Here is a 72,089-nt window from a genome sequence, read left to right on the forward strand (position 1 = left end):
GGGGAAAAACTCCCACCCAGGGACACCTCAGCTTCTTTCTCACTGCCACCATCTCTTTTCTCTTTGCTTGCCCACTTTTTCTTTTTTAGGGCAGCTTCTCTGCTTCCAAAGCTATGTATGCTAGCTGGGCCTCCAGCTCTCTTTCTCTGATGTATGGGTTCTCTCCTCCTGAAAGGACCCCCTTCCTACCACTAGCTTTGGGTCTGCCCCTAGTGACTGTATCTACTGAGGACCGTTCTTCCTCATCCTCACTTGGGCTCAGATGCCTTCCCTCCCCTGAGAGGTTAGAGTTAGCATCCTCCCCTTTTTCTTCCTCCTCTGGAGCTTCCTCTGTGCCTAGCTCTTGGGCCTCAGCCCATGCTGTCAGGGATTTAATCAGGATTTGATTCCTGAGATCAGTGGTTGCAGGCAACCCTCTTTCAATACACAACCCCCTAAGCTGGACTACTGTCAGTGTGGGTAGGCTAGCCAGATCAAGCTCCATGGTTCCCTAGTTTTGTGTCAACAAAAACTTTTTGCAAAAATTGGAAACAAGAATTTAGAAAAATTACAAAAATTCAATAATTGAAATTAATCCAAATTAATAAAAAAAATTAAAATTAAAAATTAAAAAATAAATAATTTTTGCACTAAGACAATTTAAAGGATTTTTAATTTGTTTTACTTAAAACTGTAACGTGATACTGAACACAAGTACAGGATCCCACCGCTGCCACCAAAAATGTTGGAAAATGGGTTATTAGTAAGGGCAGGTAGGTACCTACACCTAGCAACAAGCCACTAACCTCCACCTAGGTACAGTTAGGTCTCAGTAAATTAATCCCAGCTCAACCCTTGGTAGCTTGACAACGAGCGTCAAGGCTTAACTTAGGAGACAGTGTGTAAAGCATTCAAATATCACAAAACAGTAATTAAATAAAACACAGGAAACAGTTTAAAAATCCAAAACCAATTTATAAAAATAGTTTATATTTTTATCTTTAAAATGACACAAAAACGAATAAAATTGGTTCAGGGGAACCGGAGATATGAATTTTTAAAGTATTATTATTTTTCTAGCGCTTAGAAACAAAAAGCGCCAATCGGGTCATCTGGTTGCACCTCGACCGGGGCAAAGTCAAAGTTTCAGGCCGACCGCGATGGAGCCCTGCTCGGCTACAAGTCGCGGGAGGCCTCGGTTAAAAAGTTACCTCCTGACTTAGTCTTTATTTTGAAGTTTTTCTTCACCGGGACGAACCTGCCAGTTGAATCCGACCTCCTGGAGCCCTTGTCCGGATACGCGATGTGGGTTTCCTCGGTGGTGATTTTTACCATCGGACTTAGTCGTTTTTTCGAGATGAAAATCCTTCGACCGGGGTAAACCTGGATCTTGATCCGACGTCCGTGGAGCCCTTCTCGGATACGATGGCTGTGAGGTCCCGGTCAACTTTTTACCTTCGGACTTAGGGGGTCATTCTAAGTCTGGTGGGCGGCGGAGGCCGCCCGCCAGACTTCCCCCTCCGAAATACCGCTCCGCGGTCGAAAGACCGCGGAGGGTATTCTAAGTTTTTCCCTGGGGTGGCGGGCGGTCGCAAAAAGACCGCCCGCCAGCCCAGGGAAAAACTCCCTTCCCACAAGGATGCCGGCTCGTAATCGAGCCGGCGGAGTGGGAAGGTGCGACGGGTGCTGTTGCACCCGTCGCGTATTTCACTGTCTGCCAAGCAGACAGTGAAATACTTGTAGGGGCCCTCTTACGGGGGCCCCTGCAGTGCCCATGCCAGTGGCATGGGCACTGCAGAGGCCCCCAGGGGCCCCGCAACCCCCCCTACCGCCATCCGGTTCCCGGCGGGCGGACCGCCGGGAACTGGATGGCGGTAGGGGGGGTCGGAATCCCCTCGGCGGCGCAGCTAGCTGCGCCGCCTTGGAGGATTCAATAGGGCAGCGGTACACTGGCGGGAGACCGCCAGTGTTGCCGGTCTGACCGCGGCTTTACCGCCGCGGTCAGAATGCCCTGCGGGGCACCGCCGGCCTGTCGGCGGTGCTCCCGCCGACCCTGGCCCCGGCGGTCTAAGACCGCCGGGGTCAGAATCACCCCCTTAGTCTCTTTTTCGGATGTTTTTCTTTACCGGGACGAACCACGAAGTCAGGCCGGGTCGCGGTTGAGGCAAGCCGGCTAGAATTTCCACGGCGGGTCGGTCCCTCTCTGGAGCTTTTTTTCAAAAATTCTCAAATCTTTTCCAAACTTCTGGGGCTTCACCCAGATGTTCTTTTAAGGTTCTTTTGGGGTCCGCAGCTCACCCCAAGGGTCCAGAAGTTCTGTGATGGTCCTTGGGGGGTGCGGACTTCAACTCCCAGAATGCACCTGGCGCAAACTCCTTTTTGGCCACTGGACAGTGGTCAGCTGGTCACTTTTTCAGGAGTTGGTGCAGGGGACTCTGGATAGCAATTTTTCACCTGTAGCAAACAGGGAGTCCCTCCTTGAACCAGTTGAAGCCAGGCAAAGTCCTTCTTGTGGTGAAGCCCAAGTGTGCAGCTGGTGCAGTCCTTCTGAGTGCAGGTTCCAGGTGCAGGCCAGGGGTCCAGCAGGGCAGTCCTTCTTCTCCTTTAGTTCCTTCTTCTTGAAATTTGGTGGGGATCTGAGGTGTGGGTGCAGGTCTGCCAGTTTTATCCTTGCTCCTGGGTGAAAAGCAGGGGGGCCCTGGTTCTCCAATCAGGGACAGGGTCGTCCCCCTGTGATGACCACTTCCTGGGAAGTGTGGCAAAAATCCACCCCAGAAGGCAACAGTCTCTAAAAATCCAACATGGATGAATCTGATTTTTGGAGGTTACATCTGGCTGAGCCCACCCACTGGTGTGGCTAAAAATCATAAACACACCCCTCTCCTGCCCTCTCCTAATCTAATCAAGGGGGCACCTAATTGTCTGGGGTTGCAGGATGTGGGGGTGTTGCTGGGTACTCCAAATGTCCTTCTCTGCCTTTGAAGACCAGTTTGGCAGCCCTCCCCCTTCCTGCCTCACCATCTGCTGAGGGGAGATTCTCTCCCCCAAGCACATTCCTTTGTGTGAAGCCAGGCCACTTCACACCTCATCAAGGCAGCCTGGCAGAAGCTGCTGCAGGCTGGCCAATCAGAGCACAGCAGCAAAAACAATGCAGAGCTGAAATTGGCAACTTTTTAGGTAAAGTCTAAACTTTTTACCTGAACAAGTTATATTAAATCCCACAACTGGAAGTTGTGGGGTTTATTACAACAATTAATTTGATACCAAATTCTTGGTATGTAACATTTAAGGAGACTTTAAAATTTAAAATAAAGTCTGCCCATTCTAGCCTATGAAGGCCATTTACTTCAATGAGGGAAAAACGAATTTGGCTGTTTTTACCTCACCAGGGCTTATAAATCTATTTTTATAAAGTCCCTGCTTATAGTTACATGGCACCCAGCCCTAGGGGCACATAGGGCACACCTTAGGGGTGATTTATATGTAAAAATAAGGTAGTTTAAGACTTTGGAAGTACCTTTAATTCCAAAGTCGAATTTGCATATAACTTTAATTTAAAAGCAGCCAGCAAGGCAGGCTTGCTTTTAAAATGACACTGGGCACCTCAGCAGTGCACCTAGGTGTGCACCACCTATGCTGTGGTCCCTAAACCTACATGCCCTACCATATACTAGGGACTTATAGGTAGGTTAACTTAGCCAATTATAATTAGCCTAATTTGCATATCCATTTTACACAGAGCACAGGCCCTGGGACTGGTTAGCAGTACCCAGGGCACAGCCAAGAGTCAGTAACCACCAGTACCTATCCAAAAAGAGTGGGGGTGATCAGGCAAAAAAGGAGGACTTTCCTACACAAAGGTTTTCTTGATAACTATTTTTCACTTTTTATATTTCAGCAAATGAATTGCTATATATCCGGTATAGAATTAAAAAGCCATTGCAAGGTGCAGCTCATTTATTGGCTCTGTGTACCTAGGGTTCTTGATGAATCTACAAGCCCTATATATCCCCGCAACTAGAAGAGTCCAGCAGACGTAACGGTATGTTGCTTTCAAAAGTCCAACATTGCAGGAAAAAGTTACAGAGTAAAACGTGGAGAAAAATTGCTATTTTTTTATTTCAGCTGTTATTTTCCGTAGGAAACACTTGTAGGATTTATACAAATTACCCCTTGCTGAATTCAGATTTTTTTCTACTTTTCAGAAATGTTTAGCTTTCTGGGGTCCAACATTGGTTCATATCTATTTCTGTCATTAACTGCAAGGAGGCTGAAAGAACAAAAAATAGTAAAAATGGGATATGTCCCAGTAAAATGCCAAAATTATGTTGAAAAATTGGGTTTTCTGATTCAAGTCTGCCTGTTCCTAACAGCTGGAAAGATGGTGATTTTAGCACCGCAAACCCTTTGTTGATGCCATTTTCAGGGGAAAAAGACCCACAAGCCTTCTTCTGCAGCACCCTTTTTCCCATTGTTTCGAAAAAAATGAAATTGTTGCTGTATTTTGGCTAATTTCTTGGTCTCCTTCAGAGAAACCCACAAAGTCTGGGCACCTCTAGAATCCCTATGATGTTGGAAACAAACAATGCAAATTTGGCATAGGTAGCTTATGTGGACAAAATGTTATGAGGGCCTAAGCACCAACTGCCGCAAATAGCCAAAAAAAGGCTGGCCACCTGAGGGGGAAAAGGCCTGGCAGTGAAGGGGTTAATGGGACAGGCACGATCCTTACAGAACTGTTTCAGTCGAACAACTGTGTAACTTTCCAGTTCCCCCAACTCAAAAGCAGCTCCAGCCTGTGGACCTCCAGATTGAGACATGATAACAAATCAAAAGTGCAAATTTCCAAGGAGGAAAAAGAGTTCCCAAACAGAAGTTCAAGAATCAATAAAAAGATCACCAAAAATATGGAAGTAGTTAAAAGTCCAAAGAGAGCAAAAAGTAAAACAAGTAGTATGTGGTCACATAATTACCTGCACTGAAAACAGTAATGTACACTTAATCATTGAATGTCAAGTACAAATACAAATCCAATCCTCATCACTGATCACCAATGTTGGAAATGGGTTCTTTGACTGGCAGTCAGGGTAGCCCCTGTCCAAGCAAGGACCTTCACTCTAGCCAGGGCAAAGGACAAACACATCTGGTTAACCACCACTCACAACCTTGGTAGCTTGCACGCATAGGCAGGCTTAACTCAGAAGCAATGTTTAAAGCATTTGTACCAACACACACAGTAATACAGTGAAAACGCTACAAAATGGACACCACACCAGTTTAGAAAAAACTAGGCAATATTTATCTAAATCAAGCATGACCAAAATGACAAAAATCTTACATACACAAGTTATAATATGAATTTTCAAAAGAATAAGGTTCTTATTATGGCATTGGCGGTGACTGTTATAGTGGTGCTAATACCGCCAACAGGCTGGTGGAATTACCTCTAATTTATGACCATGGTGGTGATTCCTCCCATAGACAGCCAGTGTACCACTGCAACTGCCAAGGTGTTAACACCACTGACCACAGCGGTAGCCAACAACAGCCAGGTGGAAGAAAAGGTAACGCCCACTATATTATGACACAGCAAACTACCAGGATTTCCGGGTCAGTACCAGCGCCATCAAAAGCCTGGTGGAAACAGAACACAGAAAATGAAAGACTCACCAACAGGTACACAGAGGACTCCGCCACCGCCATGGAACCAGAACTTCAAGTCTTCCCAATGCTCTTCTACGCCATGGTGCTTCTGTAACACTAACACCGACGAAGATGACGACAGTGAGTACAGCCGCCTAGCACACACACTATTCAAACACACACCATACACACAACCTGCTGCAGAGTAAAACTAATGTCACAGAACCCACGTCTCATTAAAACAAGGACCGCATTGAGGTTTAACTGACAATGTTATTTGATGCCAACAGCCACCATATTGTTCATGTGCAAACCAAAGCATTTGTCAATGTTCGGAAAGGGCCAATGGCCAGGACAAAGTCCAAAAGCCCCAATGGCCACAGGGCACAGTCCAAGGCCCAATTTGACTCCTGACTATCTGGACTCCACTGTGAGTAGGGGCATCATGTTGGAAATGGGCAGGCACCTCAGCTGAAGTGGGGAACATGCCCACTGGTTCTGTAGGGGGCTCCATGCCCAATTGTCCCTGGTGGGGAGTGCAAGGCTACAGTCTCTGAAGTGGGGAACATGACCACTGGTTCTGGAGGGGGCTCCATACCCAATTGTCTCTGGTGGGTGGCCTACATGCCCTCTGCTGGAGGTGAGGGCTCCTTGCCCATTGCTGGTGGAGGTGTTACTCTGGCTGCCTCTGCTGGAGGTGAGGGCTCCTTGCCCACTGCTGGTGGAGGTGTTACCCTGGCTGTCTCTGCTGAAGGTGAGGGCTCCTTGCCCACTGCTGGTGGAGGTGTTACCCTAGCTGCCTCTGCTGGAGGTGAGGGCTCCTTGCCCACTGCTGGTGGAGGGGGCCTCTTGCCTCTCTTTGCTGGTGGAGTGGGAACCTTCACTTTCTTTGGTGATGGAGTGGGTACCTTCTCTTTCTTGGGTGGTAGAGTGGGAACTTTCCCTTTCTTGCCTTCAAGACTGGGCGGTGCCTCCACTGTCCCCATCTCCTGTCCCTTGGTTTCCACTACCCTAGTCCTCCCTTTCTGAGGTGGAAGTGTGCTCACAGTAGGAGTGACAGCCATCACACTCTGTGGCCCCTTTGTGCCAGCAGCTGAGGATTTGATGGGAGCAGTGGCAGACTGTTTGGCTGAGGTGCTGTGCTGGGTTGTTGGGACCCAGCTCTTACGGACAGGATGGGGGGGTGGAAAGGGAGGGAAGAGGTCAAGACGGGCAAGGAAAAGCTTCTTAGGAAAGTTCAGGTGGGATGTGGGAGGAGGGATAGGAGTGGAGGATGAGGGAGTGGTTGTCAGAGGTGTACGTCTGCTGGACTAGGGTGCATGGACAGTGTGTGAGGTAGATGGTTGTTGGGAGTCTGAGTGCAGGCGTTTGTGTCTCTTAGGAGGTGGGCAGACGGAGGGGAGAGGATAAAGGGGACGTGTGGATGGATGTTGTGGAGGTATTTGCAAGTGTGGTGTGTGTGCTGCATGATGTGGTGATGGTGGTGGTGGCTGTTGATGCAGTGCATGCAGGTGTGAGTGCGGATATGACTGTGTGGGAGGATGAGGGAGAGACAGTGGAGGCAGTGGATGTGGTTGTGTGTACAACTGTCTGTTGTTTGTATGAGTGCTTGTGACCTGAAGTGTGCTGCCTGTGTTTGACTGTGCTACTCTTGTTTGATGTTTTGTGTGCATGCTTGTTTGTATGTGTGTATGGGATGGGTTGGGGTTGAGGATACTGGGACTGGGAAGTGTTAGTTGGAGGGGGGATGGTGGGAACAGGAACACTGGCTGCCATCAGAGAGGAGGCCAGAGCCGAAACGATCACCGTAGGGCCGCCAAGCCACCGTGGCTGCCCTCCAGGAACGCATTGAAATGCTGCATCTGTGATGCCAGCCCCTGGATGGCATTCACTATGGTTGACTGCCCTACAGAGATGGATCTCAGGAGGTCAATATCCTCCACAGTAAGGGCAGCAGGGCTAACTGGGGCAGGGCCTGAGGTGTCTGAGAAGAAGGAGATGCCCACTCTCCTGGGTGAGCGGGCACAGCCAACTCAGTGGGGGGCTACTGGGAGGGCAGTGTTGGTACGGGGGCAGCAGTTGTAGCTGGGGTGGTGCCAGAGGTGTCCGTCACCACCAGGGAGCTCCCATCAGAGTAGGTATCAGAGTTAACGTTGTCACCTCCTGTCTCCACAGTGGTTCTCCCCTCGCCCTCCGTCCTACTGGTCCCCTTGGCATTGGTGGACTCTGCCTCCTGGGTCCTGTGGGATGCAGCTCCCTCAGTCACTGGTGGCCCTGCTCCTATGTCAGATGATGCTAATACATACATGGACAGGATGACAGAAGTAATAGAAGTAGGGAGAGAAAGGGAGCACTGGGTCAATTACAGCACCAACACCACAGATGGCATACACATTACCATAACACACAGGGACCACGATTGGGCACTATGTAACGCACTGGCATTACATTGGCTAGGTACCATAGCAAGATGAGAGCCAACCACTGCCAACTGCACCCCTCCTGGGACCCACTAAGCCCTGTCTCACCTGGTAAATGATGCTTTTATGTTTCTCCTATATGTGTGGTGTTTTTAAATGTTTGAGTTTTTATTTAATATCTTCGCATTTATATGTTATAGGTAGAATGGTGGATTTTATGGATTTATCACATGAATGGGGTATTATTATATTTAATTAAATATTTTTGTTACTGATTCTTTTGTTAGAGATTTATCACTGCAGTGTTGAGTGGATGTGATGGCCTGTTGTGTTCTTAAGAATTTATGCTTGGAGTAAAGGTTGGATTGATTGATTATTGTATATTTTGGGGATTTTTTCTTTTCCTTGTTCACCTAGAGTGCCACCTAGATGGAATACAAGATTTTACTATCCCCCCATTTACCTAGTGCTGAACCACGCAGCAATGTCTAAGCTGGAGTTAAGGGGCACCCACTTACTGAAAACCACTATCTGGATCCTATGCCAAACAAAAACAATGGTTGACACGCTCCCTGTACTCAACCCCTTGTGGTGGCTGTGCTGTCCTCAAGCGCCCATCCAGATCTGGGTAGGCCACCGCCAGTATGTGGGCCATCAGGGGGGTCAGGTTCCGACAGGCACTCTGCCCTCGTTGGGAGGCCATTCCCAGCTGAGTCTCCGTGGTCTTCTAGGTCCAGCGTCTCAGGTCCTCCCACTTTTTCCTGCAGTGGGTGCTCTGCCTGCTATTGACCCACATGGTCTGCACGTCCTTGGCAATGGCACTCCACAATCCCTTCTTCTGATGGGCACTGACCTGCAGATTTAATACAGACAGGTGGACACCATTAACCAGACAATTCAGCCTGTCACACATATGGCCCACAAATTACATTTCCATCTCCTTTGGAACACACATCACCTGGAGCTCTGCATGTACACTACCACCAGACATACCCTACACCTTGTCGCATGCATCGTTCTCATGGTGTACTCACCTGTTGGTCTGGAGGCCCATACACCTGTCCATACAGGGTTAGGACCCCATCCACCAGGAGCTCTAACTTCTCCCAAGTGAAGCCAGGAGCCCTTTCCCCTGTTACACAGGCTATGGCAGGATCCAGACACAGGTCACAGCAGCACACGCAGTTTAGGTGTTGTCCTGTGGAAAGTCAGGAATCAATCAATCAATCAATCAAACATTTGTAAAGCGCGCTACTCACCCGCTAGGGTCTCAAGGCGCTGAGTGGGGGGGAGGGAAGGACTGCTAATGGTCAAATAACCAGGTCTTGAGGTGTTTCCTGAAGGTCAGGAGGTCCTGGGTCTGTCGTAGGTGGGAGGGAAGGGTGTTCCAGGTCTTGGTAGTGAGGTGGGAGAATGATCTGCTGCCAGCTGTAGTTTGATGGATGCGAGGGACGGCGGCGAGGGCAAGGTTGGAAGAGGGGAGTTGGCGGGTGGGAGTGTGGAAGGTGAGTCGCTTGTTGAAGTAGGCAAGACCTGTGTTGTGAAGATGTTTCTGAGCATGGATGAGGAGTTTGAAGGTGATCCTCTTGGTGACAGGAAGCCAGTTAAGGTCTCTGAGGTGGGCAGAGATGTGGTCGCAGCGAGGGATGTGAAGGATGAGGCGTGCAGAGGCGTTCTGTATGCGTTGTAGTTTCTTCTGAAGCTTGGCTGTGGTTCCTGCATAGAGTGGGTTGCCGTAGTCCAGTCTGCTGCTGACGAGGTCGTGGGTGACTGTCCTTGTTTCAGTGGGGATCTATCTGAAGATCTTGCGAAGCATGCGGAGGGTGTTAAATCAGGAAGATGAGATGGCATTGTCTTGCTGGGTCAGGGTGAGTGATGAGGTCCGGATGAAGCCTAGGTTGCGTGCGTGGGTGGTGGGTCTTGGTGCGGTTCCTAGGTGGGTGGCCACCAAGAGTCATCTCATGCGGAGCGGTTGGAGCAGAGGATGAGGATCTCTGTCTTGTTGGAGTTCAGTTTGAGGCCACTCTTCTCCTTCCAGTTGGCGATGGCATGCAGTCCGTCGTGGAGGTTGGTTTTGGTGGTGGCGGGGTCCTTGGTGAGTGAGAGGATCAGCTGGGTATCGTTGGCGTAGGAGACGATGTTGAGGTTGTGGGATCGGACGATGTTGGCGAGCGGTGCCATATAGATGTTAAAAAGAGTTGGGCTGAGAAAAGATCCTTGGGGAAAGCGCAGATGGTTTTGGTGGCTCCCAGCAGGAAGGGAGGGAGGTGGATTCTCTGAGTTCTGTCGGAGAGGAAGGAAGTGATCCAGTCCAGACCTTTATAGCAGATCCTGGCGTCATAGAGGTGAGTGCAAAGGGTGTGGTGGCAGACAATGTCAAAAGCAGGCGAGAGGTCCAGGAAGATGAGGGCCGCGGTTTTGCCTTTGTCGAGCATGGTCCTGATGTCTTTGGTTGCGGCGATGAGGGCAGTCTCGGTGCTGTGGTTCCTACGGAATCCTGATTGGAAGATGTCCAGCGTGTTGTTGTCCTCCAGGAAGCGGGTCAGTTGGCCGTTAATGATCTTCTCGATGGCCTTTGCCGGGAAGGGGAGGAGGGAGATGGGTCGGTACTTCTTGAGGTCTTCGGGGGTCCGCTTTGGGTTTCTTCAGTAGGGCGTTGACTTCGGCGTGCTTCCAGCTCTCCAGGAAGGTGGCAGTCTCGAAGGAGCTACTGATGATCATACGGCGTTGGGAGGCGATGATGGGGCTCACTTTTTTGAAGACATCGTGGGGGCAGGGTGCAGAGGCAGATCCGGAGTGGATGGTGCCCATGGTTTTGATGGTGTCCTCGTTGTTGATGTGGGTCCAGGAGAGCAAAAGATTGGTGTGGCTGGGTGCGTCGGGGTTGGTAGTGGCCGTGGTGGTAGTGGGGGTAAGGAGTTGAAGCTGTCATGGATTTCTGTGATCTTGCGATGGAAAAAGGTGGTGAGGGAGTCGCAGTGGTCTTGCGATGGACGGGGGTCGATGGAGCATGACCTGGGATTGATGAGTTCTTTGACGATGCTGAAGAGCTCTTTGCTGTCGTAGGCATTGTTGTCGATGCAGTCTTTGTAGAAGGATATTTTGGTGATGCCTGTTGATGGCTGTCTTAATGGCGGCGTGGTTGCTCTCTGGTGGTTTGTGGCGCCACTTCTTCTCTATTTTCTGGCACTCTCGCTTGGAGGCCTGAAGGTCGGTGTTGAACCAGATGGCCTTGGCGCTGGTGCGGTTGTTTGAGAATTTTCTGAGCGGAGCCAGGGCAGGGTGTTGGGGCAGTCATCTAGCCAATGTCTGCGGTTGAGGGCGGCTGTGTTGGGGTCTGTGGTGTTAGGTGGCGGGGCCCGGGCGAGGGTGGAGATCAGTTTGTCTTCCAAAATCTTGTTCCAGCTGCGGTGGGGGATCTGTTGTGGATGGTGGTGAGCAGTGGGTTTCTGGAAGGTGAAATGGATGCAGCGGTGGTCGGTCCAGTGGAGTTCGGTGGTATGGCTGAAGGTGACATGGCTGCTGGCGGAGAAGACGGGGTCTAGTGTGTGGCCGGTGGAGCGTGTAGGCAGTGTGACCAGTTGTTTGAGACCGAGATTGGAGAGGTTGTCGATCAAGGCAGTGGAGTTTCTGTCGTTGGCGTTCTCAAGGTGAAAATTCACGTCGCCGAGGAGAATGTAGTTTGTGGAGGTAAGGGCCTGGGTGCTGATTATGTTGGCATTGGACTCACTGAAATGTGGACGGGGCATGGGGGCCTGTAGATGAGGGTTCCTCTGAGGGTGGTGTTGGCATTGATGTGAATCTGGAAGTGTAGGTGTTCAGCGGTATCGGGGGTGTCATTGGTGTTGGTGAGATTCTCATGGTGTTCTTGTGGACTTTGGTGATCCCTCCTCCTGGACTGTTGGTGCGTTCTCTGCGGGTGATCTTATAACCTTACTGGATGGCTATGGCGATGTCTGGATCCGAGAAGGGGTTCATCCAGGTTTCGGTGAGGAAGGCGACGTCTGGGGACGATGAGTTGAGTAGTTCCCAGAGTTCAACGGCTTGCTTGTGGATGGAGCGGGTGTTGAAGAGGATGCAGCTGAGGTGGTTGTGTGTGGTTCTGGTGTGGTGCTTGGCGGTTTGGGGGCAGATGAAGTTGCAGGTCGATAGGAGAAGGGTCTGTGGGTGTGTTCAGGGTGGCTTGGACGCGGGTGGTGGAGTGGCCTGGGTTGAGGGCATGGAGTTTGTTGGCACTGTAGCGGCGTCGGGTGACGTGGGGAGTGTGTGGACCAGTGGGTCTGGTGCTGGGCGCGATCCTGGCACGGATGGGCACAGACCGGCTTGCCTCTGGCACGCCGCAGCGTGGTCACTATTAAGAAGAGGAGGTGGGAGGGAGGAGCAGCTAGGAGGTGGGAGCGGGGAGCGAATGGGAGCGAACAGGGTTCTGAGGGGGAGCGAGGGGGCGGGGACGCAGCGGTGGGAAGGAGCAGCTGGAAAAAGCCGAAAACGGGTGGGATCGCGCAAAGAAAAAATGGCGAATAAAAGGCACAAAAAATAGCACAGAAGCACAGAAACATAGAAATGCCACAAAACAAAAAGCAAATGGCACAAAACAAAGACAGATACAAAAACAAACACACAATACTTACGGAAACCCACTAGACACCGGGGATGAGGCACAGGTGGGTGCCTGCAGGTGGTGGAGGGCCTCGAATTCGTGGCAGCAGCGAGGGTGGGATGAAGGGCAAGGGCAAAGTCTGGAGGATGTGTGCAGCATGTGGAGTGAGCTCTTGACCTTAATAGCAGGTCAGGGATCACCAAGTGAGGTTATGGATAGAAAATGTCAGTCACATCCACAGCGGTATACACCGTCACTGCCGCCGGTGATCCTCATTGGATGCTGTACTCCATAGAGCCCCAAGTTAGCCAATGAGGAATAGCACAGCAGTGGAAGACCGCCTTCAGCCATGACACCCAATGCCGGCAGAGTTACATCACTTCCACCTCTTCATACTTACAGGACAGGCGGTCGCCATTTCATGGAGGTGGACAACAATCAGGTATTTGAAACTGCATCATTGCTGTGAATTGTACATACATTGCCATTCACATCATCTGATTACATACATGCCCAGTTGCACTGGGGTGGTGGTTCCATTGTTCAGTTTGTGACACCCTTCTCACTCTTGTGTCCCATAGATACCTCCCAATGCAGAAGAATAGGAGGAGGAGGCAAGCCCCCGTGTACAGACCCCTTGTGGACTTGGCTACACTGGATGAGAGGCATATAGTACTGACCTATAGACTGGACAGGGCCAAAGTCACAGAGCTGTGTACTCAATTGGAGCCTGATCTGATATCAGCTATCCGTCATCCCATTGGGATCCCCCCTCTTGTGCAAGTTCTATCAGTGCTCCATTTCCTGGCAACTGGTTCTTTCCAAGTGACAGGGGGCTTGGCAGCAGGACTGTCACAATCAATTTTCTCAATAGTGCTGGCAATGGTTTTGTCTGCCTTGCTCAAACACATGTGCAGCTACATCGCTTGCCCCCAAGTGGAATATTTGGCCACTGTGAAGGCTGGATTCTATGCAATGAGACATATTCCCAATATTATTGGGGCTGTTGATGGAACACATATTGTATGTGTTCCCCCCCACCCACACAATGAACAGGTGTTCAAGAATTGGAAGAGTTTCCACTCACTCAATGTGCAAAATGGTGTGCCTGGCTGACAAGTACATCTCCCACGTCACTGCCAAGTAACCTGGGTCAGTGCATGACGCCTTCATCCTGAGGAATAGCAGCATCCCAAATGTGATGGCACAATTACAGAGGCACAGGGTATGGCTGATAGGTGAGCCTGAGTCCCCACCCAAGATATGTTAGTGTATGATTTCTAGAGTCATCCCCCATACCATTGTGCAAGGCTAATGTTTGTTCCTCAATTCTTGCAGGTGACTCTGGCTACCCAAACCTGTTGTGGCTCCTGACCCCTGAGAGCAATACCAGGACAGGGGCTGAGAATCGGTATACTGATGCACATGGGTGAACCAGGCGAATCATAGAACGTCCCTTTGGCCTCCTGAAGGCCAGGTTCAGATGCCTTAATCTAACAGGTAGATCCCTGGGCTACTCCTCTGAGAAGGTCTGCCAGATAGTTGTTGTATGCTGCATGTTGCACAACCTGGCCCTCAAACAACATGTGCCTTATCTGCATGAGGAGGAGATTGGAAATGCCCATGTGACAGCAGTGGACTATGCAGACAGTGAGGATGAGGAGGCAGAGGAGGAGGATGTAGACAACAGAACATCAGTATTATGGCAGTACTTCCAATGATACACAGGTGACACGGTAGAACTGACCATTCCTCTAATTATTTATGTTTTCAGTGTGGCTGTAGCAGGATGGCAGTCACTTCCTTTGCATCTGAACTGCCTGTCACTTATGCCTTCTCAATTTGCAGGTGTTGGTGTTATTACAACTGTGTACTGATGTGATGATTACAAACAGCTACAGGTTATTATGTGTATATTATCACAAAGTTCAGATCAATTGCACAAGATGTAACTATGAACATAATTGCACATTTTCATCACATAAAGCAATATCACTCAAGTTGTGTTCAAGGGTGTTTATTGTAGTGAAATATATAGAAGAAATAGTGCAATAGAATGGGGAGACGGTAGAGGTAAGTCCAGGGTAATGGTCCAGTCTGTTTGTAGCACAGGTCCAGTGTCCAGGGGGCCATAGGAAGGGGAGCAATGGCAGTTTAAAGTGGACAGGGCGAGACAGTGGAACACAAGGTGGACATTCAGGAGGGTCTCATTTCCTGGTGGTGGTCTTGGTCTTGGCAAGTGTCTCTGGCTTCGGTCTGGGTCACAGGGTCCGTTTGCAGGTGGTTCACCTTCTGCAGGGGGAGGGGTGCTAGTGGCCTGTGGCAGGGCCTCCTGTCCACTAGCTGCAGCACAAGTGGTGGGCTGTTCAGTTGACTGGCTAGTGGAAGGGGCCCACTGATGTGCTGTATATTCCCTCATGATTGGGCAAATCAGCCAGCACCCCTGCTATGGAGACCATGGTGATGTTGAGGGCCTGCTAATCTTCCCTGATCTCCTGATGGTGTACCTCCTGCAGCCGCTGGTTCTCCTCCATGTTGTTAAGAATATGGCCCATCTTGTTCTGAGATTGTTTGTAAGCTCCTGGATAGTCGGTTCACTGGGCCTGTCCTCCCCCTGGCGCACAGCTGTCCTACGAGAGTCCCTGTCCCCTGTGCCTGTGTCCCCTGAACGGTGTACCCACTGCCACTGACCCCAGAACCCTGATTGTCTTGGCAGTGAGGGGTGGGCTAGGGTCCCTGTACAGGTGGGCACACTGTTGATTGACGTGTTCTGGGGACAGAGGTGTGGGGACGTTGGGTGGGTGCTGTGGTGTTGGATACTGAGGGGGGATGCTCTGTGGTAGACTCGGAGTGGGCTGGGGTGGTCAACTGACCAGTGGTCCCTGATGGGCCAGGTAGGTCATCCGGATTCAGAAGTCTAGAGTTACTGTCATCAATGGGGACATCTTCTGTTGGGGGACTGGATCGTCGTGGCACCTCCTCTCCACTGGGATTGGCTGGGGCAACTGTGGGGATGTAAGTGATGTATTATGCATCATGTCTCTGGCATATTCTACATCCCTAGCTTCCCCTATATCACTGCTGTTGCCCTGCTATCTTTGTTTGTTTTAAGGTGATGTATTGTGGGATTGTCAGTTCTCCATGCTGTGCATGCATTGGTGGTGGGTGTACATGCAGGGCTGGGAGGGTTGTACATGAATTGGTATGGCATGCAGGGCTTGGCATTGGGGTTAGTCACATGTGTAGGTACACTGTGTGGGATGGAGTGGAGTGATGGGAGTCAGGGTGAAGGGGTGAGATGGCATGCAGGTATAGGGGGTGATAAGTAGTAAGTATTGACTCACCAGTGTCCAGTCCTCCGGCTACTCCAGGGAGTTTCTCAGGATGCAGGATTGCCATTACTTGCTCCTCCCATGCTGTCAGCTGTGGGGGGTAGATGGGGGTCCACGTGCAGTCTTCTGGATGGCGAGGTGGTGCCTTGCTGCCACATAACGTTCCTTCCCACGTAGGTCGTTCCACCTCTTCCTGATGTCGTCCCTTGTTCTTGGATACTGTCCCATGGCGTTCACCCTGCCCACGATTTTCCGACATAGCTCCATATTCCTGGCAAGGGATATTTGCTGTAGCTGTGCTACTAAGAGCTGTGGCTCTACCCTGACGATTTCCTCCACCATGACCCCCAACTCCTCATCTGTGAAACGGGGGGGTGCCTTAGTGGGGACATGGGTGTTGTGTGGTGTGTTGTGCAGAGGGTGTTGAGTAATGTGGTGGGGTTTGGGATGTGGAGTGTGTGACGGATGTATGGGTGGTTGTGGTGTGTGTGTGTGTGTCTGTGTGTAGTTGCCTCTGTGATGTGCATGGCTAGCTATTGCAGTCTTTTCGTGTTTGCAAAGGGTTGTGTGTAATGTGGGTGGGTGTTTTATAGTGCTGATGGTTGTGGTGTGTGTTTGAGTGTTAGGTATGTGATCTTAGTCTTGTCTAATGCTCTGTTGTTTTGTATTTGGGTGGCCATTCTGACCGTGCCAGTGTGTACCGACACCGCCAATGGTTTACTGCCATTGACTGTCCGCCATGGTGATTCGTGGGTCAGAATGTGGTGGGCTTAGTTTTGGTGGTGTAACTGTATAGGTGTTAATTCCGACACTTTACCACTGACCTTTGGTCTGGCAGATTTGTGTTTGTGGCAGTATTGTGTCAGTTTTGTGTGTGTGTATCATAATATGGTGAACGGATGTTCATCTCTACGACGGTATGTTGGCAGCCGTCACCACAGCGGTAAGCAGCATTTACAGCCAATGTCATAATGACCAATTTAGAGTCTTACACCACAGAAAACAATGGAAATTATGATTTTGCACAAATTACCTGGTTAGCTTAAAAAATAAAACTGCATGGGTGAGTGTGCATCGTAAAAGGCAGCAATGCGTTGATTCCTTCCTCGGAAGGGAGGCCATGCATTGTTTCTTCCCTGGTCAGATCAGCCATTTGTCGTTTTTTCCCTTGCAAGATAGCGATGCGTCAATTTCTGGACGGGGCACCTCGAATTCTTGCAGAGTCTGGTTGACTTTGACACCCAAGGACAATGCATGGAAAATCCTGTTGCACGGTGTTAGAACACCACGCTGCATGGGGTTTGCGTCATTATCAGCAGCTGCAAGCGGTTGTTGCACGTCGTTTCTCCAGCCGTGATGTGTCAATCGCCCAGCCGCGTAGATTTTAGCCACAAAGCCAGCAGCGCATTGTTAATCAGCCGCATTGCAGATGGTGCGTTGAAAATTTCCCCACACGACATCCTGTGCATGGATTTTCAGCTCTTCTCTGACAACTTCACCTTTCAGGTGCCCAGGGACTGGATAGGACACCACTTGGCAGAGCAGGAGTCCCAGCAGAGAGTCAAGATGTTAGCAGAGGAAGTCTTTAATGGCCATGAGACTTCAAAACAGGAGGCAAGCTCACTTCTTCACAAGCAGGAATATACCACAAAGTCCAGTCTTTGTCCCCTTTCACAGTTGGAAGCAGCAACTGCAGGATAGCCAAACAAAGCACAGTCACAGGTAGGGGCAGCACTTCTCCTCAGCTCTTCTCCTTTCAGAGGTTCCTCTTGCTTCCAGAAATGATCTAATTTTCAGGGGGTTTGAGTCCAACACTTATACCCCTTTCTGCCTTTGAAGTTGGCAAACTTTAAAGGGAAGTCTCTCCTGTCTACAAGATCCTGTCTTGCCCAGGCCAGGCCCCAGACACACACCAGAGGGTTGGAGACTGCATTGTGAGAGGGTAGGCACAGCCCATTCAGATGTAGGTGACCACTCCTCCCTCCGCTCTAGCACAGATGGCTCATAAGCATATGCAGGCTACACCCTAGCTCCCTTTTTCTCACTGTCAAGACGGGAATCACAAACAGCCCAACTGTCAAACTGACCCAGACAGGCAATCCACAAACAGGCAGAGTAACAGAATGGTTTAAGCAAGAAAATGCCTACTTTCCAAAAGTGGCATTTTCAAACTAACAATCTAAAAACCAAATTCACTAAAAGATGTATTTTTAAATTGTGAGTTCAGAGACCCCAAACTCCATAATTCTATCTGCTCTCAAAGGGAATCTACACTTTAAAGTTATTTAAAGGCAGCCCTCATGTAACCTATGAGAGAGATAGGCCTTTTAACAGTGAAGACTGAATTAGTAGTATTTCACTGTTAGGTCATGTAACACACATCAGTACATGTCCCACCTTTCACATACACTGCACCCTGCCAATGGGATTACCTACGGCCTACGTTAGGGGTACCTTACATGTAAGAAAAGGGAAGATTTAGGCAGATAAGTGGGTACACTTGCCAAGTAGAATTGGCAGTTTAAAACTGCACACACAGATACTGCAGTGGCAGGTCTGAGCCATGTTTACAGGACTGCCAGTGTGGGTAGTACAACCAGTGCTGTAGGCCCACTAGTAGCATTTGATTTACGGGCCCTGGACACCGCTAGTGCACTTTACTAGGGGCTTACTAGTAAATCAAATATGCTAAACAGCAAAAACAGAGTCCTGCACAGCTATTTTCCCCAGGAGTGGCTGCTACAATGACAGAGCTGTACAAATACCTGCAGCTCAATACAGGTCAACAAGACTATATTCAGAGGACCCTAGGTTTCTACAGTGTATTTTCTATGTATTCCATCTGTTATTTAAGAGTGACCTGTCAGGTCTGTCTTATGCTATGAACCATATTCTTAAGAGAAGTGCCAATCTGGAAAATCTTTCTACTATATTGATAAAATACAAGGTACGGTTGAAAATCTGGAGTACAACTTAAATAATTTAATGGCATGTCAACATGGGACTAATGAATATTGGTACCATCGTCATAGAGAACTGTATGCTCTAAAACTTAGATCCACCTACTTGGTTTGTAATGTTTAGTTGAGCAGAGGAGACATGGCCCCTCATTACAACCGTGACGGTAAATGTCACCTACTGCCGTGCTGACTGCCACCAACATACCGTGCCCAAGGCGGTATTCCGCCATGGGTATTATGACCCACACTGAGAATTCCACCACAATAGACACCCACATAAGTCCGCCACAACAAAGGTCAGTGATAAACTGGCGATAGCAAAACCCACACCGTTATGCCAACAGAAATGCGCCCACAGTATCACGACCCACGAATCAACACAGTGGTCTATCAACCATGGTAAACCATTGGCGGTACACACTGCCGCGCTCAAAATACACACACTTACAAAACAACACCACATTGGACAAATAAAAATACACACACCTAACACACATACCCACACCACACCCACACACCCACACTACTATAAAACACCCACCCACATTACCCACAACCTTTTCAATGAAAAAAAGATAGCAAGCAGAGAGAGACAAGCCAGAAGCACCCACTCAATCAGAGGCATAGAACACCATCATCCATACACCATTCACGCACATCACAGCATACACCATAACACATCACCCCACACATCACCACACACATCCTCACACATATCACTCCCACCACATCCATGGAACCTCAAAGACACCCCAGGTTTTCAGAGGAGGAGCTAAGGGTCATGGTGGAAGAAATCATCCAGGTAGAGCCACAGCTATTTGGATCACAGGTGCAATCGACGTCCATTACAAGCAAGATGGAGCTATGGCGGAGAATCGTGGACAGGGTCAACCCTGTTGGACAGCACCCAAGAACCAAGGATGTCATCAGGAAGAGGTGGAATGACCTACGGGGGAAGGTGCGTTCCGTGGTAGCAAGACACCAGGTAGCAGTACAGAGGACTGGCGGTGGACCCCCACTTCCTTCCCCACAACTAACAACATGGGAGGAGCAAGTCTTGGTGATCATGCATCCTGAGGGCCTCGCAGGAGTAGCAGGTGGACTGGACTCTGGAAAGTCAAATCTTGACTACTTTATACCCCACCACCCTACCTGCATGCCGTCACTAACTCCTACCCCAACCTCACCCAATCACTCCACCACCTCACATATACCCGACTAACATAACCAACCCATCCCAATACCAAGCCATGCATGCTACACCAATGCATGGACATCCATCACAGACCTGCATGGACACCCATCACCACAGCATGCCCAGTAGAGAGACTCACCCAGCCCACAAAATCACCACTCACACAAGGCCCCGCTGACAGGGAAATCACAATCATACTGGGAAACACTACCATGCACAAGATGGCACACGCAGATACATTAACAATGCATTTGCATCCCCACAGGACCCATAGTCAATGTCACTGGAGAGGATGTGCCATCTACATCCAGTGCCCCCCACAGTGACACCAGCAGCTCTGCACGCCTGGATCACGATGACCAACCTGTCCCATCCAGGACCTCTGGACAGTCGGTTTCCCTGCCACAGTCCCAACCCACCACAGAGCCTCCCCCCTCAGGAAACACCAGCACAGCACCCACCCAGTGGGCCCATGCCACTGTCCCCAGGACACGTCAATCAGCAGTGGGTCCACCACTGCAGGGACCCCAGGCAACCCCACAAACACAGGACGATCAGGGACCTGGGGTCAGTGGCAATGGGCACACGGTTCAGGGGACAGAGGCACAGGACAACAGGGAAGCTGGGAGGACTGCTGTGCGACAGGGTGAGGACAGGCCCATGGAACCGACTCTCCACAAGGCACTCTCCAACATCCTGGGAGCATACTACCATTCCCAGGAGACGATGGGCCAGATTCTGCAGGAGACCCAGCGGCTGCAGGAGGGGCAGTACCTGGGGATCAGGGATGACCTAACCAAAATCTACACTATACTGGTCACCATTGCAGGGGTGCTGGCTGCCATGGGCAAGACCATGAGGGAAACAGTGGCACAACAACTGGCGCCTGACACTAGCCAAACCGAGGAACAGCCTTCCACCTCTGCCGGCGCTAGTGGACAGGATGCCCGACACAGGATCAACAGGCCACCAGCACCCCACCCCTGCAGAAGGAGAACCACCCTGCAAACGGTCCCTGCAATCCAGGCAGAAGCCAGAGAACATGGCCAAGACCCCCACCAGGAAATAAGACTCTCCTGATTGTCACCCTTCTGTCCTACTCAGTCACCCTGTCCACCTTGAACTGCCATTACCCCCCTTCATATGCCCCATTGAACAATGCACCTGTGCTACCAAGAGACTGGAATCTACGCAGAACTTCCCTCCACCATCAGCCCAGCCCCATGCACATCCCCCTCCACCTCTTAGCACATAAAAAACACCCTTGGAACAAATACCAATCTTGAGTCTGTCAAATGATTCACACATGTATTAGTACAACATTATTAAAGCATTGCAACTCAAATGTACACTGAAATATACTTTAGGATGACCTTTGGTGGGCAGCAGTACACATAGCAGGAGCCAGAGTGGGGCACAGAGATCTGGAAATAGAGATGCCAAAGGGTACAGTCAGTGGCCGTAGGCATAGGGAAAGAGGCTGCCTTTTACCTGTGTGTCACTGGAAGTACTTCTGAATTATATTGGTTCTGTTGTCAACATCTTCTTTCTCTGCCACCTCTTCCTCACTGTCCACAGGCTCCACCGCTGCCACAAGACCATCTCAGACACATCCTCCTGCAGAAAAGGCTCCTGGCGTCTCAAGGCCAGGTTGTGCAACATGCAACATACAACGATGATCTGGCACACCTTCTTGGGTGAGTAGTACAGGGCTCCCACTGTGAGATGGAGGCACTGGAACCTGGCCTTCAGGAGGCTGAAGTCCTTTCTTTAATTCTCCTTGTACGCCCATGTGCCTCATTGTAACGTTCCTCTGCTCTTGTCCTGGCATTCCTCACTGGGGTCAGAAGCCATGAGATGTTGGGTTTACCAGAGTCACCTGCAAATATCGAGGGGCAACTGTTAGACACACACACACTAACCCTTAGGGACAACTGCATACCCAGACTCCTACTCATAGTGTGTGGGGACCTTTGGCTCACCTATTAGCCACACCCGGTGCCTCTGGAGTTGGCCCATCACAAATGGGATGCTGCTATTACTCAAGATAAAGGTGTCATGCACAGAGCCAGGATAGTTGAGATTCACATGGGAGATGTACTGGTCCGCCAAACACACCATCTGCACATTCAGAGAGTGATAGCTTTTTCCATTCATGTAAACCTGTTCATTTCTCCAGGGGTGGGGGGTACAAATCCCACATGTGTACCATCAATAGCACCAATGATGTTGGGGATATGTCCCAGGGCATGAAAGTCAACCTTCACTGTTGCCAAATCCTCCACCTCGGGGAACACGATGTAGCTGCGGATGTGTTTCAGCAGGGCAGACAACACTGTTCAACATGTTAGAAAACATTGGCTGAGACATCCCTGGTGCCATGGTCACTGTTGTTTGGAAGGAGTCAATTGCCAGGAAATGGAGCACTGACAGGGCCTGCACTAGAGTGGGGATACCTGCAGGCTGGCGGATAGCTGACATCAGGTCTGGCTCCAATTGGGCACACAGTTCTTGGATTGTGGCACGATCAAATCTTTAGGTAATGATAACGTGTCTGTCCTCCATTGTCGCAAGGTCCACCAGGGGTCTGTACACAAGAGGATTCCACCATCTCATAGTCTCCCTCAGCGGTTGATGCCTGTGGAAGAGAACGGTGAGCAGAGGGTCATATTCACACATCTATAGCACTAATGATGATTTGTTTACTTTACAGAAACAAAATGTGAATCCGACAATCAGTTTCTGTGCCACTGTCTGCTGTTACGCATTTACTTGTCATGTCCTGTGCCCCCCTGAAATGGCGGCTGCCTGACCTGTGAGGAGGGACAAGTTGAAATGAGGTAATCGCGCTGGCATTGTGTGCCGTCGCGGTAGGCAGTCGATGACCGCTGCACAAAAGAACATTGGTTATCATTGGGCCCTATGGGTTCCAGGAGCCAATGGCAATGTACTCCGGAGGCAGTGACGGTATGCACCACCACCGGCGTACATTGTCATTGACTCCTGGAACCCATAGGGCCCAAAGATAACCAATTCACTCACTTGCTACCTGACCTTTAACAGGAGAGGACCTCCACTGCAAGTGCTGCTGTGACCTGTGTCTGGAAGCGACAATGGCTCATGTGTCTGGAGAAAGGGCCCCTGCCTTCACTGTGGAGTAGTTGGAGAAACTGGTGGATAGGGGTCCTACCCCAGTACACATTACTCTACGGTCCTCCAGACAAACAGGTGAGTACACTGTGAGCATGATGCGTGGGCCATGAATGTAGGGAGTGCTGTGTGTGTAAGCTAAATGTGGGGGAGCAGAGGCGTCCTGGCCAGAGTGCAGCATGTAAGGTGGTCAATGTATGTGCGTCAGGGGATGGGTCCAGACGGGTGACTAATTCCCTTTTCTGCTGTCTTTCCCCTGTGGATCAGTGCCCACCAGAAAAGGGTATTTGGGATGCCATCGCCAAGGAGGTGCGGACCCTTGGGGTCTTTGACAGGCGGAGCACCCCCTGCCGCAAGTGGTGGGAGGACCTGCGCTGCTGGTCAAAGAAGATGGTGGAGGCCCAGCAGGGGCTGGCCTCCCAACGAGGAAGGGGTACCCATCGCACCATGACCCCCGATGATCCACATGGACGCTTGAAGGCATCACAGCAGCCACAAGGGGGTGAGTACTGAATCTGAAGCCTGACTTTGCACGTGTTAGGAGGTACCTGGGGGGGTATGTGGGCTGTGGGTGCCCCTAGGCCAGGGCAAACATGGCAGGGTAGGTCCCTTGTTGGGCAGGCTCTGGAGCACTCCTACCCCAATAGTGTTAGTTAGCATCTACTACTGGGTAGGATCCTGTGGGTTTCTGGTGTGCAGATGATGGCGTTAGGCATTGTATCCCATGGGCTGGTGACTGTCTTAGTACATGGTTGGGCATGGCCTAGTGCATAGGGCTGCTCCCTGTGTGTTGTGTACGCCAACAGTAGTGGTGTTGCTGGCATTGACCAAGTGTATCCTCTGTCTTTCCCCGCCCCTTTTTGTTTTGTCTCCTTGTCCTTATGTGCATTAGCATCATCTGGCGGAGGAGCAGAGGCACCGGCGATGGAGGGAGCTGCATGCCACATGGGCGTGGAGGCTGAATCCACCAACGGTGAGGGCACCAGTGGGACTGAGGGCGAGGGGAGCACCACGACTGGGACAGGAGGTGACACCACAGACAGCGACTCCTCCTCTGATGGAGGCTCCTAGTGGTGGTGAACACCTCTGTGCCCACCTCAACAACAGGTACAGCCACCACCCCCCTACCAGCACCGCCCTCCCAGCAGCCCCTCAGCGTGTTTCCCATGCCCACTCATCTAGGAGGGTGGGCATCTCCTTTGCCCTAGGCACCTCAGACCCTGCCCCAGTCAGCACTGCTACCCTCAGCGAGCAGGCTATTGACCTCCTGAGATCCCTCAGTGTTGGGCAGTCAACCATACTGAATGCCATCCAGGATGTCAAGAGGCATTTGCAACAAACAAATGCATACCAGGAAGGCATTCACATTGGCGTGGCGGCCCAACAAAGAGCATTTCAGGCTCTGGCCTCTGCAATGATGGCAGCTCTTGTCCCTGTGTTTAGCCTCCCCCCTCCAACTTCCTCTACCCAGACCCAATCCCGTCAACCCCAGCCTATCCCAAGCACACCTTCAGACCAGCATTCACCCAAATCAACACACAAAATTGTCTCAGAAAAACATAAGCACCAAACTTCATCTCACAGGCACTCACAGAAGCACCATACCCATGCAGACACACTAACATCCACTGCCTCCACTGTGTCCCCCTACCCCTCTTCGGCCACCTCCCGCCCAGTAGCATCTTCACTCACACCTGCATGCACTACATCTTCATCCACTACCTCCATCGCCAGCACGCCCACCACAACACACCCCTCACGAGCAGTCACCACCCCCACAACCATGCACACGTCCCCTGTGTCCTCTCCCAGTGTGTCTGTGACCCCTCCTCCCAAAGTACACAAACGCAAGCACCCACCCACCCAACATCCATCCGCCTCACACCACCAAACTCAGCAGACACACACATCCCACAACCACATCCCACAACCACTCCCTCTTCCTCCTCTCCCAAACCGTCTCCATCTTCCCACCCCAGTGTGTCTAAAAAACGATTCCTGCAAATATTGACCTGTTCCCTACCCCTCCCCCCATCCTCCCCTCGGGCCAGGGTGTCCAGAACCCAGGCCAGCACCTCAGCCACCAAGTCGCGGTCCGCTGTGGTACCTGCAAATCCTAGGGGCTCAAAGGGGGCACCTGTCAGGCCAGCCAGTGTGCCACTGACCCCTGCAAAGGACCAAACCATTACTCCACCTGCCAAGGTGAAGAAGCGGACAGCATGCAGCAAGGGCAAGGAGCACGACCCACCCAGCAAGGCCTCCTCCAAAACTCCAGCTGCCAGAGCCAAGGTTACAACAGCATCTGCCAATTTGAGGAAGGGGCAGAAAACCCAAGGCAAGGCACTTCAGGCGTCAGAGGCTGCAGGTGAGGGCCTGGTATCCACCAGCACAACCGCCAGCCCCACCACCTGCACCGCAGGCAGCACCGCCAGCATCCCTGCCTCAAGTACCGCTGCAAGCACCGCCACCTGCACCACCGCAGCCACAGCAGCAGCATCCCCAGTGGCCAGCCGTCCGAGGCTGCAGGAGAAGGGTTGGTGCCTCCCTCCACCACTGACAGCACCGGCACCTGCACAACGGCCAGTACTGCCAGCATCCCCGCCGCAAGCACCACCTCAAGCACCGCCACCTGCAAAGCAGACAGTAGGACCACTACCAGCATCAGCAGACCCAGTGTGTGTCCGTCTGAGGCTGCAGGAGACGGATTGGAGCATCCCCCCACCACTGGCAGCACCCCCAACAGCACCAGCACTACCACTAGTTTGCAGCCTTAGGCGCCCCGGGATGAGGTTTAGCCCTGCCTCCAGGGACTATCATGCTACCTGGTCCCTGCAAAACCCGTGCATCAAACACCCAGGTGAGAGAATGTGAACTGCCACACCCCAAGTGCTGCATCACTGGGCACAAGGCCCCGTCCAGAACCAGTGGAAGACACCATCCACTCACCCTTTCCTTGGCAGGATGAAGCACACTGGGCACAAGGCCCCCTCCAGAACCAGTGGAGATATGCATCCACTCGTCCTATTCTTGGCAGGATGAAGCAGACTGGGAACAAAGCCCCCTCCATAACCAGTGTAGAAGCCATCCACTCCAGAGACTGTGTCTTTGCACTCCCCAGGACCAAGCAGTGGGCAAATCACCCACTAGAGAGACTTGAAAGACTGTGGCATTGCACTCCCCAGGACCAAGCAGTGGGCAAACCACCCCCTGGAGAGACTTGAGAGACTGTGGGTTTCACTCCCCAGGACCACGCAGTGGGCAAACCGCCCACTTGAGAGACTTGAGAGACTGTGGCTTTGCACTCCCCAGGACAAAGCAGTGGTCAAACCACCTACTTGAGAGACTAGAGAGACTGTGGCTTTACACTCCCCAGGACATCGCTGTGGGCATGGAGCCCCCTCCAGGAGCAGTGGCGTTATTCCATTTTCTGGCTGAGGTGCCCCCCCTTCCTCATCCACCTGAGGTGCCTGTGTGTTTACGACCTGATGCCCCTGCAGTGTTCTCTCCGTATTGAGACAGGAGTCAAGTGTGGGCCTGGACCATGATTTGTGGCCCAGTGGCCCACAGACATTTGGAAAGGACAATGTACGGCCTTATGTATATATTGTAAATATTTGTAAATGCAGTTTTTATCTTCATTACATATATCTGCCTATTTCTAATATATCACTGATTGGACTCAATTCCTTTTGTCCTTTCTTTATTCCAGGGGGTTATGGGGTGTACATGTAATGTTGTTGCATGTGTTTGTGTTTATGGTGTTGTGGGTGATGGTAGGGGTGTTGCGTGTTACATGTGTGTGTCACTCCCTTTTTCCTCCTCCCTCCCCGTGTACTAGGTGCAGTACGCACCATGGTCGTCACCGCCACCTTTGATATTCCTGGTAGATGAGGATGTAGACCATCATGGGCAGGACCTGTAACTCGGGCTCCATGGCATCCTGGTTCTTCGTTGAGTGTCGAGAGGTGAGTGGTTTCCCTTCCAACATTGTTTCCGCCATGCTTTTGATGGCGTTGGTACTGCCCCAGAAAAGATGGTGGATTGGCGGGTTGTAATGGAGTGGGCGGTACATTGTCTTCCTCCTGTCTGTTGACGGTGACCGCCGTGGTGTTTGTTGCTACCGCTGTTGTGGGCGAAGTGTTAAAGTGGCTGTCTATGTTGGCTGTTTCCGCCGTGGTCGTGATCCAGCCTGTTGGCGGAATTACTGCCACTTTAACACCTGCCACTTTGTCTGGTTTATATCTGATAGAGTTTGATGACACTAAAGTAAATTCTGCTTTGAGTTGTGTCATAGAGTATAACCGTTTGAATAGCCTCTATGTTCCTGATTTAGCACAGTACCCAGTTTACAAAACACCTAGAATCCTATCGAAATGAAAGATTTCCAAAGATCATACTGACATTCTTGACAAAAAGAGAAGAAAGAAGTATTGGAGAAAAATAGTACTAAAAATTATGGTGAAATTGTTGGATACCAGTTCTCAAATGTCTCTGGAGTCAACTGCTATGCCAATGTAGTTCTCAATGTGTTATTCTCTTTACCTGCTGTGGTTCATGCAATTAAACAAAAAAAGGATAAAAGATTGTACTCTGCATGCCTTACCTTGTTAGACTGATTGTTTAGGGATACAACAAAACGTATTCTTCATCATCTATTAGACATCTTGCAGATCTGTGCACTAGATCTGTAGACTTCACTCAATACACCTAAGAAGATGCACAAGAATTATTGATGGTCCTGTTTGGTATCTTAGAAGAAGATATGGTACCTATTGATGAGATGTTTGGGCTAAATTACTTATAGCAGCATGATTGTGAAAATTGTTCATTTTCTTAAAAACAGAAGTAGATTCAGAACGATTCATTTATTGAACTCTGCCCACCTGTAAAACTGTCAGTTTTGACAAATTGTTTAAAGATACATCACAGAATAATACCTGCACAAAATGCAAGTCAGATCTGCTATCAACTTTGAACATACAAACAACTTATATCATCTTAATGTTACAGCGATGCAAAGCAGATGTAACTAAATTAGAAACTCAAATTACTATTTTTAAAGCTGGAAAATTCTCTATTTGTGAAAAAAACATATATTGGTATAACCATTATTTTTGCATGAAGGACTGAATGTTACATCTGGAAACTATGCACCTACTTATAAAAAAAAAAGTGGATGGACAGAGTGTAATGTTAGCAACCTTACAGTCAAGTAGAGATTATCCTATAAACTGCCAAATTCTTACCTTTTTGTTTCTTGAATCAAAGTTCTAAAAAGGATTACTCCTGAAAAATTGAATACTACACTTCTGGGACTTCTAATACAGCAAGTTAAGCCATTACACATCCTACCAAGGATGATGTCTTCATAACGGATTTCAAATCTTCAAATCTACTTAGTCTTACAAGGAAACAACAGACATAGCACTGAATTGGAAACACAGATCACAAACTACAAACCAGGACAAAGGTCTACTGAAAAGAAAATGGAACACTGCTAAACACCTGGAAAACTATAAATATAATAACATTAGTGATATTGTCTACTCCTCTTGAAAGGATTACTGTATTTCTTGACATATGGATAACCAAGGGTGATATTTTTAAATGCTTTTTTACCTATCACTTTTATTCATACACAGTAAGTACATTAAAAAAAACTATAATATAATTTGTGCTATTTAACAAGTAGAGATAAGACCATTTGGTAAATATTTGTAGTGAGTTTGATACATAGTAACGTTAATTTGAAATAACGTGCTATTTACTAATGGTGTTTTTTTACTGTCCATATGACTGTTTTTCCCCTCATTGTTCAGTGGTGAGTATCTATACACACTTCTTTTATAGTGCTGGCTGGGAACAGTGAAAAAGGGAACACAACTTGCTTAAATAATTACAGAAATGTGTTGTGTTTTGTTATTAACAATAAGCTTTTGATTACAGATTGTGAAGCTTTATTATATAAAACAATATTATGAAACTTTAGCTTTTATTTATACGTTCTCTCTTTCAACAAACACTACAGGTTGTCTTTTTTGCAGTAATATGAGTAACAAATTTTATCCTGCTTCGTTGATTCATCATCCATACATATACTTTGTATAAACATACATATACTTTGTATGAACAGGTAATAATACTATAATAATACCGTAAAGTCAGTACAGACTAATTACCCTAGCAGGCACATATGCATACACTGTCACACCCAGGGAAACACTGATGCATACAATAAAACACCCAGATACATAATGATGCATGGACTGACACACCAAGGCAATGAGTGATGTAAACACTAACACACCCAAGCACACATTTATCCATACACTCACACACTCAGAAACACCCTGACAAGTATATTGACATATCCAGACATACACTGATGTATACGGTAAGATAGCCATATACCGACTGATGCATACAATAACACACCCAGACACACACTGACACATACACATACACTGACACACCTAGGGACACACTGGTATACATAGCGAGACACCTAGCCACACACTGATGCACACAGTGACACACCCAGGCACACACTGAGGTTCACACTGACATAACTAGGAACACATTGATACATACACTGACACACCCAGGCACACACTGATATACTGCTGCATATACTGATACGCCTAAGCACACACTGATGCATACACTGACATACCTATACATACACTGATCCATGCAGTGACACACCCAGTCACAAACTGATGCATACACTGACACACCTAGGGACATAGTAATATACGGAATTACGTACGCAGGCACACACTGATGCATGCAGTGATACACCTAGGCACACACTGATGCATACACTAACACACCTAGGGGCACACTGATACATACACTGACTATCCAGGCACACACTGATGACACTCTGACACACCCAGGCACATTCTGACGCATACACTGACACGCATAGGGACACACTGATATATAGACTGAGATACCCAGGCACACACTGATACACACAGTGACAGACCCAAGCACACAGTAAATCATACACTTACAGACATAGGGACACACTGATCCATGCACTGAAACACAAAGGCACTTACTGATGCATACACTGACATACATAGGCAAACAGTGACCCATACATTGACACACCATGGCACCCACAAATGACACACTGACATACTTAGGCACATACTGATCCACACACAGACACCCAGTAAATCATTCACTTACATACCTAGGGACACATTGATCCATACATTGAAACACCTCAGCACACACAGATGCATACACTGACATACCCAGGCACACAGTAATCCATACACTGACACACAGGCACACACTGATGGGCACAGTGACCCACCCAGGCACACAATGATGCACAGACCGACACACCTAGGGACACACTGATACATACACTGACACACCCTGGCACACACTAATGACACACTGACATACCATGGCACACACTGATCCATACACTGACATACCTATGGGCACACTGATCCACACACTGAGAAACTCAGGTACATAGTAAAGCATACACTTGCATACCTAGGTATACATTGATCCATAGACTGACAGACCTAGGAGCACACTGATGCATACACTGACACAAGCAGGCACATACTGATACATACACTGACAAACCTAGGGACACACTGATCCATACACTGACACACATAGGCACGCACTGATGGATAGAGTGACATACCCAGACACACTGACATATACACTGATACACACATTCATACACATGCACTGACATATACACTAAAATATCCAGTCAATAATAAAAACACAGGCACAGCTATTTATAGAAAATATGGTGGTTCTCATAAGAACCTTTTAATAAAAAAATTTAAGAACAACCTTTTTTCTTATTTTTGCATTTTTCACTTTTTATTTTTGAAGAATGCAAAAACTGCAAACAAAACTATATGCAGAACTGCATATTGGAACAACCACTGTTCTGTAACACTAAAATGAAAAAAGAACTCATTATTGGTGACTCTTTACCTTCTCCAAAATAGTGATCACATATTCATTCTTTTTAATGGCAAGTTCTTGGCACTTGCCGTAATGAACAACCATGTGTTTGAGTTCCTTGCACATAGGTGTATGTGAGAAAACAGGGCTGATTGCAGAGACCCCTTAACTTTATGCCCCCATTTTTCACTTTTTGCTGGTGTTTTCCTGACCCTGATGGTGCCCTTGGTACTGCTAACCAGTCCCAATCAATCAATCAATCAGGGAATTTGTAAAGTGCACTACTCACCTGTGAGGGTTTCAAGGCCCTCAGGCGGTGGGTGGTGGCTGCTACTACTCAAACAGCCATGTCTTGAGATGTCTTCTGAAGGTAAGGAGGTCCTTGGTCTGATGCAGGTGGGTTTGAAGAGTGTTCCACGTCTTGGCAGCGAGGTGTGAGAACGATCTGCTGCCTGTGGTTATTTCTGCGGATGCGTGGAACCGTGGCAAGGGCAAGGTCGTTGGAGCGAAGCTGTCGGGTCAGGGTGTGTAAGGAGAGCCGTCTGTTGAGGTATTCTGGTCTGGTGTTGTGCAGTGCCTTGTGATCGTGGGTGAGGAGTTTGAACATGATTCTCTTGTTGACGGGGAGCCAATGTAGGTCTCTCAGGTGGGCTATGATGTGGCAGTGGCGGGGGATGTCTAGGATGAGGCGTGCAGAGGCGTTCTGGATGCGTTGCAGTCTTTTCTGGAGTTTGGCTGTGGTTCCTGCGTAGAGGGCATTGCGGTAGTCCAGTGCGTTGCTTACGAGGACTTGGTTGACTGTTCTTCTGTTTTCAGTGGGGATTCATTTGTATATCTTCTGAAGTATGCAAAGGGTGGAGGAGATGGTGTTGATTTGCTGGGTCCTAGATATTGAAGAGTCCAGGATGAATCCCAGGTTGCGGGCGTGGTCGGTGGGTGTCGGTGTGGTTCTCAATGTGGCAGGCCAGCAGGAGTCATCCCATGCAGAGGGGGTGGGGCCAACGGTGAGGACCTCAGTCTTGTCAGAATTCAGTTTCAGGCAGCTGTTCTTCATCCTTTCAGCGATGGCCTTCATTCCTTTGTGGAGGTTGGTCTTGACGATGTCCTTGGTGAGGGAGAGCATCAGCTGGGTGTCATCGACATATGAGATGATATTGAGGTTGTGAGATCGGGTGATGTTAGCGAGCGGAACCAAGTAGATGTTGAAGGGGGTCAGGCTGAGGGACGAACCCTGGGGTACGATGCAGATGATTTTGGTGGCTTCAGAGCGGAATGGAGGGAGGCAGACTCTCTGAGTTCTGCCAGTGAGAAAGGAAGTGATCCAGTCCAGAGCTCTGTCGTGTATTCCTGCGTCGTTGAGGCGTGTGCGTAGGTGTGGTGGAAGACAGTGTCAAATGCGGCTGAGAGGTCCAGGAGGATGAGGGCCACAGCTTTGCCATTGTCCAGTATTGTTCGGATGTCATCGGTGGTGGTGATAAGGGTGGTTTCCGTGCTGTGGTTGCTGCGGAATCTGGATTGGGATTTGTCCAGAGTGTTGTTCTCCTCGAGGAAACAGGTCGGTTGTTTGTTGACAATTTTCTCTCTGACTTTTGCCGGAAAGGGGAGCAGGGAGATGGGCCGGAAGTTCTTGAGGTTCTATGGGTCCGCCTTGGGGTTTCTTGAGGAGGGCGTTGATATTGGCATGTTTCCAGCTCTGCGGGAAGGTGGCGGACTCGAAGGAACTGTTGATGATCTTCTGGAGTTGGGATGCGATGACGGAGCTTGATTTGTTGAATATGTGATGAGAGCAGGGGTCGGATGGTGAGCCGGAGTGGATGGTGTTCATGATTTCGATGGTGTCGTTGTTGTTTATGTGGGTCCAGGAGAGCAGGAGGCTGGTGGGTCTGTGGTGTTAGTAGTTGATGGGGGTCTGAATACTGAAGCTGTCATGGATGTCTGCGATCTTGCGGTAGAAGAAGGTGGCTAGGGAGTCACAGAGGTCTTGTGATGGCCGGATGTCGTTGGAGCTGGGGTTGGAGAGCTCCTTCATGACGCTGAAGGCTCCTTGTGGCTGTGTGCATTGTTGTCGATGCGTTCTTTGAAGGAACTTCTCTTGGGGATTCAGATGAGTTGGTGGTGTCTGCGGATGGCGTTCTTGAAGTCTGTGTGGTTGTCCAGTGTCTGATCTTGGTGCCACTTCTTTTTGAGTCTTCAGCATGTTTGCTTAGATTCTTGGAGGTCAGCTGTGAACCAGAAGGCCTTTCTGTCGGTGCGTCTGTTGTAAGGATTTTTGATCAGGGCGAGAGTGTTGGCACAGTCATCAATCCATTGCCTGAGGTTGCGGGCTGCTGTGTCAGTGTTGGTGGTGTTGAAAGGTGGGTTCCGGGAGAGGGTGGTGATCAATTGATCTTTGGTGACCTTGTTTCATCTGCAGTGGGTAATCGGTTGCGGGTGATGTTGTGTTGTGTGCTTCTCGAAGGAGAAGTGGATGCAGCGGTGTTTGGTCTAGTGGAGTTCGGTGGTGTGGCTAAAGGAAACATGTTTGCTGGCAGAGAAAATGGGGTCGAGCATGTGTCCTACGGATGTCCTGGGTGTCGTGATGAGCTTTTTGAGGCCAAGGTTGGAGAGGTTGTCAAGCAGGGTGGTAGAGTTGTTGTCGTTGGTGTTCTGAAAGTAGAAGTTCAGGTCCCCAAGGAGTATGCAGTCTGTGGATGCGAGAGCGTGTGTGCTGATGATGTCGGTGATGGAGATGTTGAACTGCTGTCGGGGCTGGGGGGTCTGTAAAGGAGGGTCCCTCAGAGGGTGGTGTTTGGGTCGCTGTGGATCTGGAAGTACAGGTGTTCGGCGGTGCCGAGGGTGTCTTTAATGCCGGTTGTGATTCTGAGGGTGTTCTTGTCAATGATGGCAATGCTTCTTCCTGGTTTGTTGGAGCGGTCCCTGTGGGTGATCTGGTAGCCATCCGGGATGGCTATGGTGATGTCAGGCACTGAGGAGGGGTTCATCCAGGTCTCAGTCAGGAAGGCGACGTCTGGGGAAGCTGAGTCGAGCAGATTCCAAAGTTTGACGCCATGTTGTGGAAGGAGCGGGTGTTGAGTAGGATACATCTGAGATGGTTGCGTCCTTCCTTGGTGGGTGGGTTGTGGAGCTTGTGAAGGTGCGGTTCTGGCAGGAGAAGGGTCCGTGGGTGAGCTGCAGGGTGGCTTGATGGCAGGTGGATGAGCGACCAGTGTTGAGGGCGTGGAGGGTGGTGGCGTTGTAGCAAAAATGAGTGTAGGGACAGTGGAGGGGTTGTTAACCAGGGGTTCCGGCACTAGGCGCGGTCCAGGCATGGTCCAGGCGTGGACGGGCTTGCCTTTAGCATGCCAGCGGTACAAGTAGGGGGGCAGGGGGGACAGCTTTGAGGTGGGAGCAGGGGCATAAACAACATATAAAAAAGGGGATGGGCCTGCGGGGGCAGCAACGGAAGAAGTGCAGTGCAAGAGAAAGGAGAGGGCGGGGCTGCAGGGGCAGCAGCGGCAGGGAAGAGAGAGAGGGGGGAGAGCGAGAGTGAGAGAGAGAGAGGGGAGTGGTGGGAAAAGCGAAGAAATAGTGGAAAGCAAAAAGTCAAAAAGAGTACTGAGGGGAGCAAACAGCAAAAGGGGCACAAGGGGGCAGACACAGAAGAGAAAGCACACAGAGTGAAGCAGAGAAAAGGAGGAGAGAGGCCGAGGGCAGCCTAGTAGGAAAGCAGAGCTCTCCCACTAGACACCAGATACATGGTGCAGGCAGAAGCCTGTGGGTCGAAGAGGGCCTCTAACTCCTGACAGGGGTCAGGAGTTCAGAGGAACGAGGGCTCTACTTGGAGGTGGAGCGACAGGAAGCAGAGCAATTCACTGACCAAGTCCTATTCCAGGGCCCAGATCCTGTGCTCTGTATAAAATAAGTATGCAAATTAGGCTAATTATAGTTAGCTATGTCAATCTACCTATAAGTCCCTAGTATAGGATAGGGCATGTAGGTGCTGAGGTGCCCAGTGACATTTTAAAGGCAGGCTTGCCTGCTGGCTGCTTTTAAATTAAAGTTAAATGCAAATTTGACTTTGGAATTAAAAGTACTTCCAAAGTCTTTAACTACCTTATTTTTACATGTAAGTCACCCCTAAGGTGTTCCCTATGTGCCCCTAGGGCTGGTTGCCATGTAACTATAAGCAGGGACCTTATAAAAATAGTTTTAGAAGCCCTGGTGATGTAAAACAGCCAAATGTGTTTCCCCTCATTGTAGTGAATGGCCTCCATGGGCTAGAATGGGGAGACTTTCTTTTAATGTATGAAGTCCCCTTAAGTGTCAGATACCTCAAGTTTGGTATCAAATTAATTGTTATAATAAATCCCACAACTTCCAATTGTTGGTTTTAGTATAACTTGTTCAGATAAAGAGTTTTAAATTTTACCTAAAAAGTTGCCAACTTCAGCCCTGTAGTGCTTTGCTCTGATTGGCCAGCCCCTGGCAGCCTGGCCAGGCTGCCTTGATGAGGTGCGAAGTGGCCTGGGCTGACCACAAAGAGATGTGCCTGGGGGAGGAGAACTTCCCTCAGCAGATGGAAAAGCAGGAAGGGGAGGGCTGTCAAACTGGTCTTCAAAGGCAGGGAAGGACATTTGGAATAACACAGCACCTCCCTCACATCCTGCAAACCCAGACAATTAGATGCCCCCTGATTAGATTAGGAGAGGGCAGAAGAAGGGTGTGTTTATGATTTTTAGCCACACCAGTGGGTGGGCTCAGCCAGTTGTAACCTCCAAAAATCACTTTCAGCCATGATGGATTTTTGAAGAATGTTCCTCCCTGGGATTGATTTTCACCACACTTTCCAGGAAGTGGTCATCACAGGGGGAAGCACCCTGCACCTGATTGGAGAACCAGGCCCCCCCTGTTTTTCACCCAGGAGCAAGGATAAATATGGCAGAGCAGCACCCACACCTCAGATTCCTAACAGTTCCCAACAAGGAAAAACGTCAGAAGAAGAAGGACCACACCCCAAGAGGCAAACCAGAGCCTCTGAACCCTTGGCTGGTGCTGTGGACCACTTTCCTGAATCAAAAAATATTTCTGAAAGTAAGTGTGACAGTGTTACCTTGTGGGTGGCTTGAACTCTGGACTTTGGTCTGTTCCAGTGCGACCTTTTTTAACCGTTTGAGTGCTAGTTGCTTCTATGCGCTCGGAAGCATTAATTATTTAAAAATTCACATTGCCGGTTCCCCTTATCCATTTGTAATCATTTTGGTGTCATTTTAAATATAAAAATAAAATCTATTTTTATAAATTGGTGTTGGATTTTTAGAGTGTTTTGTGTTTTACTTATTAACTGTTTTGTGATTTTTAAATGCTTTACACATTTGTCTCCTATGTTAAGCCTTGTCGCTCATTGCCAAACTACCAAGGGTTGATCTGGGTTTAATTTGCGTCGGATGCGGGGGATGGAGGCGAGGGTGAGGTTAGCGGAGCGGAGATGCCGGGTGGGGGTGTAGAAGCTGAGTCTGTTGTTCAGGTATGTTGGTCCGGTGTTGTGGAGTGCCTTGTGTGCGTGGCTGAGGAGCTTGAAGGTGATCCTCTTGTTTGACGGGGAGCCAGTGAAGGTCTCTTAGGTGGGGGGTGATGTGGCAGTGGCGAGGGATGTTGAGGATGAGTCAGGCGGAGGCGTTTTGGATGCGTTGGAGGAGTTTGGATGCGATACTAGAGTGTAGAGGGCGTTGCCGTAGTCGAGTCTGCTGCTGACGAGGGCCTGGGTTACTGTTTTTCTTGTTTCTGTTGGGATCCATTTGTAAACTCTGCGAAGCATGCAGAGGGTGCTGTAGCAGGAGGAGGAGCAGGAGGAGGAGATGGCGCTGACCTGCTTTGACATAGAGAGTGAGGAGTCGAGAGTGAAGCCGAGGTTTCGTGCGCTCTCGGTGGGTGTCTGTGGGGGACCCAGCATGGTCGGCCACCATGAGTTGTCCCAGGTGGAGGGGGTGCACCCAAGGATGAGGACCTCTGTTTTGTCCGAGTTCAGTTTTAGCCAGCTGTCTCTCATCCAGTCGGCGATGGCTTTTAGTCCCTCGTGGAGGTTGGTTTTGGCGGTGTGCGGGTCCTTGGTGAGGGAGAGGATGTGTTGGGTGTCGTCGGAGTAGGAGATGATGTTGAGGTTGTGCTGACGGGCCACTTGTGCGAAGGGGGCCATGTAGATGTTGAACAGCGTCGGGCTGAGGGATGAGCCCTGGGGTACGCCGCAGATGATGTTGAAGGCTTTGGATTGGTACGGGGGGAGGCAGACTCTTTGGGTTCTGCCGGCGAGGAAGGATGTGGTCCATTCGAGGGCCTGGTCCTGGATTCCTGCTGCGTGGAGGTGGGATTTTAGGGTGTGGTGACAGACGGTGTCAAAGGTGGCTGATAGGTCTAGGAGGATGAGGGCTGATGTTTCTGCATTGTCGAGGTGGCTTCTGATGTCATCTGTGGCGGCGAGGAGGGCGGTTTCGGTGCTGTGGTTGCGTCTGAAGACGGACTGTGGGGGGTGGAGGATGTTGTTGTCTTCGAGGCACCGAGTAAGCTGAGTGTTGACGATTTTCTCGATTACCTTTGCCGGGAAAGGGAGCAGAGAGATGGTCCGGAAGTTTTTCAGGTCATTGGGGTCCGCCTTTGGTTTCTTGAGAAGGGCGTTGATTTTGGCGTGTTTCCAGCTTTCCGGGAATCTTGCAGTTTCGAAGGAGATGTTGATGGCTTTCCGTAGGTGTGGTGTGATGGCTGTGTCTGCTTTGTTGAAGATGTGGTGTGGGCAGGAGTCTGATGGTGATCCGGAGTGGTTGGAGTTCATGGTCTTGCAGGTTTCGTCGTCACTGATGCTGGTCCAGGAGGTCAGTCGGCTGGAGCGGGTGGAGTTCGTGGTGGGTGGGCTAGGAGCGTCCGGAGTATGAGGGGAGTTGAAGCTGTCGTGGATGTCCGTGATTTTTTGGTGGAAGGCGGTTTCTAGGGCGTCGCAGAGTTCTTGGGAGGGGGTGATGTCATTGACGGTGGCATTTGGGTTGGAGAGTTCTTTTACGATACTGAAAAGTTCTTTGCAGTCGTGGGCGTTGTTTTATAGGCGGGTTTTGAAGGAGGATCTTTTTGCTAGCCTGATGAGTTGGTGGTGTTTGCGTGTGGCATCCTTGAGTGCCATGTGGTTGTCTGGAGTGTGTTAGAGTAGCCATATTTGCTTGAGTTTTCGGCAGTGGCGTTTGGAGGCTTGGAGGTCGTCGGTGAACCAGGTGGCTTTTTTGTTGATGTGGTTGTTGGAGGGTTTTCTGAGTGGAGAAAGGCGGTCGGCGCAGTCGTTGATCCATAGCTTGAGGTTGTATGCCGCGATGTCAGGGTCGGTGGGGTTGACGGGCGGTTTCTGGGCTAGGGCGTTGGTTAGTTGAAATTCGGTGACTTTGCCCCATCGTCGGCGTGGTGGTTGTTCAGTGAGGTGGTGTTCTGTCTGTTTCTTGAAGGTGAAGTGGATGTAGTGGTGGTCGGTCCAGTAGAGTTCGGTGGTATGGTTGAAGGTGACGTGGTTGCTTGTGGAGAAGATGGGGTCAAGGGTGTGACCGGCTGTGTGGGTGGGTGTGTTGACGAGCTGTGTGAAGCCGAGGTTGGCGAGGTTTTCGGTCAGGGTGGTGGAGTTGGTGTCATTGTTGTTTTCGAGGTGAAAGTTCAGGTCCCCGGGGAGGATGTAGTCCGTGGAGGCGAGTGCGTGGGTGCTGGCCAGGTTGGCAATGGCGTTGCTGAAAGGTATCCTGGGTCCTGGGGGTCTGTAGATGAGTGTTACTCTGAGCGTGGTGTTGGGGTCGGTGCGGACTTGGAAGTGAAGGAGTTTGGCGGCGCTGAAGGAGTCGTTCAGGGTGGTTTTGACTTTGAGGGTGGCTTTGTGGACGATGGCTATGCCTCCTCCGGTTCTGTTGGTGCGGTCGCGGCGAGCAACTTTGTATCCTTTCGGGATGGCGATGGCGATGTCGGGTGCTGAGGAGTCGTTCCAACAAGTTTTGGTTAGAAAGGCCATGTCCGGGGAGGTGGAGTCGAGCAGCTCCCAGACTTTGATGGCGTGCTTGCGTGCTGAGCGGGTGTTGAGGAGTATGCAACGGAGGTGATTGGTCTTGATCCTAGGAGGTTTGTGGGCTCTGTTGCAGGTGAAGCTGCAGTTGTGGCAGGAGAAGGGTCCGTGCATGCTCTTTGGAGAGGCCTGGAAGCAGGTGGTGTCTCGGCTGGTGTTGAGTGCGCGGAGGGTGTCAGGGTTATAGCGAATGCTGACGGGGTGGCTGTTGCCGGGGCCAGGGGTTCTGGCGCTGGGCGCGGTCCAGGCACAGACGGGCGCAGACGGGCTTGCCTTTGGCTTGACTTTGGCGTGTGCCATAAGAGGAGGGGAGGGTGGGAGTGGCAGCTGGGAGGTGGGAGGGTCTGGCGAATGAGAGGGCTGGGGCCACGGGGGACTCAGCGGCGGGAAAAAAGCAGGGAAGGAAACAGTGAGAAGGAGGGGGAGGCGGGAGGAGCCGCAGGGGACGCAGCGGCGAGAAAAAAGCAGGCAAGGAAACGGTGAGAAGGAGGGGGGGACGCGGGGGACGCAGCAGCGGGAAAAAAGCAGGCAAGGAAACGGTGAGAAGGAGGGGGTAGGCGGGAGGGGCCGCAGGGGATGCAGCGGCGGTAAAAAAGCAGGCAAGGAAACCGTGAGAAGGAGGGGGGAGGCGGGAGGGGCCGCAGGGGACGCAGCGGCGGGAAAAAAGCAGGCAAGGAAATGATGAGAAGGAGGGGGAAGGTGGGAGGGGCCGCAGCGGCGGGAAAAAAAGCAGGCAAGGAAACGGAATGGAGGTGGTGCGGATTGGCGGAGCGGGGAGCGACCTGCCTGCATAAGCAAATAGTCAGAGGAATGGTCAGTTGCACTGTCTCACCTGTGTGTCATTGGAAGTATTGACATATAACTGATGTTCGGTTGTCCTCATCCTCTGCCTCCTCATCCTCACTGTCCTCAGTGCCACAGGGGCATCTCCAGTCTCCTCCTCCTGCAGAAACGGTACATGCCGTCTGAGGTCCAGGTAGTGCAACATGCAGCATGCCACTACTATCTGGCAGACCTTCCCGGGTGAGTAGCACTGGAATCCACCAGTCAGATAGAGGCACCTGAACTGGCCTTCAAGAACCCAAAGGTCCTCTTGATGATCCGTCTGGTTTGCCCATTTGCCTCATTATAACGTTCCTCAGCACCTGACCTGGCATTCCTCACAGTGGTCAGCAGCCACGATAGGTTTGGTTATACAGAGTCACCTGCAAGTATTGAGGGACAACATTTAGCCTCACACAATGATTTGGGGATGACACCTGGAGGCATACACTAACATACAGTGGGTGGGTACCATGGCTCACCTATTAGCCACACCCTGTGCCTCTGGGCCATCACATTTGGGATACTGCTATTCCTCACAACAAAGGCAGCATGCACTGACCCAGGATGCTTAGCATTGACGTGGGAGATGTACTGGTCTGCCCAGAACACCATTTGCACAATCAGTGAGTGGAAACTCTTCTGATTCCTGAACACCTGTTCATTCTAGTGGTGGGAGGACTAACGCAATATGTGTCCCATCAATGGCCCCAACAATATTGGGTATATGTCCCACTGCATAGAATCCGGCCTTCACAGTGGCCAGATCTTCCACCTGGGTGAAAGCTATGTAGCTGCACATGTGTTTCACCAGGGCAGACAAATCTCTTGCCAGCACAATTGAGAACATTGGCTGTGACATTCCTGCTGCCAAGCCCACTGTCACTTGAAAAGAACCAGTTGCCAGGAAATGGAGCACTGATAGCACTTGCACAAGAGGGGGGATCCCAGTCGGATAACGGATAGCAGATATCAGGTCAGGCTCCAATTGGGCACACAGCTCTGTGATTGTGGCCCTGTCCAGTCTATAGGTGAGTATAATTTGCCTGTCCTCCTGTGTAGCCAAGTCCACAAGGGCTCTTTACATGGCAGTATGTCTCCTCTTCCTATTTATCCACAGTGGTAGATATCTTAGGGTGTCACAGTTTGAACAATGAAACCCCAACCTCAGTGTACATAGTGCACTTATGTGATGGGACAGTGGGAATGGTGAGGTATGTGCTAATCTAGGCTTTGACGCAGTTAAGGTTGATATGACCGTTGTCCGCCACTAAGTAGGGAGAGGTGGAAGTGAGACAATTCTGCCGAAGTTGTGCGTCGTGGCTGAAGGCGGTCTTGCACCGCCGTGCAGTTGTCATTGGTTAATATGGGCCTCTATGGAGTAGAGTGGCCGATGAGGATCTGTGCCGGTGGTGACGGTGTAGAACGCCGTGGACGTGACCTCCATTTTCTCTGATTCCTCACATGTTTCCTGACATTCAACAGGAGAGCTCCTACACTTCGTGTGCTGCTGTGACCTGTGTCTGGAACCTACCATGGACTGTGGGTCCTGGGAACGGGCCCCTGCCTTCACTTTGGAGGAGTTGGAGCTTTGGTAGATGGGTACCCCAGCACGGACTGCTGTATGTACCTCCAGACCAACAGGTGAGTACACCTTGGGCACGATGCATGTGGGAAGGATGCATGGAGATGTGTGTTCAAGCATCATGTCATCTGGGGGGGGGAATGTCTTGTTGTGGTGTACATGGTGTGCACTGGGCGATGTGTGTGCCAATGGTGACGGAAATGGGATATATGTGTGACTGACTGGATTGTATGTGTAATGGTGTCCTCCTGTCTGTATTACCTCTACAGGTCAGCGTCCATCAAAAGAAGGGATTATGACATGCCATTGCCAAGGACGTGCGGATCCATGGCAGGCGGAGCACCCACTGTCGAAAATGGTGGGAGGACCATAGATGCTGGAAACGGAAGACCGTGGAGACCCAGCTGGGTATGGCCTCCCAACGAGGAAGGGGTTCCCATCAGAACCTGACCCCCCTGATGGCCCACATACTGGCGGTCTTCTACCCAGAGCTAGATGGGCGCTTGAGGGCATCACAGCAGCTACAAGGAGGTGAGTATAATGGGCATTACTAAAATAATTGGCACGTGACATGGGGTCTAAGTGGTGGATGTGAATGAGTGGGTGCCCTAAGGCCAGGCCAGACATTGCAGCGTAAGCAAGCTCAAAGGTAATGGGTGTATGGCAAATGCAGGTAACCTAGCTTGATAGCATTCCATGTCAGTCAGGGCTTTGTGGGTACCAGGAGGGGTACAGTTGGCGGTGTGTAGCCCTCATCTTGATGTGGCATCTAGCCAAATCACTGGCAGTGCAATGCATAGTGCTCAAGACTGATCCCTGTGTGTGACGGTGCTGTGTTTGCCAACTGTGGTGTTGGTGCAGTAATTGACCCAGTGTTTCCTTTCTCTTTCTCCCCCCCATTTCCTTCTGTTATCCTGTCCATGTGTGAATTAGCATCCTCTGCCGGAGGAGTAGGGGCACCGGGTCAGAGGGAGCTGCATCCCACAGGACCCAGGAGGCAGGGGCCACTGACGCCGAGGGAACCAGTGGGAAGGAGGGCGAGGGGAGCACCACGGCGGAGAGAGGAGGTGACAACACAGACTCAGATACATCCTCCAATAGAAGCTCCCTGGTGGTGGCGGACACCTCTATGACCACCCTAGCTGCAGATACAGCCGCCACCGCCGTACCAGCGCTGCCCTCTCAGTGGCCGCTCAGCGAGTTGCCCATGCCCGCTCACCCAAGAGGGTGGGCATCTTGTTCGCCCCAGGCACCTCAGGCCCTGCCCCAGTCTGCTCTGCTACCCTCTCTGAGGAGGCTATTCAGGCTTTGGCCTCCTCTCTGATGGCAGCCTTTGTCCCTGGCCCTACCGCTCCCCCTCCAAGTACCACTTCCCAATCCCAGTCTCCTCAACCCCAACCCATCCCATGCACACATACAGACAAGCATGCACACAAGAAAACACACAAGGGTGGCAAAGTTAAACACAGGCACCACACTTCATCCCACAAGCACTCACACAAACACCAGACAGTTGGAGACACAACCACATCTACTGCCTCCACTCCTGTCCCCCTCCTCTTCCACCTCCCTTTCAATCTCATCCACACTCACACCTGCATGCACTGCATCAACATCCACCACCAGCATCACCACACCAAGCAGCACACACACCTCACTAGCAGACACCTCTACAACATCCATGAACGGGTCCCCTGTGTCCTCTCCCACCTCTCTGCCCCCACTCCTAAAGGACACAAACGCAAGCACTCACACACCCAACACTCATCCACCTCACATCAGCACACTGTCCATGCACCTGCGCCCAAATCCAACAGACACACCCCTCCTACAACCACTCCCTCAACCTCCACTCCCATCCCTCCTCCCTCATCCCCCCACCATCCCTAAAAAGCTTTTCCTTGCCCAACTGAACCTCTTCCCTCCCCCCGCCCTGCCCATAACAGCAGGGTCCCAACGACCCAGCCAAGCACCTTAGCCAAACAGTCCATTCGGAAAGCAGTGGCACCACCTAGTCGTGGTGGCAAGTCAGTGAAGGATCCCACTCCACCAGCCAGAAATGTTAAGGATCCCACACCTCCTGCCATGAAGGGGAAGGAGCCCGCACCTCCTGCCATGAAGGGGAAGAAGCCCGCAACTCCTGCCAGGAAGGGTAATGATCCAATGCCTCCTGCCATGAAGGGGAACAAGCCCAGGACTCCAGCGGAGGCTGTCAGGGTGACACCACCAGTGGCCACAGGGGCCCTACTGTCAGCTGAGGAAGTGCATACCTCACCTCCAGCAGAGGCTGGCCAGGAGGCACCTCCATCTGCGAACATGGTGCATCCCTCACCTCCAGCAGAGGCTGCCCAGGAGGCACCTCCATGTGCCAACACAATTCAGCCCTCACCTCCAGCAGAGGCTGTCAGGGTGACACCACCACCGTCACCACTAGTGGTCATGAGGCCCTCACCGCCAGCTGAGGAAATGCATCCCTCACCTCCAGCAGAGGCTGCCCAGGAGGCACCTCCACCTGCTGAGATGGTGCAGCCCTCACCTCCGGCAGAGGCTGCCCAGGAGGCACCTTCACCTGCTGACACTGTGCAGCCCTCACCTCCAGATGACACAGTGCAGCCATCACCACCAACGGAAGCCATGTAGGCCACCCTCCAGGGACTGCTGTACAAGGGGCCCCCTTTTAGGAGCAGTGGGCATAATACACACCTGAGAGATTGTGACCTTGCACTCCCCAGGACAGAGACATGGGCATGAAGCCCCCTCCAGAAGCAGTGGGAAAGTCACCCACCTGAAAGACTGTGGCCTTGCACTCACCAGGACAGAGTAATGGGCATGGAGCCCCCTCCAGAACCAGTGGGAAAGTCACCCACCTGAGAGACTGTGGCCTTGCACTCCCCAGCACAGAGATGTGGGCATGGAGCCCCCTCCAGAACCAGTGGGCTTGTTCCCATATTCAGCTGATGTGCCTCCCACTCCCCATCCCCCTGAGGTGCCTGCCCACTTGCAAACTGATGCCCCTGCAGAGTTCTTTCCAAATGAAGTCAAGATTAGAGTTGGGCCTTGTACTGTGCCCTGTGGCCATGTGGTCCCTTAGTACAATGGACTGGGCATTGGCCCTTTTGTGTACATTTGTACATATCTGTTTTTTGTACAGTTGGTTCATTTGGTAGCTGTTTATATCAATGCATTCTCATTACTCCATTCTTGTTGTCCTTGCATTATTCTGCTGTGTATCATGTGACATTGTCTTTCGTCTGCAACTGGTTGTATGTATAGTGTGTGTGTGTATGGTATGTGTTGTGCGTGTGTGTATGTCACTCTCATTTTCCTCCCTCCCTTCCCTGTGTGCTAGGCGGCTGTACTCACCGTCATTGTCTTCATCAGCGTTGGTGTTCCAGGTGGAGCATGATGTAGATGAGCATTGGAAAAACTTTCAGTTCCGGTTCCATGGCGGCTTTGTTCTTCCCTGTGTCTCCGATGGTGAGTCTTTGCTCTTCTGTGATGTGATACCACCCCGGAAATCGTGATGGAGGGTTAGAGGGTCAAAATATGGTGGGCGGTCCTTTGTCTTCCGCCTGGCTGTTGTTGGCTACTGCCGTGGTGAGTGTTGTTAATGCCCTGGTGGTTGGTGTGGTACATTGGCTGTCTATGCGAGTTTTCTCTGCTATGGTGATAATTTGACGGTAATTACAGCCAGGGTCATAATGAGGGCCATAGTCTTGTTTGTGTATCCACATTTGGTACTCATTCAAATAAAGATCAAAAAGATCCTCTGCAAACTTTGTAATCTACTTAACGATGACTCTCTTTTTAAAACTAAACCCATTTTTTAAGAGACCGATTAGTTAACACATACAGGGAACTGTCCAAATCATCACTCCAACAAAGTTTCAGGAAATTGCTGTGCTTGTAATACCAGCAATATGCAAACAATCTTTTACATCAATGGTCTCAATTCCACTGTCAAGCACTTTTCTAATTGCAACAAGTAAAATGTCGCGTATTGCATTGAATTCCCATGTGGTCTACCATATACTGGAAAAACTGCACAATCTGTTTGAAAATGTATTTTACAGCACCAGTCACGTATTTGATGCAAAACTGGACATGCACCATTGGTTGAACACTGTTTGAAATGCAATCACTCTGAGAAGGCTACTAAATGGTGGGCTATAGGTGTCTTAAATCCACTATCAGGTCCCACAGTGTTGACCATCTGCTTTCCATTTGTTAAATCAAATGGATGTGGAAAATTGAAAGTGTCAGGAGAGGTTTAACCTTCCCAGTAGAATGGGAGTCATTAGCAGCAATCTAATTATTACATCTGTCAATTAACTTGATATTATGTGTTTTTAAATTCTATCATGTTTTCTTAGTAGTTGTCTCTACTATAATTTCTCTGCTTTCCCCTGTTTATCACAAAGATAACTGCACACTATACATTGTGAACTACTGTGTGCTTGTTTTTTATGCCACAATTGTGTCACATAACCAAGTAATCTGGTTGATACATTTACTGCATCATAGGTCATTAATGTTTGTGCTTTCAATCTAATTCTGCTTCTTCACACATGTAATTCATGTTTTGAGGATATTGTTCTTGTTCAATGTATTTGTTATCTTGATATGCTTTGTTCATTATATGTTCACATGTTCTGCATTTATGTTTAACATATACATATATATATATATATATATTTTTTGTATTATTGCATCAGCTACATCATGGCCATCTGCAAAATTTCCCCCACCATTTCCTTAACTCAGCGGCCTAATTTTATTCAGTGTTTAACCCTTATTGTTTATGTTCCTATTCACAGCATATTTGACTGTGTACTAAGTTTCTTATTTGAAATGATATCTTTGTAATATGATGGCCGACTTTTTGGGTCCAGCCCTTTGCTAACTCCCAGGTAGAATGTGGTTACAATACCAGCCAACTTGTGAAGACATTCACATATTCATTGCCCTATCTACTCCTCAATGGAGATTGAAACTACACAGTTATAAGAGTGGACATTTCATACATCAACACATGTATCTTTATTATTTTCAATTGTACTGGACTTTGATGATACAGTATTGATGCATCTTTTCAAATTATTTTGCATATGCACTGTTAAATAGGTTGGTTTTCAGCTATATCATTATATAGACCTGTTATCTTCTTTATTTACTATTATCTTTCATTATTGTTCTTTAAATACTTATCAGAATAATAGGACCCTTTACTCTGTTATTCTGTCTCATTATTAGGTGATCGTACAACTGAGATGAAAAGAGTGAATATTAATAGTTTTATGGAAACTTCTATTGTCATCTCTTTACCTGTCCATGCTATTAGAAAGTTCATATTTTCTTGCCCTAACCATTTGGTACATGCTGCTATTTTTCTAAGTCATGACTGAGAATGGATCTGCTATTGGGCTTTGTGCATTCCTCCCAGACAGGGAATCAAAAGGAGTCTAGGTGCTGACAGGATGGGCAATCCTAACAGGATGGATGGGGTGAGGCGTTTTCTTACCCTGCTTACACTTTTAGGACTTACTTTCAACACACACAAATGGATCTGATAATAGTCTTTTGTCACCCCAGTCGTCTTGGAGCCTGGGAAGGGGAAGGGAAGAACTTTCCAAATTCAGATGTGGGGGTTGAATAGGAAATGTTCCCACTTCAAACCCTGACACTGGGTATAAATATTAAATAATCCGTACACCTCTTTACTATATTCCTGCTGGTCCTGTGGAACACTTCAGAAGAACAGTCATGCTCCCCAGAGGACTGTCCTGCTGCTACTAGAACACTGCCTTGCTGCTTCAGGCCTGACTTTCTTTGATGACTGCCCTGCTCCTCGAAAACCTGCTTTCCTGCTTGAAGGACGGCAAGACCATGTCCTTGAACCCAGGACTACCAAAAGTGACTCAGAAAGCTAATTGGCTTCACTCCTGTATGAGCTACATATACATAACAAGCTCTGGAAACTTTGAACCCTGAACCTGACATCTGCAGGAGTGAGTCCTAACCTCCCAAGTTCTTCAACCCAGGTCCTGAACCCTTGGAAGTTGTTCTGCATGTGTCTCACTATAAAACTTGGGTCTTAGGAGTTTTCCCCAAAATGTGTCGGAATTACTGACAGAAGATCAGAACGAATCTGGCAGCAGGTCCACCTGCCTGACTTTGCAGTAGCTCTTGTTACATTCTTCTTCTCCTCAGCAAATCCTGTTCAGCTGGACCTCTTAGCAGCATATATCTGGCCATGTGGTGGCCTCTTTGTGTACAACCTTTACCTTCATCTCACTGAAGAGGTCTGAAGGTAAAAATCATCTCTGGGTTTGACAGTTACTGGCTCCCCACCGATGACTATGATCTCCTCAGCTTGAAAATCCATCTTTTCATGCTCAAAGCTTTTTTCTACCATCTCTGTAACCTCACCTCCATGTTGTGAACATGAGAAGATGAAGTGTCACCAAAATAGAACCCACAAGCTTCCTTTACTCTAGCCTCCACACATGATGCATGTATGATGCAAACTAGTCTAATATATACAGGTACCTGTGCACTGGGAGGTCAGCACAATGAGCTTGGTCTAGCTTGTACCAATAGAACTAGACATGAGTTGGCCTGTATTCCACCCTACCTATGACACAGATAAAAGGTTCTGGTCATGACCACCTGATCACTGAAACAAGGTGTGCTGCCACCACTGTTATACATGCTAGTATCTATCACAAGGATCATAGTCCACTGTTACAAAAGCAAGTGCACTTGGTGTAGGAAAGTACCCTCTTTCTTGGCATAGTTACTCCCTTTTCTACCTGATGGCAGTGTGCTTGACAGTGTTCACTTGGATCCTGCTAGCCAGGACCCCAGTGATTATGCTCTCTCTCCTCTAAATGTGGTTGTTACTTACTGTTAACACAGTATTTCACCCACAATTGGCACACTGGTGCCCCCTTATAAGTCCCTAGGATATGGTACCTAGGTACCCAGGGTTTTTGCATTTCAGGAGATCCCTATGGGCTGCAGCATATATTTTGCCACCCATAAGGAGCCCATGGAAAGGCTTCTGCAGGACTACCAAAGCAACCTGCGTGAAAAGGTGCAAGCACCCTTTCACTGCCATTTACTCTGCACCAGGTGACTTATAAGTCACCCCATAGCACGACTCCAGCCCTGAGAACAGGGTACAAAGTACCTGTGTGTGAGGGCACCCCTGCACTAGCAGAGGTGCCCCCACAACCTCCAGGACCATTTTCCCAGACTTTGTGAGTGCAGGGATGCCATTTTACGCCTGGACATAGGTATGATTGGTATCAAACATGTTGAAATCATACCCAAAGTCTTTTGCAAGCATTGGTTGATTGATTCCATGCACTCGGGGGGCTCCTTAGAGGACCCCCAGTAGTGACGTTGCAGCCTTCTAAGGTTTCCAGGCAGCCCCAACTGCTGCCACCTCACAGACAGGTTTCTGCCCTCCTGTTGCTTGAAAAGCTTGAGCCCAGGAAAGCAGAACAAAGGATTTCCTTTGGGAGAGGGATGTTACACCCTCTCCCTTTGGAAATAGGTGTTACAGGCTTGGGAGGTGTAGCCTTCCCAAGCCACTAGAAATGCTTTGAAGAGCACATTTGGTGCCTTACTTACCAGTCTACATCGGTTCAGGGACCCCCAGTCCCTGCTCTGGTGCGAAACTGGACAAAGGAAAGGTGAGTGGCCACTCCCCTGTCCATCACCACCCCAGGGGGTAGTGCTGCAGAGCTCCTCCAGAGGGTCCCTGGGCTTTTCCATCTTGGATTCAAGATTGGCAGGGAACTCTGGGAGCATCTGAGCGGCCAGAGCATGCAGGTGACATCAGCCACCCCGATAGGTGCTTATTTGATTAGGTGACCAATCCCCCTTTCAGGGCTATTTAGCGTCTCTCTTCTGGATGGTTCTTCAGATTCGGATTGCAAGACTCCAGCAGGAATCCTCTGCGTCCTCCACTTCAACTTCTCACAGAACAAACTGCATCTGGAACCTCCAGGAACTCTACAAGCTGCAACAAAGAAGCAAGACACCTTCTTCAACATTGTATCTCTGACTCCTGCCAACAACTGCATCTGTTTCCCAGTCATGCATCCTCTGAGGACAGCCTGTCTTCAGCCTGTACCAGAAGAGCAAAGGAATCTCCCTTGGGGTGAAGGAGTCACTCCGCTGCTTTAACAGGCACCAACTGCAATGACAATCAGCTGCATGGATCCTGCGTCATGGGTGGTGGACTGAAGTGGTCTCTACAGTCCTCATGTCCCGCTGTCCAACTTTGGTAGAGGTAAAAGCTTTCCTCCTCACGCAACACAGTAATACCAAGCACTGCATGTTTTGCAGATGCCAAGGCTTGTTGGAATCCTTCCTCCAAGTCCTTCATGCATCTTGTAGCTCCAGCCCCAGCACTCTATCCTGCAATGCACAGCTTCCTGGGTGGTTCTCCAGCACCGTCGGAGCCTTTGTCAGAGTACTGCATGGGCCTTTACTGCAACTTCTTTGTCCCCGTCCTGTGTGACTCCTGTGCACACTGCCTGGTCTTCTGTGGGATCTCTGAGTTGCTGACAGCCCCCTCTGACTTGCCCTCCTGGGTAGAGTCCACCTGGTCCTTCCTGGTCCCGGGCAGCACAATTTTCTGCTAACTGCAAGCTTTGCATGTGCCAAGGCTTGTTGGTGGACTATAGCGATGCAAACCAGACTGCAATTCTCCATCCGGCATGGGACATCATTTTCACCAACCACGAACCTGACTCCGTCTTCTTGGGTGCAGTACTGACTGCTCTTTTTCACCGGTGATTCTTCTTTTGCACTTTCATCTGGATTAGCATGGGCTCTTGTTCTCCCTGGACTCTCCTGTGCTTCTTCAACTTGATCCCCTTCTCCCACGGGTCTCTGGCCCAGGAATCCACTTTTGGTGTCTTGCAGTCTCTTCTGATTCTTGCATAATTCTTCTTTTCATTTTTGTGTGTGTTCTAGGAAGCTTACTGTGCTTTCATCCTACTTTCCTGGTCACTGGGATGGGTTCTTGTTATGATTACTCTTCCAAGTCTTCTTCTTTTAACGTGTATCTTTATTAAACTTCTGTAGTGACATGACACCTTCAGCACTGCTCCTCCATCCACTCTTCTCAGTTCCTCCCATCCAAGAATTCCGCCCTCCAGTCTCCCCTATTCCATTCCATTTGACCTCACAGCTTACCTCATGACATTCCACACTCACTAAGCACTGAGTAATAGGAAATCTTCACAGTTCTAGTACTTACCTTTGGGGTTATCCACTACTCCCAGCTCCCCTCTACACACTACACATGCCTAGGTGGGAGACCCACTTTCACATGACACTTTCTTTGTATATTGTTTGTGCTCCCCCAGGACCATCTCTAACTATTGTGATTTTCACTAATTGCACTGTTTTCTAACTTTTTTTACACCTGTTTCTATCTACTAGTGTATATAACTTGTTTATCACTTACTTGCTAAGGGAGGATAGTCTCTATGGTATTTCTGGCATTTGTGTCACCAAAATAAAGTACTTTTATTTTTATAACATTGAGTATTTTCTTTCATGTGTGTGAGTACTGTGTGACTACAGTGGTATTGCATGAGCTTTGCATGTCTCCTAGATAAGCCTTAGCTATTCATTCACAGTTACCTCTAGAGAGCCTGGCTTCTAGACACTGCTTACATTTCACTAATAAGAGATAACTGGACCTGGTATAGTGTGTAAGTACCCACTACACACCAGGCCAGCCTCCTACACTTGGTGTGTCCCTCTAGACCAGGACCACACTATTGTCATGGGACAGGCATACGTTTTCACAAACATGTTTGATTAACATAAGGCTAGGACCACAAAATCTAAAATCCAGACATTCAGATATTCACAGTGTGGCACTCCTTGCAGAGAATATAGCTACACACCATATAGGGGACACAGGAAACTCATACATATACATGGCAGAAAAAGGTAAGTTACATCAGTGTGCTTTTCTCAAATTTCAAAAACAGCTGTCAGGTAGAGCCTTACAGTTGTTATGTACCTGGTAGCTACATGTAAAGTAATTAATTACTCATAGCAGCCTCTAAAGCTATCAGTGTTTGGGACTCATGAAAAATATGTATGCTGTTGTTTATTGTTATTTATTCTTTGCAATGTACATAGATAAAACCCTGTTACCGCCTGTAAGTGGACAATGATGATGCCACATCCTTTGCACCTAAGGTATACAACAATATTTCTGTTCTGATGTGTGAAACCATATTCCTTTGAAAATGGCACATAAGTCCACTTTGTTATAAAAGTTCCACCTTGTAATTTGAATAGGGGTAAGCACATAAAGAAAAGCAGGAGATTTTTTTTTTTTAGAAAACCCTCCAGTACAGAAGATGGTAGTGTTACCTCTAGAAACCTTTCTCTATTGGTTAGGGAGTGGCCAGAAATCAGCCTCACCCACAGGCTATTGTCACCCATAAATGTGGCACCCTTGGCCAACCTCTTCAGATCACTACTGGACCTGTGGAAGACAGAGAAAGGACAGAACCTGCTATTGAGACCCATGAGGAGAAACCTACTGGCTGGCCATGTTCCACTTATACCCAGGAGAAAAAAGCTGATTCTAAGGGTCCGTTGGCTGATAACCTGTTAAGCTACTGGGCTCAAAAGTGAAAGAAGCCCACTTTCCATGTAGAGCCCGACTGACCACTTTCAACTGGACCTGCCTTGGTCACTGCTGGTGGCTTTTATTGGATTAAGCCATGACCCCCAAGACCTTTTCCTGAGGTCCTGTAACCATTGGTTGGGCTTAAATCAGTGACTTAGAAACCTTTAGCTACATTTCTTCCTGGAAAAATGTAATGGGACTGGAACTAATCTGCCAGGTGATTCAGAAGGCTTACAATGCCGATGGGCCTGACTTCGCCTCAGATTCTGCTACGTACCGCTTCACAGCAGGAAATTGGATTTGGCAGGCCTGACAGTTACCAGCTTTCTGTAAAACTGAGCTCTCTTCAGCAACCCCATGTAGCCTTGTCCCGCTGAGGAAATCTGACTACCTAGAAAGAGTGTAAGGCAGGAGGTAGAAATCTTCACTGGGTGCGAAGTTGTGCAGCATCCAATCCTACTCAGAGGCTTTCCCACCTTTGTGGAACGTTTCACTGAGACCTCATTCTTTGTCAGCCTGTCACTGAGGAGCCCATCCTTAGATCCAGTATGCAGCCTTGCCACCCTGAGGACTCTACCTTCTTGAAAATGTTCTGTGTTCAAACTTTGACCAGACATAACCTGATCCTCATGCATGACCCACACTTAATCGCAGTTGTCCTCAAATCTTAACCTTGTACTGGTCTAGTGTGACCAGTTGCCCACACTTTGCACTTTTTGGCACTATTTTTATTTTAAAAATTGAACATTTTGGTCTTGGTTTCTCCTTTTTGGTTTTTCTCATTTTGGTGTCAGTGTGTTAATTAAAATAGTCTCTATTGTTATAAATTGGAGTGGGATTTTTATTGCATTGTGTTTTTGACTTTCTCATTGTTTCCATATTTTTAAATGCTTTACACATTTTCTTTAGCTAAGTCTCTCTTCTCTGTACTACCAGGGGTTGAGCTTCAGGTGAAACCTTTACTGGACCTAATAAGGATAGTGACATTATTATTTCTGGTGGCCTACCATTAACTCTAACTAATAATCCACTTTCTCACTCAGATGCAATTTGATTTTATTCCCTCACTTGAATCATTACTTCTGTTTTTTTGGTGATCTTCCCTATGAGAACTGCACACTCAAAACACTGCTTCATTTACATTTAGTTTGCAGTCTTGTTTTTAGATCATTTCTGAGGACTGTTATAATTTGGGTCGCTAGTTGGCAGACGTATACAACCTTGCCCAAGTAGGGATCACAATCTTAGTCAGAGTAAGTCACTACACAACCTAAATTATCCTGTGTTCACCCTTTGAAAGCTTGGCACAGAGCAGGCAGGCTTAGCTTAGAAGGCAATGTGTAAAGTATTTGTGCAATAACTTGAACAGTAAGACGGTGAAAACACCACAAAAAGTACTCAACGCCAGTTTAAAAAAATAGATAGTATTTATCTGAATGAAATAGGACCAAAACAATGAGTTAGATTTTCTGGTGCGGCAAAGACAATGCATTGTTTCTTTCCATGCTGCAAGGCGATGCGTTGATTTTCAGGAATGCAGCCTAGGCTCCTCACTGCAATGGAGGGATATTTTGATGCCCAGGGGCGATGTACTGAAAATATAGATCACGCTAGTAGGAAGAATGAGACGCTGCGTCAATCTGGTAGGCAATGCGCTCGTTTCCCAGTTGCAAGGCAGGCACTGTGTCGATTTCTGCAGGCACTGCATTGATTTATCGACAAACGGGGATTTTCTTGTCTTTGGTGAAGTATTTTATTGGCTGTGATACTTCAGAACAGGAGGGAAGCTCAATCCAAACCCTTGGAGAGCACTTGTGGAAGAAGGCAGATTCCTTCCAGCAGGGTAAAGGGTCAGCGGGCAGCAGGGCAACAAGCAAGACAGCTTTTCTTTCATCAAAGCAGTCCAGAGGAGTCTAATAGGCAGCCCGGCAGTCCCTCAGGGATGATATGTGTAAGTAAAGGTGAATTTAAGACTTGGCAAGTACTTTTAATTGACAAGACGAAGTTGCAATGAAACTACACACAAACGCTTTACAAAGCCAGACCTGAGACATGGGTTAAGGGGCTACTTATGTAGGTTACACAATCAGTGCTGCAGGCCCAATAGTAGTGTTTCATTTACAGGCCCTGGGCACATCTAGTGCACTTTACTAGCAACTTATAAGTAAATTAAATATACCAATTGGGTATTAAAAAATTTACATTTTTTACCATGTTTAGGGAGAGAGCACATGCACTTTACACTAGTTAGCAGTAGCAAAGTGCCCAGAGTCCTAAAGCCAACAAACACAAGGCCAGAACATGAGGAGGAGGTAGGAAAAAGGTTTGGGGTAACCCTTCAGGGAGGAACATTTTCCAACAAGGACTATTGTTGGAAAATGGGTTATTGGTAAGGGCAGGTAGGTACCTACACTTAGCAATAGGCCACTAACCTCCACTTAGGTCCAGTTAGGTCTCAGTAAATTAAACCCAGCTCAACCCTTGGTAGCTTAGCAATGAGCGTCAAGGCTTAACTTAGGAGACAGAGTGTAAAGCATTCAAATATCACAAAACAGTAATTAAATAAAACAGAGGAAACAGTTTAAAAATCCAAAACCAATTTATAAAAATAGTTTATATTTTTATCTTTAAAATGACACAAAAATGAATAAATTTGGATAAGGGGAACCGGAGATATGATTTTTTAAAGAATTATTGTTTTTTTAGCACCTAGAAAGGAATAGCGCCAATTGGGTCATCTGGTTGCACCTCGACCGGGGCAAAGTCAAAGTTTAAGGCCGACCGCGATGGAGCCCGGCTCGGCTACAGGCCGTGGGAGGCCTCGGTCAAAAGTTTACCTTCGCACTTAGTCGTTTTTCTGAATGTTTTCTTTAGCGGGACGAACCTGCCAGTCCAATTCGACCTCCTGGAACTCTTGTCCGGATACGCATCGCGGGAATCCTCGGTGTAGATTTTTACCTTTGGACTTAGTCGTTTTTTCGAGGTGAAAATCCTTCGACCGGGGTAAACCTGGATCTTGATCCAACGTCTTTGGAGCCCTCCTCGGATACGCTGGCTGGGAGGTCCGGTCAACTTTGCACGTTCGGACTCAGTCTCTTTTTTGGAGATTTTCTTCACAGGGACGAACCTGCAAATCAGGCCGGGTCGCGGTTGAGGAAATCCGGCTAGAGTTGCTGCGGCGGGTCAGTCCCTCTATGGAGCTTTTTTTCAACAGTTCTCGAAAGTTCTCAAAACTTCTGGGGCTTCTCCCAGATGTTCTTTTAAGGTTCTTTTGGGGTTCACAGCTCACCCCAAGGGTCCAGAAGCTCTGAGATGATCCTTGGGGTGTGGACTACAACTCCCAGAATGCTCCTGGCGCAAACTCCTTTTTGGCCACTGGGCAGTGGTCAGCTGGTTCATTTCTTCAGGAGTTGGTGCAGGGGACTCTGGTTCGCAATTTTTTACCTGTAGCAAACAGGGAGTCCCTCCTTGAACCAGTTGAAGCCAGGCAAAGTCCTTCTTGTGGTGAAGCCAAAGTGTGCAGCTGGTGCAGTCCTTCTGAGTGCAGGTTCCAGGTGCGTTCCGGGGTCCAGTAGGGCAGTCCTTCTTCTTCTGCCTGGTAGGGATGTGGTAGGGAACTGAGGTGTGGGTGCAGGTCTGCCAGTTTTATTCTTGCTCCTGGGTGTAAAACAAGGGGGTCCTGATTCTCCAATCAGGTGCAGGGTCCTTCCCCCTGTGATGACCACTTCCTGGGAAGTGTGGCAAAAATCAAATCCCAGGAGGCAACATTCTTCAAAAATCCATCATGGCTGAAAATGATTTTTGGAGGTTACATCTGGCTGATTCCACCCACTGGTGTGGCTAAAAATCATAAACACACCCCTATCCTCAATCATAAACAGAGCCCTCTCCTAATCTAATCAAGGGGGCACCTAGTTGTCTGGGGTTGCAGGATGTGGGGGTGTTGCTGGGTTGCTCCAAAAGTCCTTGTCTGCCTTTGAAGACCAGTTTGGCATCCTTCCCTCTTCCTGCCTCACCATCTTCTGAGGGGAGATTCCCTCCCACAGGCACATGTCTTTGTGTGAAGCCTGGCTGGCCAATCAGAGCACAGCAGCAAAAACAATGCAGGGCTGAAATTGGCAACTTTTCAGATAAAGTTTTAAACTCTTTACCTGAACAAGTTATATTAAATCCCACAACTGGAAGTTGTGGGATTTATTATAACAATTAATTTGATACCAAGCCTCCTTGTATCTGTCATTTAAGGGGACTTTTAAAATTAAAATAAAGTCTCCCCATTCTAGCCTGTGAAGGCCATTCACTACAATGAGGGAAACACGAAATTGGCTGTTTTTACCTCACCAGGGCTTATAAAACTATTTGTATGAGGTCCCTGCTTATAGTTACATGGCACCCAGCCCTATGGGCACATAGGGCACACCTTAGGGGTCACTTATATGTAAAATAAGGTTGTTTAAGACTTCGGAACTACTTTTAATTCCAAAGTCGAATTTGCATATATCTTCAATTTAAAAGCAGCCAGCAAGGCAGGCCTGCCTTTAAAATGACACTGGGCACCTCAGCAGTGCACCTATTGGGGCACTACCTATGCTGTGGTCCCTAAACCTACATGTCCTAACATATTCTAGGGACTTATAGGTAGGTTGACTTAGCCAATTATAATTAGCCTAATTTGCAGATTGATTTTCCACAGAGCACAGGCCCTAGCACTGGTTAGCAGTACCCAGGGCACCATCAGAGTCAGAAAAACACCAGGAAAAAGTGAAAAATGGGGGCAAAAAGTTAGGGGGCCTCTGCAATCAGCCCTGTTTTCTCACAACTATAAAGTCACTTTTCAAAGGGACTGTGTTTCTCCAGGATGGATGCAATGTCATATCTACGTGGGTCTTTTTGACACAGATAACTCTCCCTTGTCTCCTGGTCAGTGGTGTTTTGCAGGAATGTTTTATTGTCTGGGTTCACCAGTGTATCACTAGCAGTGAATTACAATAAGAGCTTAAGGGTGTGATAATCATCACTGTCACCCATGTTAGGCAGAATCACGTCTTGCAGCAGCAGCAACCCCATTTCTTTGGATGCAACGATCATCAGGCCCAGGCATATCTGCCTCAAATTCTACTTTGGTGCATCCGACATAATGCAATAGAAATGGCGGTAACGCCATTGTCCATAACCAGGCCTGCATCACCACCTAGTGCCATTGCCTTAATATTATCCTTCCTCACCTGCCTGTTGAAGTACATTTTGTCTCTTGCATCGTTAATTTCTTCTTGGGGGTAATACCATCTGTTAGTTTCTTAGATGCACTGTGGTCCAGCGTTGCAAGCTAGATGGATGTCAGTGATTTAGCGAACACATCATCACCATCAACTTTTAAATCACCAGCAACTGAAATATCAATTGAAGCACAAGTTATGAAAAATGTATGACAGTCACAATATGATAGTGCGTTAAGAAGAAAATGCACCGGAAATGGAACTCTTGTCTTGTCTCTTCCTATGTCTCTTTGTTTTAATGCATCCAAGAATATGTATACCACAGAGGATGCAACTTTCAAATGAAGAGGAATTGTTAATGAGGAGTGGAGCTGGTGTCTGTTGGAGTGTACTTTAGAGCTAATGGAAGTCATTATTCATCGCAATCTACATGTACGAGAACAGTTAAGTGTGCAGATTAAGCGAATTGATTATTATCTGCAGCAATTTGAATCCCACGTTGATGAAAAATCAAAGCTTGCTTCACCAAATCCGTCCATGCATGTAAGAAAAGTTATAAAGCGTCTCAAATTCACTCTTAATGTAATGGATGTCCAGGGTATATAGTACACGTGAAAGAAGAAGCTCACAGGGGAACCGTGTCAGAATCAGCTTTATGAGAAGAGACATTTGTCTATGTGATGTCTTTATTTACATTTTCAAAATATGCCATAGTTCAGGCAATAAACAATGAACAAAACCAATAAAGGCAGCGTCCTTTGTCATTATTAGCAATATGAAATTCAGAGCAGTGCGGAAGAATATAACAAATGAGTTAAGCATCTGCTGCACAGAGTAAAGGAAAGTTTTTATTTTTTTATTTTTTTTATAGGGATGCATTGACATACATAAAGAAATGCGAGTGAGAAATGTGATGCTAAACAAAAGAGTGAAAACTGTATCGCCCCAGGCAACTAGTTATCCCACATGACTAGAAAAACAGCCTCCTGATAGGAGATTTACATCAAGGGTTACTTGAGAAACATGTCCTATGGTGGAGAGCAAACAACGATCAGGAAACAGCATATGATGCACTGTAAAGGCAGTTCGATAGATGTGAGAAAGACCCAGGTTCGGTAGTTAAACATGTTCATAACGAATAGGAAAACACCATGTTGGACCTGGCCCTTTTTGCAGGGTCATCCATAAACTTTTTGCCTCCTTCCTCCTATTTTTTCTTAGCAGTTTTTGTTGGCTTTAGGACTCTGGGCACTTTACCTCTGGTGCATATGCTCTTGTATTGGTGATTGGTTTATCCCTAATTGGTACATTTGATTTACTAGCATGTCCCTAGTTAACTGCACTAGAGGTGCCCATGGCATGTAAATCAAATGGTACTTGTGGGCCTGCAGCACTGGTTGTGTCACCCACATGAGTAGGCCTGTAAACATGTCTCGGATCTGCCACTACAGTGTCTGTGTGTGCTGGTTTAAACTGCCAATTGGACCTGGCAAGTGCACCCACTTACTAGGCCAAACCTTCCTTTTTTTATATGTGTAAGGCACCCCTAAAGTAGGCCCTGGGTATCCCCATGGGCATGGTGCAGTGTATGGGCAGACAGGGCATGTAACAATGTGTTTTTCATGTCCTAACTGACATATTGACAAATTTGGTTTTCCCTGTTGCAAGGCCTTTCTCTCCCATAGGTTAACATGGGGGCTGCCTTTAAATGTCTTTTAAGTGCAGTTTTCTTTTGGGAGCAGGTAGAGAAGTGGAGTTTGGGGTCTCTGAACTCACAATTTAAAAATACATCTTTTGGTAAAGTTATTTTTTAGACTGTCAGTTTTTAGAAAGTAACCATTTTCTTGCTTAACCATTCTGTGACTCTGCCTGCTTGTGTTTTCCCTGTCTGGTTCAGACTGACAGTTGGGCGGTTTGTGAATCTCCACTAGACAGTTACACAAAGGGAGCTGGGTTGTAGCCTGCATATCCTGATGGGTCATTGGGGCCATAGTGAGCCCCCTGGTGTGCGTCTGGAACCAGGCCTGGGCAAGGCAGGATCTTGTGAACAACAGAGACTATCCTTTGAAGTTTGCCTACTTCAAAGGAGAAGTAGGCAAACAAGTGTGGAACAATGGTTAGCGCAGCAGACCCTGATGCAGAGATCTGGCCTGGGACCAGGGTTCAATTCCTGCCTGGGTGGTTCTTGGGCTCAATTCCCTTGGACCAGATAATTCTTGCCTTGGTGCCTTATCTAATTAATGGGTCCCACTCTGTAACTCTGGGCAATAGCTTGCTTAATCTCCACAAAAGCCCTGACAGCGCTTGGATGCCTTACTTCACCCTGGGGGTTGCCCAGGAGTGGGTGCCTCACAGGGAGAAGCCAGGAGGGGTTCCACAGCGGTATGAGTTCAGCACCTTGAGTAGTGTGCTATACAAGTGCGAAATTGACCTTTTACGTTTGTGAAGAATCTCCAAGGGCTTGGACTGAGCTTGCCTCCTGTTTTGAAGTCTCAGGGCCATCAAAGACTTCCTCTGTGAGCACCTGAAATCTCTGCTGAGACTCCTGCCCCGGTAAGTGCTGCCCTACCCAGTCCCTGGGCTCTTGAAAGAGGAAGCTGGGAGAAAAAGGACTGAAATCCACTCACAGGAAGCCGTGCAGGGAAATTTTTGATGCACTGCCTGCAATTCAGATGTAAAATCGATGCACCACTCGCCTCACGGCTGAAATCGATGCCCACTTGCATTGTGACTGGGAAATTGATGCATCATGTGCATCACGGCTGTAGAAACGATGCAACACCCGCTTGCGGCTGGTGAAAACAACGCAAACCCCTCTCAGCACGGTTTTACCATCACTGTGCAGCCGGATATTGTATACATCATCGCTGGGCATCAAAATTATATAAACCTGCGCAGACCCAAGGTGCTAGTGAGCACAAAATCAAAGGATCACTGACTTATTCGACGCACGCCCACCTTTGTGGCTTTATTTTTTATGCAAACCAGGTACTTTGTGTTTCAAGAGTAAGAATCTATTATTTAAAAAATTCATAACTTAACTTGTGTATTTTGGGTTTTTGTCTTTTGATCTTGTTTAGTTAGATAAATATTGGTTGTTTTTCTAAACTGGTGTGGTGTCCACTTTGTAGTGTTTTCACTGTATTACTGTGTTTTGGTGCAGATACTTTACATATTGCCTTTGAGATAAGCCAGACTGCTTGTACCAAGCTACCAAGGGGGTGAGCAGGGGTTGCCTTAGGAGTGTAACTCCCTTACCCTGACTAGAGTAAGGGCCCCTACTTAGGCAGAGTGCAAACTGACTGCCAATCAGATACCCCATTTCTAACACACACAAAATACTCCAAAAGGTGTAGCACTGGCTGAGGAGTATTGAGGACCCAAAGCAGTGAGATGTCCAGTGAGACATCATGCGTGGTGTACTCTGCAGGAGGAGAATCTTTTCTAACTTGTCACACCGAGGGGTGGGTTCAGTGAGACCTGCTGATTCCCTTCTACTTTGTGACAAGTTGGAAAAGGGTGGTGTGAGGCTTTGCTGATTGCCAGTTAGTCCTAGGCATGTCAGGGCTGAAAACGAAAGCGGCCATGGCTGACTATATCAATGACGCTCCTTCTCATCATCAGGTAGAGGTTCCTGAAAAGGTTTTGCTGGGCTGATGGTGTCATTGCCCCCAGGGCTCTGACATATTGGCTGCCTCAGGCCTATGCATTAGTGCATTGAAGAGAGCCCAGCTGCCTAACCCTGACATGATGAGTGTCTACCAGGCTGATCATTGATTAGCCTGATAAGCATTCATATGTATTGGAAAGGTAGGAGTGGAGCCCCAAAGCCCTTACTGATGGTCTGCCTCTTGCCCACATTCTGGATCAGGCACACAGTTATCCCTATATAAAGGAAAACATGCAAATGCCTCCTCCTCAAGGTATGTCCTCTAAGGATTACCTCTGCTTAGATTCCTATTGATCCGTCTGTCTCTTTTAGGATGTAGTCATCCTCTCCTTTCAAGGCAGTCATGCTGTGTTTCCTGTCTCTGGAAATTAGTTTCTGCTTAACGATTTGGGCTACAGTGTTCCTGATTAGTGTGGGGGGCACTGGAGGCCCCTTTATTAATTGACAAGAGAGTGCCCCCACTTTATGTTGCACTTCCACTTTTTTACCTGCTGGACCTTAAGCTTATAAAATGTGTGCTTTGTGCTGCTGTTTCTACTTCCCCTCTGTGCATCTGCCTCTATGCTTTGTTTTAGTGGTAGGTTCTGTTCAGCCTATTCTTCTCTGCCTTGTTGATGGGTTTGAGGGTAGGATTGGGTTTATACTAAGGGTGGGTGATGAATTTCGCTCTGCCAGTTTGTGGAGCTATGCCCTCTCTGCAGTCCATAAGGAGCGCAGAGTTCCAAACAACTCACTAGTGCAGAGTTTTTCCTCTCTTGCAGCTCCCCAACTTTAGGTTGGCGAGAAAGAAAAATGACACACTAGACCACCTTCTGATGAGATTTCTTAACACGGGCAGTAGGTCACTACAGCTCGCTTTGAGAAACCTGCTGCTCGCATTGAGGAAGCTGCTGCTTGAGTAGAAAATCTACTTGAGCAGAAGAAAGTAGTGCCCTCTTGCACTGAGTGTTGTGCCATTCTCGCTGATTTTACAGTGCAGGACAAACTCCTGGCTCTAACAATCAGCATGAAAAGTACAACTTACCGCACTTTTCCGCAACTCCACACAGCAAGGCTGAGCTTTTTTGGCAATTTGCAGAGTTCCACGTAGCAGAACTCCACAAATTAATCCCAGACCTAGTTTATACTCTGGTAAGAATAGGGCTGGGTCTCATCTTCCTGTTGTATACAACTGGGCTTAGCCCTTGGGGGACATGTACCTCTGATGAGTATTCCTGGGCACTTTTGTGTCACTCCTCTCACTTTTTCTTATTCATAGGGATCAGCATTTTGTTATGGGGCTGTCCCTTGTGCCCTGTCAAGCTGTCATACAGCACCAAGCTTGCTGTTTGGATCCAACAGGACTGTTTCCACAACTTTCTAAATGCTCAGTCAACAAAATACAAGAGGTTACATTCCATTAGTTGAATCCTCTTTAATGGTATGTGTTCATTCTAGTAGTCAGAAGATCTTACTCAAATCATCTTGTTAGAAGGCTTGACATCTCACATATTGTTCAACATATTTATTTAATCTTTCATCCTGCCACTCTGTTTGGGTAAACAGGCCTGGCATTTCTACTTGTTAATGATTGCTCAAAGAAGCATTATTTTTATATAAAGCTTGTTTGATTATCTTAATAGATTGATACTTGAATCAAATCTAATGGGTGTTTGCAATGATCCACTCAAGTACTGCCCCATGACATAAAGTGCAATGAAGTAACACAAAGCAGTGCAAAGTTGTCATGAATACTAAACAATCACTTCTACACCCTATATTACTCTGTTAATACAAAATGTACATAATGAGCAAAATATTAAGTTTGTTGAAAGTGATTGTTTACCTTTCTGTTCCTCACACAGATAAACAAGAAGTCAAAGTAAACATTAACATATACTCCTTTAAAGATATCTCTGATACAGCACAATAACAATAGAGTTAACCTAACTAAATATGATTAGATTCTTTATTCAAATGAGACTTTTGACATTTCCAAAACATTCACAAGCAATCTCCAAAATGTTCCATGAACTCAGGTCACGTGATTATAGGTAAAGCAACAATGTATTTTATTTGCCTAGCAAGGATATTCTGAACCAACAAACCTAGAATTCAAAATGGCTGCCACAATTTACAAACCTTGTGCAAGTTATTGGGGCTTTTTGGGAAATGTATTTACTTTAAGTTTACTCAGACATACAGAACAATGCACATTCTCACTTTACACTGTCCGCATGCGGCTATACCATCAATTGGAATAAATCCCCAATTTACCTCATTAATTGCCATGTGCTGCACCTGCCCCAAGACTGTGCAGCTAACATTGTGGAGGAGGGCTTCTGATACCTGCTCCCAGAGGTATTGTGTTGTGCTTTCCTTAATGATCCCAACCATCCCAGTGTGTAGTGCTTGCTTGGTATTTGGTGTCAGGGGTTACTTTGTCTGTTGCTCCACTGCACGTATTCAGATGGATCCATTCTGGGCCCTCTGGTGGCTTCTTTGGAGTGCTACAGACCTGGATGCCTGTTGAGCCTATGAGTTTAGGACAATGATTTCCTGGAAGTATGACTTCAATTTGCTTCACACTTTCTTGTTCCGATTATTAGCTATGGATACTGTTGGTTCCTTCACTTGTGTTCGTTGTTGGAGTAGAAGATTCACCTTCCCTGGGCTTGTTATACCTAGTGTTGCTTGCCTTCCTCTTTTGCACCTAGGCTCCATATTTCATTTGTGGTGTGACTTCTAGTCATGTTCTTTGTTTTATGCTCCAAGTTGTCATTGACCAGTGGGTGTAGCTCCTTTTGGACTCAACTTTGCTCTAATGTGGGTAGGTGTGTTTCGGTGCACAGCAAAAATATATTTAATCTTCTTTAGTAGCATGCTAAACCCTTGCATTTTTATAGGATATGCTTCCCCTGGCTTATTTTTGGGGCCTATTCCTTTGGGATGGGCCTTCCCTTTCCGTTGCCACATTTGTTCGGTTGGCCCTGTTTGTGGCTTCGCCTTTGATTTGTTTCTGGTACCTTTCTCATGTTGATGTGCTCTTATACTCTCTTTTGATGTTGGCATAGTGCTTATTTGTGACTTTTCTCTATCAATACAAGGGTGGTTGAGGGTGGGTTTATTTCCAGTGTTTCAGATTTGGCCTTTTCATTTAGCATACTGTTACTACCCCCTTGTGCCAGATTTGGTGACATTGTCTACCATAGGTTCTCATTTTTGCTTGATTCAGGGAGTGCTTAATTTGCTTGTGGTAAATTGAGCAGATGAGATTGTTCCATTCTGGCTCTTGGTCCGCATCTCTGACTGTGGGATAGTTTGACTGCCTTTGGCTTGCTTTGCTCTGTAGTTCTGGGCCACTGCTTTTCTCGGCATGCAGATTGTCCTTTCTGCCTTTCTGACTTCTAGTGTTTTCTTGTTTGCTTTGACATTGGCTCTTGGGACTTGACCATTTGGATTTGGTTATTTATACATTGTAACTTGAATTATCCTTTTTCTGACTTGCCACATTGGTGGACGTTACTGCTCATTCTGCCTGTTATGGTACATCATCATTATGTAAAGACTATGCAAGAAATTGGGTTAGTGGTTGAGAGTGGTGGAAGCCCCACTGAGGCAACAGTCAGGCTTGAAGTCAAAACACAACATAGGAAGCATCCGAAACCAATTAAAAAAAATACAGTCAATATTAATAAACAAAACTATACCACATCTCCAAAAATTCAGTCAGTATAACTGGAGATATGAGTTATGAAGTGTTTAGGAAATAAAAGCACAAGAAAGTTGTAAGCATCAAATATAGGTATCTGATCCTACTAGACTGGGACAAAGTCACAAGTTCAGATCAATTGCGAGGAGCCACAGGCATGGCACAGGACCGAGATTGACCCACTGGGAGTTGTATCATATGTTTTTGATGTGCGGTCCGCACAGCAATGCTTTTGGAGGCATCACCTAGCTTGGCACTGGTAGCAATGTAGCTTTCAGCTCAAGATTAAGGCTTTGTGGAGCTTTGTTTTGCTTCTTATTGCATGGCATTGGTTCCGATGAAGCGCTCAGCTGGATGGCTCAGCTTTGCAGGTCTTTGCATTACTCTGCATTGAAACTGGTGCAGCTCGCAGATGCCATAGCCATTCAAGGCTTTGCTTCGTTTACCATCTGTCCCAGTTAAACCTTAGGTTCAGAGTTTCACAAGTTTGTTGGGCCTTGTGTCACTTCTCGCTAGATCTCATTGAAACTTCCATTAGGGAGGAAAGAGTGCTCTCTGATGCCAGCCAATAGTTCAGGGCCTAGAAGTACCTCTTGGGGACCAGGGTTCACTCCAGCAGAGGCCAGCAGCTGTGCTTAGGCATGTAAAGGTTGGTTCTAGTCAGCTGAGTAGTTGCAGGTCAGTCCTCTGAAAGCTTCTTATGGCCCTGTAACTCAAGGAGGAGGCAACCCAACTGACCTTTGAAGTCACTCTGGGTAGCCTGGGTTCAAAAGAAGCAGGTTCAATCTTTGTTTTTCAGGCAGCAAGGCAGTCCTTCAAGCAGCAGGGCAGACCTTCCTGCAGCAGGACAACCCTTCTTCTGAATCTTCCACAGGCCCAGGAGTATTCCCATGAGTGGTTCTAAAGCTCTTCTTTTTATAGCTGTGACAGTCTTTCTGTGGGGTGATCCCCAGAGCTACCCTCAAGATTGGTTCTGGGCAGTTCATCCCCTCCCCTGGTCCTGGCTCCAAACTGTCTAGGGGACAAAAGGTCGGGTAGGCCTGGTGTTAGGTTCCTTTGTGTGTACTGTAGGAAAAGTCCATTAGCTCATAGGTTAGGATGGGTACAGTACCTCTACAGCCTGTGAGGATGACCCATCCTGTCCACACCTAAGCCCCCTTTGTCTCTATGTTTGGAAACAATACACAAACTCCAACAACAGAACCATTGTCAGTCGTGTGACCCAGGACTCTGGCAGAAAGGCACAGTTGGCTGGGACAAGTAAATGCCAACTTTCTAAAAATGTTGTTTTCAGAAATGTAAGTTAAATTCCTACTTTATCATTAAAATGATTTCAAATTACAATTCCTTTGAGTAAAACAGCATATCTCTATCTGCTCCCAAGCAATTAATAAATGTAATAAGGTACCCTTGTGTTAGTCAATCGGAGCGGTAGGCCTTACAACAATGAAAAATGGCTTTAGGGGGTTTTCACTACTAGGTGATGTACAACATAAATTCACATGTCATACTTTTCTAAATACAGTGCAGCCTGCCCTGTGCGCTGTTAGACTCTACATTAGGGAGTATTAAAATATATATTTTTTAGGCTTGGCAATGGTTTATTTTACTAGGATAAAATCGCAGTTTAAAACTGAACTACAGGCTACACTGGAAGGCCTCAGACATGTTTCAAAGGGATACTTAAGTTGGTGGGACAGCGAGTGCTGCAGCCCAATGGTAGCATTTAATGTAGAGGCCTGGGGTACAGGTAGAACCATTTACTAGAGAATTACAAGCAAAGAACTGTGTCATTTAGTTGTGTGTCATGTTTGCCATGTTACAGGGAAAGAAAACATGCATTTTTGCACTGGCTAGTAGGGGTGGAGTGCACAGAGTTCTAATGCCAACACAAATTGGTTCAGAAAAAATCAGGGGGTGAAAGCAAAATTGTTACAAATGGGGTCTCTAGTTGGCAGAGGTTTACATCCTGTAGGGTAAGTGAGTCACAAAGCTAAGATAGCCCCTGCTCACCCCCTTGGTAGCTTGGCTCAAGCAATTAGGCTTATCGCAGAGGCAATGTATAAAGTAGTAGTACACACACACAGTAAGACAGTGAAAACACCACAAAAGTACTCCACACAAGGTTTGAAAAATTGCTAATATTTATCTGAGTAAAACAAGACCAGAACGAAAAAAATCCAACATACATAAGTAAAGTTAGACATTTTCAAAGATTAAGGGCCAGATGTAGCAAACGTTTGCGAGTCGCAAATGGCCCGAATCGCTATTTGCAACTCTGCAAAATCGGAAATGGGATGCAAAAATCCAATTTCCGACTCGCAAAAAGCGATGCGAGCCGTTATCGACTCGCAACATTTGAGACCCCATTTTGCGACCCGCAAATAGGAAGTCGCAATTTGCGAGTCGCAAACCATATGCAATAGCAACTCGCAAATTGCGATTAGTCGCTAAAAGCCCAGTTTGCATGTCTCATTTACCACTAACTCAGAGCAGGTGGTAATCATTACCAAAGTATAAAAGTAGACCCAGAAGGCATCTGGGTTACTCAAGATGGCGGAGATATACCTGATAGCACTGAGGAGGATTTTTGCAACACAATACTTTGGAAGGTAAGTGCCAACTTCTACCATACTCACCCATTGAACAAACACTCCATTTGTTAAGTTGAACAAAAAAATTATTTAATAAGCGCAATTTACAAGGAAAAACTGTTCAGGGACTTCAAGAAGCCCACCTGGCATGGGGCACATTGCCATCATGTGCCCCCACATCAGGGACAGTGTTTAGTTTATAGCCTACGGCGGGCTCTGCCAGCCTGGCTGCTACCAGGTTGCTCAGCAGTGCTCTGCCTCGTATTCCCACTCCGGAGCACCCTGGTGTCACCAGCAGAGACACTGCTGACAGTGGAGCCCTCCTCGCTGTCTTGTGGGGTGTCCCCTGTACCCCTGGAAGCCTGCCGTGCCTCCATGAGGTCTATCACCTGGGTGATCCGGCCCAGGCCCCTTGCCACATCACCCGTAAAGTGGCCCATTTCCACCTGGAGGCCGACTGTTCTCCTTGGCAGCCCAGTAGTGTTCACTGCCAGTCTGCAAATAGAGGAGGCCATCCTGTCCAGCCTTTGGAGCAGCTGGCGGTCCCTGCGCCGCGCACCCTCGCTCTGTGTAAGCAGTCCAGCCACCAGTTCACGCATGGACAGGGCTAGGTCACCAGTGTTGTTGCCAATTACGTCCAGTTGTGCATGAAGCTGCTGCATGCTATTTTCATTGTTCCTTACAAAGCGCTGCAGAACCCCACTAATCCGTCCCAACATTTGATTCTGCAGACGCTGACCACGTAGCAGTTGTGCCTCTGTCAGTGTGGTGGACGGACGCCCTGACTCTGCCTGCAGCCCTGCTCTCCTCATCCTGCGTCGCCTGCGCGGCAGTGGATGCCCTGTGATATGTGCTGTGGCACTCCTGGTTGTTGCTGGTGCAGGCTCCGAAACCACTGTTGTAGCAGGTGTTGCCATAGAGGGGATGGTGTTGGTGGTGCAGGTGGGAGTGGTGGCTGCTCCTGTTGTCTCCTCATGGGGCTGGCTAACCAGTGGCACCTGGCTGCTGTGGCTGGTGGTGGGGTCTTGTGGGAGACCTGTGGTACATGGGGAAAACACTGTCAGTGTCAACTATCTGTTGCACACTTCCTAATAAAGATTTGCCTATTAACTGCCTACTTGACTACATTGCCCATATTGCATCATGCTGGTATTTGCAACTCTGAAATGGAGCTATCTTGGTTGTGCATGCCCCTGTGTACATGGTGGGTGGGGTATGGCATTGATGGGGGTACAGGCATATCACATGGTACTCACCGGTTGATGTTCTGGGCTCAGAGGTGTCCAGTTCTCCGAATCCTGTTACAGACTCCGGCTCCAGGGTCTCCTCCACCCTTTCCTCCAGGGGTGTGGGTGGTGGTATGGAAGATGGTCCCCCTCCTGTGCCTCTCATCTCCCGGAGCCTCTCTGCCACCCTCTCCTTGGTCTGGGAGCGGAGGTCATACCACCTCTTCTTTATCTCATCAACACTCCTGTGGCTGACCCCCAGGGAGTTCACCTTCTCCTGAATTTCCTGCCAAATTCTGGCACATTGAGGGCTGCCTTCCCAAATAGCTCATCATGGTGCTGACAGCATTCCTCTGTGAGCACCTCCAGCTCCTTCTCAGCAAATTTCAGTTTTCTCTTTCTGGGAGTGTCAGCCATGGTTGCTGTTGCTCTGTTAGCTGTGCAGCAGTTAAAAAGGGTGTGGTCGTCCCTCCTCCCAGGTGTATTTGTAAACTTCCTGGCTGTGATGTCATTATCATGTGCCAGGAAGTGTTTCCAGAGTGTTCTGGAGTGCTTTCTGGAGTGTTCTGCAGCACCTGCAATCAATTTTCATGAAAATCGCAATTTGCGACACCCACTCGCAAAAAGCGACCTCGCAAACAGAGGACTCGCTATCTGCGGTGCGACTCCGGGTGCGAGTCGCAATTTGTCCCCGCAAATTGTACCTGCATTCCAGTTAGCGACACGCAAATTGCGAGTCGCACATGCTCGCAAATTGCAAGTCGCAATTTTTTTTTACCTACATCTGGCCCTAATTGCAGTAGAGCACTGTAGGGTATATTTATAATCTCCTTGCACCACTTTGTGCCACATAGTGTCATTATTTTTGATGTTAATGTGGCCCAAGGAGGCTGAATTTCCTGTGCTGTATTTCTCTGTAACCCTCTGTGCTACATTATGCCTGCACCAGGCATAATGTACTCATTGAGGGCATTCCCCCGTTAGGGGAGCCAACAAAATGGCCCAAGCAAATCTATGAGATTTCATTGTGCCATTTTTCATGACACTTAGGTGGTCATTCTCACCGCGGCGGGCGGTCACCGCCAAATGCCCGCTCTGCGGTCAGGAGACCGCGGATGCCATTCTGGCTTTCCCGCTGGGCCGGCGGACCGCCAAAAGGCCGCCCGCCGGCCCAGCGGGAAACCCCGTGCAACATAGAAGCCGGCTCCGAGTGGAGCCGGCGGTGTTGCAGGGGTGCGACGGGTGCAGTAGCACCCGTCGCGATTTTCACTGTCTGCAAAGCAGACAGTGAAAATCTTCATGGGGCCCTGTTAGGGGGCCCCACGACACCCGTTCCCGCCATCCTGGTTCTGGCAGTGTAAACCGCCAGAAACAGGCTGGCGGGAAGGGGGTCGGAATCCCCATGGTGACGCTGCAAGCAGCGCCGCCATGGAGGATTCCCTGGGCCAGGGGAAAACCGGCGGGAAACCGCCGGTTCCCCTTTTCTGACGGCGGCTTTACCGCCGCGGTCAGAATGGCCCTGGAAGCACCGCCAGCCTGTTGGCGGTGCTTCAGTGGTCCCCGGCCCTGGCGGTCATGGACCGCCAGGGTCGTAATGACCCCCTTAATGCCTGCTCAAAGCAGGTGTTAAAAGGGGTCTTCCATTATTTAAAATGGGCCCCTAAGTACTCTGCAGGAGAAGCACCAACATACCTGCGCTACTTCTACAGAGTACATCAATAGTGCTACATTGAATGACGCTACTGCCCCCTACTACGTGCCATGGTGCACCGTATTTTAAATACAGCGCACACATGGTGGCGGTGGGGGGGCGCTAAGGGGTGCAGAAAAAGTGGTGCTGGACTCAGTGCAGCGCTACTTTTCCTAAATCTGCCCCTTAGAAACACGATAGCTCCAATTGGGGCTATCATGATGGCTTGACGGAGTTGCTTCCATCAGTCTGGCAGCACCCATAAGGGAGCACAGCTGGGCATGGAGTCATATAGACCCTGTTTGCAGTACCTTGGAAAAGGATGAGGAAACAAAGACATTGCACAGAGTCAGGGAGGTGAGGAGAGGCCGGTGCTGGGACAGTGTCGGTTCCTTACTGCCACCAGTCAGGTAAGTCATTGTTTCCTTACTGCTAGGCAGGGGAGGTGAGGCGTCAGTTCCTTACGGTTGCAGAGGAGGTGATGCAGGGTTCCTTATGACAAGGCAGGGTTGATGAATCCAGCAGGTCAAGATGTGAGGTTTCAACTTCGTGATGTCGCATTCACACCACAGGGCCACAGTTGCTGCAGCAGCAACAGATTCAGGTGCCATGGATGTTGGTGGCACAACAGTCTGGACTCATGCTGTAGCAGGACTTCAGGGGTGCTGCAGCGGCATTATGCCTGCTTTGTAGGTTGCGGTCATTGCACTCAGTGGTAACCACCGATTCGATGCAGGCAGCGGTGCATGGTCAGAGAGTGGCCCGGTTCCAAAATCATTCTAGAAGCTGATGCACTAGTTTCTTCCTTGTTGCACCAGAACTTACTCCCAAAGGCCCAGGAACTGGATTTGGCACCACTTGGCAAGTCAGGACTCTCAGAAAGAGAGCCCAGGTGCTGACAGGTGAAGTCTTTGATGTCACTGAGACTACGTAACAGAAGGCAGTCTCAGTCCAAGCCCTTGCAGACTCTTTGGGATCAGGATGAAGAAAACAAAGTCCAGTTCTTTCACTCTCAGGACAGAAGCAGCAAGCAGCAGGCCCGCACAGCAAAGCAACAGGCAGAGTGACAGTCCCTCCTACAACATGAAGCTATTCTTCCTGGCAGAATTTCCTCAGTTCATATGTATTCTAACTATGTAGTGTCAGTGGTCCAGCTCTTTTACCCATCTCTGTCTTTGAAGTAGGAAAACTTCAAAGAGAAGCATTTGTAGTGCACAAGACCCTGTTGTTCCCTGTCCTGGCCCCAGATACACTCCAGGGGGCTGATTTGTGTGAGGACAGGCATAGCCTTTTCAGGTGCGAGTGTCAACTCCTCCTATCAGTCCAGCTCAGGAAGACCCATCAGCCTGGCGATGAGCCATCAGGATATGTGGGGCACACTTCTGCTCTTTTTGTGTTACTTTCTAGAGTGAATTCACACAGCCCAACTGTCATCCTGACCCAGACGTGTATTTAGCAGACAGGCAGAGGCCCAGAATAGTTAAGCAACAAAATGCCCACTTTCTAAAAGTGGCATTTACAAACTTACATTTAAAAAAAACTTCACTATAAGATGTATGTTTAAATTGTGAGTTCAGAGAGCAGAAGCTCCATTTTTTATCTGCTTCCAATGGGAAATTACACTTAAAA

The sequence above is a fragment of the Pleurodeles waltl genome, chromosome 2_1, assembly GCF_031143425.1.
Source record: "Pleurodeles waltl isolate 20211129_DDA chromosome 2_1, aPleWal1.hap1.20221129, whole genome shotgun sequence".
NCBI lineage: Eukaryota > Metazoa > Chordata > Amphibia > Caudata > Salamandridae > Pleurodeles > Pleurodeles waltl.